Here is a 60,101-nt window from a genome sequence, read left to right as displayed (position 1 = left end):
ATTAAATTTGATGATGCTATGGATTGGGTGTTCTTTATGGGAGTTTATGGGAGTCCTCATAGAATACTAAGGAATTATGGTATGGTCTAAGTTGTACTGCAAAGAATATGCAGCTCCCATGGTTGGTTTTTGGGGATTTTAATACTTTGCTTAAAGATGAAGAAAAGAAATATGGCTCGAAAAGGATTATTGCTAGTTGTCCAGTTTTCCAGCAGATTTGTCAAGTTTGTGAGTTGAAAGACCTTGGATTTAAAGGCCTTAGGTTCACTTGGAATAGAAGGACCATATTTGAACGTCTTAAAAGAGCCTTGTGTAACTCTCACCCGATGATGTTCCCTAATACTATTTCTTCTATATGCTGAGAATCAAGTCTGATCATCATCCGCTCTCAATTTCGTTTGGAAGCAAGATGAGAACAGAAACTCCTTGTCCTTTCCGGTTCTAAGTGGTTGGTTGTCTCACAGTAATTTCTACTCTATGGTCAATGGGAATTGGGATAGTGGAAGCTCTTTGGAAGAATCGATTAGGAAGTTCACAGCAACAGCAAAAATGTGGAACAAAAAAGTTTTTGGTCACATTTTGAAGAGGAATATTATTAATCAACTTGATGGCACTCAAAGAGCTCTTGAGAGATTTCGATCTAAAAACGTACTTAAAATTGAGAAAGTTTTACGGGTTGAACTTGAAGGAATTTTGGATATGGAGGAGAGCCTTTGGCAGCAAAAGGTGCGGAGTGATTGGTTGACTCTTGGGGACCGAAACACCAAATATTTCCATTGTAAAGCTAATTCAAGGAGACGTATTAATGAGATTAAGCCTTTAGACTGTCAAATGGTGAGTGGTGCTGCTATGATAAGGATGTTCTGAAAGCTAAAGTTATCCATTTTTTTAAAAAGTTAAATACGATAGATGCAACTAATATGGGTCGGTTTCCTATACAAAATATGTTCTCCACTCTTGAGCCAGAATTATTTAATTTTATTGCGCGGATTCCTTCTTGTCAAAAAGTTCACAATGCTCTTTTTAAGATGGCACCACTTAAAGCTCCGGGGGTGGATGGGCTTCATGCCCAATTCTACCGAAGTCAATTGAACATCGTTGGTGAGTCGCCTGTGTCCATGGTCAGAAGGGTTTTTGATTGAGGTAGTATTGAATCTCTTTTTATAAGACGTTGATTGTTCTAATTCCCAAAGTAAGCTCTCTGGAACTAATCACACAGTTTCGACCCATAAGATTATGTGTAGTGCCCTACAAGGTCCTCACGAAGGTAATTGTGAACCGCCTTAAGCCTATTATGCCGTCCCTTATTGCAGCTAATCAGACTAGCTTTGTTGGGGGAGGAACATAATGGATAACATGATTATTTCTCAAGAGGTTATACATTTTATGTGGTATAAAAAGGGGAAGAAAGGTTGGATGGCAATCAAAATTGACATGGAGAATGCTTACAATAGGCTAAGGTGTGAATTTATTGATGACACATTTTTTTATGCCCAACTTGTTGAGAGTTCAGTTCACGTCATTATGCATGTGTCACTTCTGCTTCCATGCAAATTTTGTGGAATGGGTGATTTACTGATAAGTTTACTCCTTCAAGAGGTGTAAGAAAAAGTGACCCTATTTCTCCAGATATCTTTGTTCTAACAATGGAGAAGCTTGGTCAAGCAATTAATTTGGTAATTACGAAGTCTACATGGAAGCCTGTTCGATTGGGAAGGGGAGGGCCTCCTCTTTCACATCTTTTTTTTTTTTTTTGCAAATGATCTAGTTTTGTTTGGAAAAGCGAGCAAGGAAATTGCTGAATCCATGAGGTCTGTTCTTCGACAATTCTATCTGTACTCGGGTAATAAAATGAATGCATAAAAATAAAAAATCTATTTTTCAGCTAACACTGATGACTTGGTTAGGGAGATGCTTAATGGAGGAATTGGGTTTTCAAGAGGTGAAGGACTTAAAGGTTTACTTGGGAGTATCATTGTTCCACAAAAATGTCACTTGAAGTACATTCCAATTCGTTATAGATAAGGTGTAGAAGAGGCTAAATGGGTTTGATGCTAAACTCCTATCTATGGTTGGTAGAGTTACTTTGGCTAAATAATGCTACTGGCTATCTCTGGTTACTTTATGCAATCCACCATGATTACTGTAAAATTTTGTGATAAGATTGAACAGATTGTTAGGAGCTTTGCTTGAGGTTCAACGAGAAATACTAGGAAAATACATTTAGTTAATTGGGAGATATGCTGCCAACCTATGAAGCGTGGGGGTCTTGGTTTCAGGAAATTGGTTCTCCAAAATAGCTCTTTCTTATGAAGGTAGCTTTTCAGTTTACGACCAATGTGGATGCTTTTTGGGTACGTTTGTTGTGGCATAAGTACAAGGTAATGGACTGATGTCCTAAATCTATTTATTGACCCTGTTGTTCTTATGTGTGGTGATCTTTATCAAACATATGGGATTAGTTTAGGGGGAATATTTCTTGGAGCATAAGTGATGGGAAAGATGCGGATATTATTAACGACAATTGGATTCCTGAATTGGGGCCGATTCGTAATGACATGTTGGTCAGATCGAATATGGCAGATCAAGTTATGGTAGCTAGGATGGTTAATGCAAATGGTCATTGGAAATGGTCAGCACTACGGTGGTATGTAAGTAGGGATGTCTTGGAGTATATAGTAGTATGCCTTCCCCCATGTAATGTGACAGGTTGGGATAATTGTCTTTGGTGACCACATAGAGCTGGGAAGTTTTCTGTTAAAGCGGCGTATAATAGTTTAATACAGATAGATGATCAAGCAGGGGCTAGTGTTTGGAGTGGAATTTGGAAGACCAAGCTATCACCGAGAAACAAGTACTTCCTTTGGCTAGTTTTGCACCAAAAGCTCTTAACAAAATTTGAAAGTGCTAGTAGGAATATGTCACTTACGACTGGCTGCACCTTGTGTGGGGATAATTAGGAAATAATTATTCATGCTTTTCGTGACTGCACAGTTGCGGCTAAGGTATGGGAAACGGCGATATCCCTGATTTTTTTGTCTCACTTTTTTAGTTTAGATCTTTTGGACCGGGTAGTGTCAATTTCACTGGTGATTTTAGTGGTAATGTTGCTCATGTGGAAATTTTTGTTGTCTTGTACTGGTTGCTGTGGAAAAATAGGAATAATTTTATCTTTCAGCAAATACCAAATAGGCGTGAAGAGATTGTTTGCAGGGCAGATTGCTTTGCTTCTAATATCCGCGAGTCAAAAATGGACTTAGGGTCATTGGGAGTGAATCAAGGGTGAGGGTAAAATGGCGTTCGCCGAGTCTTGGATGGATTAAGGTCAATGTTGACGGGTTTTCAAAAGTGAATGGACTGGTTGATGGTTGGTGGAATGGTGCAAGACTCGGTGGGGAATTAGATTGAAGGTTTCAGGAAATGCATCAGGAGAGGCTCTGCTCATAAGTCCGAGTTATAGGCTATTTTAAGTGCACTAAAAATGACTCGATTAAGGAATTATAATAAGATTATTGTTGAAAGTGACTGCATGAATGCTGTCGAGATGATAATGGAACGTTTTGTAAATATTTTTTCTACGACCCTTGCATGAAGAATTAATGAGGTAAGATGAAAGTCACAAAAGTCAAGTTTCAATTTGTTCCAAAAGAGAGTTATACAATAGCAGATAGCTTTGCTAAATCATGCTCGATTGATGATGTTAAACTTACTATTTTTGAGTTTCTTGGCTTTCCTGTTAGGAAATTATTGTTAGAAGATAAACTATGTAAGATTTATTTGATCTAAAAATAATTAGTTGTTTTATTTTATTATCTCATGTATATATGTTTAATAATATTAAAAATTGTAATATTTTATATCAATATTTTATAAATTTTAAATATCTTTTAAAAAATTTATTGATAATATAATAATATTAAACTTTACGTTAATTTTCATATAAAAATAAAATCACTCAAAAAGACGTCTTTTTTAAAAAATAACTTGCACTTTTCAGTTTACATGAAAAAGAATTTAATTTTCTATTGTTCTATAAATCATTTTCTATCAACCAAATTATTTTTCATAAAATAAACATAAAAAATACAAAAAATTATTTTCAATAAAACAACCGAGGCAATACTATTGCCTCCATTTTAAGAGAAATAAATTATTTTCAGAAAACAAAACAAACTTGATTCTTCTACTTTAAAATTTTTGATACCCTAATTATTTGTATTATGAAAATGTATCTCTCCTTTTTTATGAACTAATGTTATGTGTTCATGCATAGGGAAAATATATATTCCTAATCCAAAACATACGGAACTCCGTACTCCGTATATGGCAGATCCTCGGACTAAGTGGAGTATAACCAAGTCCAACAGCAACATTCAATTCCAAGTTGATGTTAACCTAGTTCACAACCATGATCTGTCCCAAACAATGAAGAAACGCTGATATACCAGCGCAGGCAAAACCATTAATCACATAAAGCATTGACAGCATCACGTTTTTATATACCATCCAGCCTAAATTTCTACTAATAAAGGAATCTCCTTATTTCTCCATTTCTTCAGGAAAAATTTATCTCATGTTGAAAGGTCTGTGGACTCCAATTCCTAACAGGCTATTATTACATTCAACCTTCATTTAGATATAAAACTGCTAAACAGTAAACACCCTATGCATCATCAACAAACAAAACGATCATCTCTCCAGTGGCGTTTGTTTCCACTTGAAAAAAAAATACAAGCTGTGAACAGAATTACTGCCTCATCACTCACTTTTTCACCTCCTCGTATTCGGCTTCTTGAGCCTGGTCACCACCTTGAGCACCTCCAGAAGAACCTCCTTGGGCACCACCAGAACCACCAGACATGTGCTCCCCAATCTTTGAGACGGCTTTATTCGCGGCATCTATCTTGGCCTTGATCTCGTCAACATCCTCTCCTTCCGTTGCCTTCCTCAAATCTGCAACAGCACCCTCGATTTCTTTTGCAATTTCACTAGGAATCTTGTCCCTGTACTCATTCAAGCTCTTCTCTACACTATAAATAGTGGTGTCTGCATTGTTTTTACATCAATCAGACTTTTCCTTTGTTGGTCCTTCTGCGCATGCAACTCAGCTTCTTTGACCATCTTCTCAATCTCGTCCTCCGAGAGACCACCAGAGGAACGTATCGTAATTTGCTGTTCTTTACCGGTGGCCTTATCCTTGGCCGAAACAGTGACAATACCATTGGCATCAATGTCAAATGTAACCTCAATCTGAGGCATGCCTCTAGGAGCAGGGGGAATGCCTACCAAGTCGAACTCACCCAAAAGCTTGTTGTCAGTAGCCATTTCACGCTCGCCTTGAAGCACTTTGATACCTACTTGAGTCTGGTTATCAGCTGCAGTAGAGAACACCTGAAAATCAAAGAATTCCCATCATACATAGAAAAAGAAAATAAATTATATCCAAAGAAATACTTTTCAAAGCAATTAGAGTATGCTTATATGCATCTAAAAGTAAAGGTGTCAAACTTATTCTGTTCCAAGAGCTACTAAAAAAGCTTATGATATACTGATAATCCCTGCTAAGGAAAAAATGCAAACAATATACACCAAAGACATACCTGACTTTTCTTTGTTGGAATGGTTGTGTTCCGGTTGATTAGCCTAGTGAATATTCCACCTAGTGTCTCAATACCAAGTGACAAAGGAGTTACATCAAGTAGAAGCAACTCTTTAACATCCCCACGAAGTATACCACCCTGAATTGCTGCCCCCATAGCAACAGCCTCGTCAGGATTGACTCCTTTGCTTGGACTCTTCCCAAAGATCCCTGAAACTACTTCTTGCACTTTAGGTACACGTGTCATCCCTCCAACAAGAAGAACCTCATCAACATCATTTGTGGAAATGCCAGCATCTTTCAAGCAATTCTTACAGGGAGCTTTGGTCCTCTCAATCAAGTGATTTACTAAAGATTCAAACTTTGATCTGGTCAATGTGATATTCAAGTGTTTTGCCCCAGAAGCATCAGCTGTTATAAATGGAAGATTAATTTCAGTCTGCGATGTTGATGAGAGTTCAATTTTAGCTTTCTCAGCAGCTTCCCGAAGCCTCTGAAGTGCGAGCCTATCCTTCGAAAGATCAATTCCCTCAGTCTTCTTGAATTCACTCACCAAGAAATCCAGCAATGCATTGTCAAAATCCTCTCCTCCCAAGAAAGTATCACCATTTGTTGCTTTGACCTGGACACGATTGTTATCAGTACAACTGGCCTAATCTCTCTAAAACAAACCCACTTAGAAAAAAAAATGCTTATTGCTTACCTCAAAGACACCATTTGAAATCTCCAAAATTGAGATATCAAATGTACCGCCACCAAGATCAAAGACTGCAATGAGACCCTCCTTGTTGTTCATTCCATATGAAAGGGCAGCAGCAGTAGGCTCATTGATTATTCTCTCAACATCAAGGCCTGCAATTCTACCAGCATCCTTAGTTGCTTGCCTCTGGGCATCATTGAAATAAGCTGGAACAGTGATAACTGCTTTAGAAACACCCTTTCCAAGATAAGCCTCAGCAGTTTCTTTCATTTTGGTCAAAATAAATGCCCCAATTTGACTAGGAGAATATTGCTGCCCATTTGCTTCAACCCACGCATCTCCATTGGGAGCCTTGACAATCTTGAAAGGAACCATTCCCATTTCTTTTTTCGTCTGAGGATCTTCATATCTTCTACCGATTAGACGCTTGGTTCCAAAAACTGTGTTGGTTGGATTAGTCACAGCCTGACGTTTTGCAGGGGTGCCCACAAGTAACTCTCCCTTTTGGTTGAAAGCAACAACAGAAGGTGTTGTCCGTGCACCTTCAGAGTTCTCAATAACTTTGGGATTCTGACATCAATGACAAACTCGATCAGAGACGATGACCTTAACTTCCAAAGCTAACAACAAAATTAAGGACATCCACCAACTAGTCTAAATCTTACCTTTCCCTCCATGACAGCAACACAGGAGTTGGTCGTACCCAAATCAATACCAATGACATCATTGCCGGCAGGTTTTGAACTGCATTAAAGAAAAACAAAAAAGAGCAATCAGAAATTAACAATAAATAGACAATAATGAGAATAACCAAAACAATCGTTACCTGAAAGCTCTACAAAAACTTGTCCAATTAATTCCCGCAGAGGTCTTGCCATTGTTAGTAAGCTGCACAACAAGCAATTAAGCATGAGGCACCATCCTTTTCATTCACTGGGAATATTGTTGAAGTAATCGGCCAACGAACTGAAATAACCATTTTCACTAACCAAATCTCAACCCTTAATTCAAGAAACCGCAGAACGTAAAGCTTAAACGAACTTGAACCAAAGAGACACACGTGTAACAATGATACCTCAAATTTAGTCAAGAGAACCAAGCTATGAGAGACACAAAGCAATAAATAAATATGTATAGTCGTCCTTTAATTTCCTAAGATATTATGGGACAGCACGATCTACTTCATTTTATAGTCAACTCCAATTTAACCAAATAATACTCGCAAAAGATCCAGTTAAAATTAACGAAAATATATATGTATCTATTACTTTTAGTAACCTACAGATCAAAAAGTAAAAATATCGAGATAAATTCCCTTTTCCTCTGCTTCCTCAACAACCAAACAGAATACAACACCCCGAAGCACAATTCATTTAGACAAATCACAACAACCGAACACGAAAAGCTTTAAATCAGACATTAGAGTTAGAAACTTACGCATCTATAGGCAGAGAGAGGAGATGCAGCGACGTCACGTCGTCGGAATGAACGGAGCAGAGCTGCCGTAGCCATAGCTATAAATTACAATAGAACAAGAAGGATCGACAGAGATAGAAATGAGGGTGCACCGTTCGTTAATCTAAAATGTTAGGAGAAGACGTTTCTAGGGTTTAGGGTTTTGCTTTACAACACGGTTTTTTTTTTAATGAGGTGAAGATTCTCTGGTAAATGATAGAAGGTTCTAGATTAACAGTGGAATGGGGATCTGATGGTTAATAATACGCCACGTTAATTAAATCAAAATCAGATCTGATGGTTAGCTTGGAGCCACGTCATTTTTTAATACTCCTGCCGAGTTTGGAATTTTTCTTAAATATGCTTTTGAAAAGTAATGTAAAAAAGTGTTTTGGAAAAGTAATTTTGAAAAATTTAATTTAAAAATTGAGTATTTAGTATTATTGTCAAAAAGTATTTTTGAGAAATAAAATCTCTATTTTAATTATATTATTATCAAGTAACAAATATGCATTTAAATAATATTTAAATTAGTTAATATTATTATATTTTAGTAAGAATATAAAAAATTATTATAACTTGTTGTTAATATTTTAATATATGAAATGTAAATTTTAAATATTTTTAAGCAATAAATGTTAATTATTTATAAAATTTAATTAGAATATATAAATTATATTTTAAATATTTAAATATAACCATTAAATATTTTTAATTAGTATTTTAAACAATATTTTTTATTTTTAATTAATGATTTTAATACATTTGTAATTAAGCACAAAAAAAAGAGAGAGAAAGTACTATGTTATTGGAGAGGTGAAAAAATAATTGAACACCAAAAATGCTTTTAGGATAGAAAAAGTTAAAAATTTTAATTTCTCCTTTTCAGAAGTGTTTGTAAAAAATTTCAGTAAAAAACAGCTTATTTAAAGTAACTTTTCTTTCAAAAGTATTTTTGGAGCCAAAAATATTTTTTTAAGCACTACTAAACAAGCCCCTAGTATTCTTTTTTCCTGAAGTCTTCTATTTTGTTTGACTATGAATTTGGTTCAGTTGAGCTTTTTTCTTTTTCATTAATGGGTTTGATTTTTAAATTTTTATATTATTTTTTATTTTTGTATTTATTTTGATTAAACTAACTTTATTTTATGCCTTTTAAATATTATTCGGTAAAATTTTAAAATTATTTACAAATATTTTTGAATATATATTTTTTCAAGTAAATAAAAAATTAATAATTTTTATATAGTATCTTTAAAAAATAATTTTTGTATAGAAGTTTTATTTTAGTTTCATTGTTTTAAATATAAAATATTTATTTTTACATTATAAAAATTAAAATTAATAAAAAATGACATTAAATTTAATTTGCTTGATCATGATTTTATAATTTGTATCATATAAATTGTCTAAATGCCTTTATTTAGATCAATTTTTAATTTCTCACTTATTTTTTCTCAACCCTAAATTTAGTTTTTTTTTTAAATTCAATGGAAAGAGTTTAACTATAAAAATAAAAAAACCAAATGTCTATGTTAACAAAATTGAGCTTCCATATAAATTTTTGTTTTTCTAAAAGATAAATATCAATATGATTTTTAATTTAATATATAACATTATACATGAATTTTTATTTTATATAATTATATATTTAAATTTTTTCACATTATTAAGGCTACCTTTGGATGGGTAACGTGCTCATCTCTGGTGAGGTTAAAAATAACGATAGTGGAGAGATTAGTTACTGTAACGGTGAAATTGAACCCAACGGTGAGTGTGCGTTTGGATTTAAACGCAGTTGTAGCGACGAGTTTGGAATAGAAAATGACTATTAAGGACATTAGATTAGAAAATATATTAAATAAAAATTTTTAAATTATTTTATTTTTAAGAAATTATTTAAAATATGTGAACTTGTAATTTTATTTAATAAATTATTAATATGTATCATAATTTTTTATAAATATTTTAATTAATTGTATAATCATGTTAAATTATTTATTATATTAAATGATAAATATTTTAAATTGTTTTTATAGTTAATTCGTTTATTTATAACAATGTAAAATATAATTTTCACAAATAATAACATCGCACTTAATAAAAATTTAAAGTATCTATTTTGATTTTTTTTAAGACAGAATAATATTTTAACATAAGACATACATGTTTCATTAATATTGAAAATTAAATTAACATACAACGTTTCTTTGGGAAGGCGAACTGATTAAACTAGTTGCAATGGGTTCCCTTAACAATTTGATTTTAATATCACCTTCACAATTTGAGGAACTTGACTCACCTCGATTAAAATGACTTTTAAATGTTAGCATGTCGAGCACATTCTCAAATTCTCTAAAATCTCCATCATTTGATCTAGCATGTCTTCAAATGTAATTATGCAAAACCATTGTTGCATTATCAATTAAAACTTGCTTATCGAATGAATATATTGGAATATCTCTTAACATTGGCCATTTTTTCTTTCATACTCCAAATGTTCATTTAATCACAGAGCACATTGAAGAATGTGTATGATTAAATATTTCTTTTTTCTTGATACCCTATAACGACCCGAAAGTCAATGGTATTGGAAAATACAATTTTTGGGACCATATTTTCGTAAGCTGATTTCGTAATTATTTTAATAAAATATTTACAAATTAATTATATAGGTGAATTGAATTTTGTATATATAATTTCGTCGAATTAGTGATTAATTAATGTTCAGGGACTAAATTGTAAAGTCCAATCCCTATAGATTTTTATTTAGTAAAAGGATCAATGACTTAAATTGCAATTAACCAAATGTCTAAAATAGCAATTAGACCTAGTTATTATATAGTGGACGGCATAAGCATGTGTTTATTAAACAAATTAAATTATGCATTATAAGTTAATATAAAGTTAATTACCTAATTAAGTTAACTAATTATATATATTAGTTTTAGTGGAAAAAATATGTATATTCATCATCTTGTTCATCTTTCACCCAAAATAAAAGAAAGAAAACCTAGAAAAACATTTGAAGCAGCCTTGCAATCTAGTCTCTCTTTCTTTTCTTTTCTTTTTTTTCTGCAATTTTTATGTTTTTAAGGTCATGGAAGCTTGAATTGGTTAATTCATGTATCAAATTTTTAAACTTTTAAAATTTTAGAAAGTTACCATTGATGATTTCTTAATTTTTTAGGTGTCATATTGATAGATTCTAAGTTTAGGAGTGAAAAATGACCAAATTGTAAAGTTAATTGATAGTTTATTATATTTGAGACTAAACTGAATAAAATGTAAAATTTAATGTAGAAATAAGTAATAGGAGGTCCCTAATGGACAATAGTGAAATCAGATTTTAAATTGGAGTTGTAAATTGAAAGTTATGTTAGTCCTGGTTTTAGGGACTAAATTGAATAAAATGAAAAATTGTATAAAATGACAATTGGTTGTGAATTTGGATGGATATTGATATTATTGTATGTTTATATTAATCCCTAGCTAACGTTGACCTGGATTCCTTGAGAGGGAAAGGAAAAGCTAAAACCGTCGATGAATAGCTCAAAGTTTCCGGTTTGTATTTCTACAATTCGAATTGCTTAAATTGTTGCATAATTGCATTACATAGCATGGTAGGATATTGAGGCAAGTTGAAATCAATTAGTCGATTTGAATTGGCATGAAAATGTTTGATTTTTGAGATGGAGAACTAAATTGAATAAAATTAAAAATAGTGTAAATTGATGAAAATATGAAATTGATTTTGAATTGGATTGATTCATGATATTCTACATAAGGAATGACTATTTGGTTGATGAATTGAATATGATGAATTGTGAAATTGAATTATATTCAAAATTGAATGGTTGTTACCTATTAACTGTTCGGGTAGAATCAGATATAATCGACATGTCATAGGATAGATCTAGTATGGGTTACTTCGGCTATGTGTCAATGATTTGACTATCAACATCAACCTCGTAATAATATCTGAACACAAAGTCTTTCTCACCCAAATCTGTGATTATTACTCCTCTTATTGAATGCCAAACATTTGCCATGGTGTTCCTCATCGAATCAAAATGAACAATACTAGCCACGAGGAAGCACCCTACCAAGCAATATTCATAAGATGTCAAGATCAACTCTTCTCTTAGATTTAGGGGTGAGCAAAACTCGATTCGACTCGAAAAAATAAAAAAAAAAATCGAATTTCGAGTTAAACGAATCGAGTTATTCGAATCAACTTGATTTTTTTTTCGAATTTCGAGTTAGAATCGAGTTGAGTTTTCGAATTCGAATAACTCGAATAATTCGAATATCAAACTATAATATTTTACATTTTTACCCCAAACTCCCAAACCTTTTTACTTTTCCCTCAAAACTTTTACTCCTTCCCACTTTCCCCCCAAAACTTTTACTCCCCTCCCCTCCCAACCCCCCAATCTACCCAAAATCTATTTCCCACCAAAATTTTACTCTCCCATTTATTTTTTCTCAAAATTTTACTCCCAAAAACCCTCAAAACCTTTTATTTTCCCCCAAAATTTTTACTCCCTCCCACTTTTTCCCTAAAACTTTTATTCCCTTCCCATCCCACCTCCCATTAATCCCAAACCCTCCCCCTCCAATTTTTTTTTTAATATTTTCCCTCCAAAATTTTACTCCCCCCTATTTACTTTCCCTCAAACTTTTATTCCCCAAAACTTTTTATTTTTCCCCTAAACTTTTACTTCTCACCATTTACTCTCAAATAAAAAATCAAAATTATCCAAAAAAATCACTAAACATAAATAGTAATAATTTTATTTATATCTACTATTTATATTATTAAATTAAATTTCACATTTTATATTATTTATATTATTGAATTGTTTAGTCATATTGAATATTTATATTAAAATTGAATTATTAATTATGCCATAAAATATTCGTGTTAAAATTTTATATTGGTATTAGTTTCACATTTTATTTTTAAAATAATTTTTATTAAAAAATTATATTTTTACATTTAATATATTTTTTAATTCTAAAATACATAGTGACAAGAATCTGAAGATAATTGAAACAACTAAGCAAGCAAATAAGCTAAACAATATATACAAAATTAATAAATAAATTATGAAGTGATAAAAGTTAATAAAAATTTTGATTAATGTGGACAAATTTTATTACGATGGGTGACAATGGTTACAAGGACCCAAAATTATTTTTTTAAATTTAACTCGAACAAATATATTCGATTCGATTCGAATTCCATCTCACTCGACTCGATTCGAGAAAACTTCAAATAAAGTTAGGATGATAAAATGAGATTTGGAAACTCGATTAACTCGAAAATTTTCGATTCAATTTAATTCGATTCAATCGAATGCTCACCCCTACCTAGATTAATTTGCCACATTTCATCCTCACCATCCTCAATAGTTAGATTCACAAGGTTGTTCTCAATAAGAATTGAGAAAACGATTAGAAACAAGATTTAGAAAATCGAAAAAAGAAAGGGAAAAGGGGGAAATAAAAAGGAAAAAGAATGTGTTACATGGCTAGAAAAAAATTACTACAAAAGCATACAAAAAAATAACTTTTTTGGTTCAAGATAAATAAGATAAAGTTGTTTTTTTGTCCATGTTAGTCTAAAACTTGACCTTTTCGAACTCTGGTTCATGAATATGGATGATTTAACACTCCTAAATTGTATAACATTATCACCTGAAAATTTAAAAAATTATAATTTTTAATAATTTTTAACATTTCATATAATATTTAAAAATTTTAAATATGACACGATGTAATATTAAACTATCATGTCATCATTATTAAATGAATTCATATTGAAAATTTAATTTAAAAGGAGTTATTTTAAGATTTAGTGAAAAAAAAAAAACTAAATAGATTTTTTTTTGGGTTAACATGCAATTTTGTCATTTGTAGATACTCTAATTTGTCACTATATTTCTTTGTAATTGATTTTTAAAATATAGATAAATTTATCATTTTACTTTTATGTAATTGAATTCTATAATAAAATATTAATTCTAATTGAAAATTTCCTTTAAACTTTGATGTTTTTAATTAAATTTACAATCAACATTGACTTTGGATGATTTCAAGACATTAAAAAAGGATTTTTGGATATTTTATTTTAATAATTAATTATATTTTAATGTATAAAAACTTTTTAATATTTAAGAAATTAACATAAAATTTTTATTTTATGCAAGAATTTCTTGATAAATTTAAATTCAAATAAAAAAAATTAGTTTTATTTATAAAATAATTATTTTAAATGTTTTTATTTACTAATTTATTGTTTTAATTATTAAAAGGAAATTTTGAAAATATATTATATTATATTAATTTCTTTTCAGTTTTTTTCTAAATTAAATTTCAAGTAAAAAATTAATTAAAAAAATCAAAATATAGTGGTAAAATCGAATAAGCAAAAATTTAATGGTAAAATTCGATATCAAGTTAAAGTAATGTGATAAATTTATCTTTAATCTAAAAATACAATGATAGACATAAACTAAAATAAAATATGGGGTGTCACCTTGGAAAAATAAATATAGTTGGAAGTTTAGGGGATTGAAACAACAACTATTCAATTGCATAATTTTAATTAATTCTGTTTTTAGAAAATTACAAAAAAAAGTTCCATGTTGATTATTTAAACAGGTATTCATCATTCGCATCTAATTGGGGAAGATATTTTCCTCTCTCTTCCTTACGATAATTTTGATAGTACGAGTGAGGACGGTGCGCTCTCATGCATCGATGCGTGGGAAAGAAGCAAAAGTGGTGTGGTGGCACATGTGGCTCACACGTGTGGATTACGATGATAGGGTCTTGGTTGGTGGGTTGACTAAGGATGGGTATTTCAGTGGCGAGGGTGATGAGATTTTAGTGACTTTGATACCATGTTAATTTGAGAAGAAAGGAAGAGAAGAAAAGGAGAGTGGTTGTTGCCCATGGTTGCTACCGCGAGAGGAAAATAAAGGAAGAAAAGAAGAGAAAACAAAAAAAGAAGAGAAAAGGAGAAAATTAGAACATATTTTTCATTACTTTACCCTCAAACTTAGAAAAATATATATATAAGAGAAACTATACATAAAAGGAAAGATAATATACTAATTTCCTAAATTTTAGCCTATTATAATCCTAAATCGATGTCTAAGATTTATACATTTCTTAACAAAAAAAAACCATATAGTTTGATGTATATGTCTTATTATTGATGTTGTCGTTGTTGTTATTGTATGGTTAAATTTTCAAAGGTAGTAGTGATTTAGTGAAATTGAGTTCGATCTTCTATAGATACTTTTCAACAATGGAAAAGAGAAGGGATTGAGGAAATTGATTGTTTTAACCAAGGAAAATAAGAAATTAAATTGTTCTCTATTGGACCTCCTACTTCCATTCATCTTGTTAGACATTATATAATCCTCTTTTCTAATTGCTATTGAGTGAGCTTAATGGAATTAAAATTTCAATTGTTACTCCTTGAATTGTTTCTGTGATAATTAGGTCGTATCAATGCAGTTAGTTAGTTGTTTGTTTGTGATATTTGAATTATAAAATAAATTTTGTAATATTAAATTGAACTTGTAACCTATGCTAATGTGCAAATATTGCTTAGTAAAACTTTTTTCTTGAATTAATCTAGAAGGGTGTACCTTCTACAAAGATGCAAAAGAAAGGTTCTTTTATTTTTATTGATTGCCATTCAATTCCATACCAAGAAAGATTTATGCAGTTCATTATTATTATTAAATAAGAAATCGTCATTGTTGGTGATTCATGGTTTTATTATCATGGCAATATTTCATCTAAATGATTGGGGAAGGTAACATATTTGCATTGCTCTATTTTTTTTTGGTACACATTGAAGTAGTTTGGTCATTTAACATCTAAGTTATGACACTTTTTTTTTTGTAGTTGTGAGTTTTGAATTCAATAATTGGTCATTTGACCGCGCCCTGGCATGCATGCACCGACTTTATGAATCAACACAACTACAAATAATAATCTAGCAGTGTATTGCAAGTGTGACAAGTCGAATTGTAATATTTATGGTGTTACAATGGAACACCCGAGTATTCCAAAGACAAAGGAACACTCGATTATTCCAATGATCGAACCCAAGAGAGTTCGGGGATAAAGTGATTCCTAAACAACAAGCATGCAAATAAAAAGTCCAACTAACTACTTGCTAAGTATTCTATTACAACAATTCATGATCAAGGGTAAATTACACTAATCGACTACCTAACACTAAGAACGACCAAATTGTAAAATAATCAAAATCAAGCAATTAACAATTCAATACATAAAAACGATTGATTAACTTCTATGTTACTGATTAGTCTTGGGATTGAAGATTTAAAAGGCTTAAACTTCTAATTGGCTCAATTTTACCTCTCGGTCTCCATTTTACCAAATTAGACGATTTAATCTAATTTATCTCTCGACCTCATCAAACTAACTCAGGACAACCAAATTGGTGCTCAATAGGATCTCCTCTCAATCTCACCTATCTAAATATTCACCTAGAGGCATAAATTCTAAAATTTGAAGTTTATTTGATTTAATCCAATTTTTACAATTTAATCTCTGTACAAAAAATTAACAAAGCAACATTTCCATCAACCAACCATCATAGATTTAGTTACCTAACATCATTTTCATACAAACAATAACCTAACACATATTCAAAATATACATTAAAATAAGTACAAAAATAGGGTTAAAAAAGCTTAGAGATTTCTTGGCAGTTGCTTGAAGAAGATGATTGTAATAGTAATGGAGGTGAAAAACGTCAACTACTAAACCCTAATAATGGTGAAAAAGACTAACTACTAACAACCAAAACTAGAAAAAGCTAAGAACTAAACCTTAATAATGGTGAAGAAGATTAACTACTAAGCCTAAAAGATGAAAGAAAGTAAAGACAAAGTTGACTCTTTTAATCTTCAGCAAAAAGTGACTTTTAACATTTGATTACAGTCCAAAAAATTTGACAAGAATACCCTTAAAAGCTATGTTTTAATTGGAGATGGTGTTGGACAAAAGACTACCCTTACAACTATTTTCTCCCCGTCAGACAACAATATTTTGACACCCTAGATAGTAGTGCACTTATGGATCTCAGGGGTCTCGGTGTCGTGACATCACTGGACTTGGCCTTAATTTTTTCACTTCAACACCTTCAGGGATATCGTAATTTTGGAGGCTCGGTATCGCGACATTGGCTCGGTATTGCGATTCCCATGACAGTAAGTTACGTGTTGATTTTACATTGAAGTTTTGTATCCTCAAGGTGAAAGGACTTGGTGTTGCGACTTCCATAGCATTAGTGTCACAACTCCCATCCTGAATGATGTTTTTCTCGAGCTTGGACCATTATTGTCTCCCTTCACCAACTTAATCATATCGTTAAGTTCCCTATGATATCGTTTGACCAATTTGAGTCTCAAAAGGGACAAAACTAAGCAAAAACGTTTATTAGTGATTAAATCTAAAAATAAACAAAAAACATAGAAAAAAAGACATTTAATTTGTTTGAGAATAGCTCTTTGAGTGTAGTGGAGAGTCTAATTTGACGTATCAAATTATGACAGATCATCATTGATATTTTCTCATCCAATATTACTTTTTGATTCTTAGGTAAAGCTTGCTAGCCATAAGAGTTGCACTCAAATAAATTCTTAAACCTCCTTAACCTTGATGTATGCAGGTGTCTAAATTCTAGCTATTGATAAAAACTTCTTTGTTCTTTATTGGTATGTCTTTTGGCAACTAAGTCTGTGTTGTTTGTACTTGGGGTACAAATATTTGCTTAAAATTTCCTTTATACTTGTAGGGTCACCCCTTGTACTCAATATTTGAGGTGTCTTGTACATGTGTGCTACGGGAGTAAAAGAGTTAGAAGCTACATTGTATAGATTTTCATGGGGTTAATTTTTCTTGAGTTTTAAGGTTTTGTAGTGAATAGAAAAGGTAGTTTTTCCCCTAAAGGTGAATGATATTTAATGGATAGTTTACAACGTCAATTTTCTTTCAGTGATGCTCTATGTTAATGTTTCAAAAGTAACTTTATTTTCAGCTAAAATTGAACTCCTAGAATTGTCATTCCGATGCATACACTTGCTTGTTGATTCCTCCTTAGTTATCAGTTGAAAACGAACTTGATCAAATATTATTAGATATATGCTATTTTAAAAAAATATATACTTTTTAAGTACTTTATGTCTGCTACCCTCGTACGCTATTGTGTGTCTTCTCTGGCAGGGTTTTAGTTCTTTTTTATTTTTATGTGGCGGCGGTTGTTTTGGCAATTGGATTTTTCTTCAATTACTTTCTCCAACGTGTGAAATTTAATTAGCCTTCATAAAAGTTGAATTTGCTGGTTTAACTCTTAATGAAGAAGAAGAAAAGGTCTTACAAATACCACATTTTCCAATTCTAGAAAAGGAAGAGGGGGATTTTATCTGGTGGGATGCTTTCTAACAGCTAGTGTTATTCACTTTTTCACTATGAAAAGCACCATGGCGAATTGGTGGCATCTGGTCAGAGGTGTTCGAATTCTGGATCTAGGAGACAGAAGATTTCTATTTCAGTTTTTTTATAGTATGGATATAGAGAGGGTTTTGAAGGGCTTTTCATGGAATTTCAATAACCACGTGTTGATATCACATACGTTGCAGTGGGGGGAAGACCCATTAAAAATCCCTTTAATTTTGACGCCTTTTTGGGTTCAGATCCATAATGTTCTTGCAGGTTTCTTTTCAGAGGCTTTGGCAAAGCAATTAGGTGATTTCATAGGTACGTTCTTGGAGTATGATGTGCTAATATGGGGAAGGGATACCGAAATTTTTTACGAGTCAGAATTCAATTGGATGTAAGATACCCTTTAAAGAGGAAAAAATAGATTATGTTTTATGGAAACCGATCATATTTTAGATTCAAATATGAAATGTTAACACTTTTTTTTTCTATTGTGGTCGTTTGGGTCATAGTGACTCCTTCCTTGAGGCAAAAATGGCATTAGGAGTGGAGATTACTAAAATGGGATGGGATCTTTCATTAAAAGCATAATTTAGAAGAGCCTGAGCACAAAGCAATGTCTGGTTACGTGAGGAAGAAGAGGGAACAAGGGGAGTATATCCTGATAGAAATCGAACACCTGAAAGTAGAACATGGGGTACGACAAATAATTCTAGAAGTGGGTTTCTTATTGATCCCATTTTAGGATTTAACTTGGAAGGGAATTCGCCTACCAATTCTAAAAGGGGGAAATCAACCAATAGTTAAAAATCAATTTGTAATGGATCATGATGCTGAAGAAGAGGTTCCAATAGGAGAAGAGGAGAAAAAACGACAAAGAGGAGAAACTGAAGAATATATAGTTGGTGAGGATTCCAATAGTTTGGCTATAAGGGATAGGAGAATGGTGAACAACAATTTTTTATTATCGACGGCTGCCAAAAGGCAAGCCGACCGAGAATAATAAAAATCTTAAGTTAGAATGTCCGTGCTTTGGGGAATCCACGGATGGTGCTAATATTTCGACATTCGCTGAAGGTATATAATCCCCAGATAGTCTTCTTCATGGAGACAAAAATTAATAGGAATCATATGGAAAGAATACGAATGAGTTATGGTTTTCATAATGGTTTTAATGTAGAATCGATTGGCTCTAGAGGAGGGTCATGTTTGGCATGGCGTTATAATGTTACTATCATACTTCAAAGTTTCTCAAAAAGGCATATTGATGCGGTGATCGAAAATACTGATGATGGTAACAAGTGGAGATATATTGGGTTTTATAACTCCTTATATGCAGGATAGGAATGAATCGTGGGATCTTTTAAGAAATTTAAGTAATGCTGAGGACCTTTCATGGTTAGTTTGTGGGGATTGTCATGAAATTATGTATGGCTATGAAAAAAAAGAGGCTTACTTTGAGAGGAGAAATGGATGCATTTCGCACTATGTTGGCAGATTGTCACCTATTGGATATGGGCTATACTAGAAGCTGGTTTTCTTGGGAAAGAGGGAATTTTCCGGAAACGAATATTCAAGAATGTCTGGATAGGGGAGTGGCTAACGAGGATTGGATGTCTATATTTCCTGAAGCTATAATTCAACATCTTCCGTATTCTTTTTCGGATCATTGTCCACTGCTTATCACTACGAAAAGAAAAGATAATGAACGGCCTGAAAGAAGTTTCAAGTTCGAAGCTTGGTAGGTGTTAGAGGATTCGTTTGTTGAGGAGGTACGATGTATTTGGGATAATTCATCAGGAGATTTGTTGCAAAAGTTGGAAAGGGTAAGAAAAGGTTTGGATAGATGGGCTAGTCGAATTCGGCAAAGTAGAAAAGTAAAAAAAGAGGTGTTAACTTCTAGATTGATAGAATTGATGGAATCTGAAAGGGATGATAAAAATTTGGCAGAACTCAGTGATATGAAAATTCAACTTAATTTTGAGATTGGGAAAGATGAACGATATTGGAAACAGAGGGCGCAAGTGAATTGGTTACAATTTGGGAACAGAAATACTGCTTTCTTCATAAACAAGTGACACAACAACCAAAAAGGAATTTCATCCGCAAAATGCAATTTGATGATGGTAGAGAAACGGAAGAAGTTCGAGAAATAGAAGTAATTATTAGATTTTATTTTCAAAATCTATTTTTAGCTAGGAGGAGGGGAAATTATGAACATCTTTTGACATGAATTGATTGTTGTGTATTTGATAAGGACAATTCTCGGCTGACGGCGAGATACACAAAGGAGGAGATCCGATAGGCATTATCCGAATTGGGTCCAACAAAAGAGCTAGGGGAAGATGGCTTTCCGGCTTTATTCTACCAAAAATGTTCGTCAATTATTAGGGAAGATGTTACATCCTTTTGTCTACAACTACTAAATGGAGGTATGTATATTAGTTTGATTAATAAAACTAATATTGTGCTAATTCAAAAAAATTCCAAACCCTTCAAGTATTACTCATTTTCGACCTATTAGCTTATGTAATGTGCTTTATAAATCGATGGCTAAGGTCATTGCAAATTGTCTTCGGGTAGTGGTAGATAAATGTATTGATCTAGCACAGAGTGCTTTTGTACCGGGGAGGTTGATTTCAGATAATGTTTTGCAGGCTTATGAAATCTTACATATCTTAAAATAGAAGAAGATGGAGAAAAAATGATTTATGGTGGTAAAATTAGACATGAGTAAAGCGTATGATAGAGTCGAATAGAATTTCGTTGCAGAGATTATGAAGCGAATCGGTTTTGATCCAAGATGGTTTGATTCTTTAATGAAATGTGCATCTACAGTTTCGTACTCGATGATCTTTAATGGCCATATTGGAGAAAATTTTCGTCCTACTAGGGGACTAAAGTAGGATGACCCTTTGAGTCCATTCCTATTCTTAATTTGTGGGGAAGGTCTTTCTAGTCTTATGCGGCTTGCTATGAAGGGAAACATACTTAGAGGAGTTAAGGCAAGTAGAAGTGATCTGTAGGTTCCTCATATATTGTTCACAGATGATTGTATTTTGTTTGGGGAGGCTACAGAAAGGGGAGTTCATTCATTAAAACATATTTTGCTTGAATATGAGAATTGTTCCAGTCAGTGCGTTAACTATGACAAATCTACTGTATTTTTTATTACTAATACGCAGGAGGGGGACATGACAGTAATTTCCAGGGTTCTTGGTGTGCATAGCTCAAATAACCCGGAACAATATCTTGGTCTTCCCAACATGGTGGGTAGAAGTAAGAAAATGTCATTTCAAATGTTGAAGGATAGAATTAAGCAACAGATTGATAGTTGGAGTGTAAAACACCTCTCCCAATGAGGAAAAAAGGTGTTCATAAAAGCTATTCTTCAAGCTATTCCAACCTATACTATGGCTTGTTTCTTACTCCCTAAGTCTTTATGTGCTGAATTGGAAGGTATAATTTCAAAATTCTGGTGGCAGAAAAGTCGAGATTAAAAAAGTATTCATAGGTGTGCTTGGAAGGATTTATGTTCTTGAAAGAATATTGTGGTTTAGGTTTTCGAAATCTCAATAAATTTAATATCGCGTTATTAGCTAAACAACACTGGCGTCTCGTTAATTTTCTTAATTCTTTGCTAGGTCGTGTTTTAAAAGCAAAATATTATCCAAATTTGGATTTTATCAACGCTCAGTTAGGGAATTTACCTTCGCTTACCTGGAAGAGTGTCTAGGCAGTAAAAAGAATCTTGGAGAAAGGTCTATGTTGGAGGGTTGGCACGGGGGATCGAATCTCTGTTTGGGGTAATTTATGGATATCGAGAGTAGATACAGACATATTGCAAAATGAAGCCAATAATGAAAATTTCAAGTTAGTATTGGATTTGATTGATGCCACTAATAGAACTTGGAATACAGATATAATTGTTAGTAGCTTTTATGCGAATATTGTAAAGAAAATTCTACAGATCCCTTTGGCGGAGACAGTTTACGATGACTTCCAAGTGTGGAGAGGGGAACCGTTAGGAGATTTCTCAGTCAGAAGTGCCTACAAACTATTACATGAGGCTAATTTGGGTCCTAGTAATAATTTTATACAGACTTTTACAGGAAATTATGGAATTTACATCTTCCTTCTAAAGTTAAAATTACAGTTTGAGAATCTCCTCGAATCTTCTTCTAAAGAAATTCCAAACTACAGACCCCGACTACTCGGTTATTGGGGCACTCATCCGAGACATTCAAAGAAAAAAGTTTTATTTTCAAGAAATCGATTTTCATTTTATCCTTAAAGCAGAGAACGAATATACCCATTTTCTTACACAAGAAGCATTGAAAAATGGTGAAGGACTGATACGAGAGAAAATCCAAATAGAGAATAGAGAAAGATTTGAAAGAGAAAAGAGAAAGACTGAGAGAATTGTTTGATGAGTAATTCCTTGAAAATCCCATGCAAAATATGCAGATTTAAATAGGTTACAAATAAAATGACGTGGACTATTCTGTTATAACAAAAATGCTCCGTATCACTAATCTTAAAACTCCCTGTTTTGACTTTGGCTGTGAAAATTCTTCTGCTAGCATTTCAGCTCATAACAATACTCCCTTCCCCGGAAACAGCCTTGTCTTCAAGGCTGAAAATTTGGAAATTTAGCTTGTATTGTCGTGAAAGATTCCTATGTCGCATCTTCCGGAAATGAGTTGGCCCACTCCACTAAAACTTCCGTCGCTGCTTGACTGTCTTTCTTAACTATCCTCCTGTCAATAATTCGAACTGGTTCTTTTGGCAAGGCTCCATGATCATCCACCAATGGCCAATGAGTTTGGGTTGGATTTGCTCCCACATGCCTTTTCAGTTGAGAAACATGAAATGTAGGGTGAATCTGGGAGTGTTGCGGAAGTTGTAAAGTATAAGCCACTTCCCCTACTTTCTTAATCACAGGAAAATGGCCGTAGTACTTTGGGGACAGCTTCTGGTTGGAAACCTTCCGAATGGTCTGCTGTCTATACGGCTGCAAGCGCAAGTAAACCATGTCACCCACCTTAAAACTCCTCTCCGAACGGTGCTTATCTGCCATTTGCTTCATAAGGGACTGAGCCTTCTTGAGACAAAATTGGAGTGGTTTCCAAGCAGCTTCCCTAGCTTGTAAACTACGATCCACGACATCCACAAAAGAAGCACCCGCCAAATAAGGCATGTGTGTGTGTGGAGGCTGTCCATACAAGGCTTCATATGGTGTGAGTTGAATAAAGGAGTGATAGGAGGAGTTGTACCACCACTCCGCTAGAGGTAGCCATTGGGACCAATGCGCAGGCGTTTCTCCAGTCATGCACCTCAAATAGTTTTTCAAGCAGTAGTTAAGGACCTCAGTCTGTCCATCCGTCTGCGGGTGATAGGCTGTTGATAGTAACAATTTAGTACTTGATTTCTTAAACAACTCCTGCCAGAAGCTGCTAATGAAAATTCTATCCCTGTATGAGATTATAGATTCGGGCATGCCATGCAACTTGTAAACCTGTGTCAAGTATTCCTGGGCCACGTCCCTAGCAGTGAATGGATGACTTAAAGCTAGGAAATGACTATATTTGGTCAGGTGATCAACCACGACCAGTATAACATTCTTTTTATTTAATGCAGGTAAACCTTCAATAAAGTCCATGCTAATTACAGGCCAAGCCTTGTTAGGTATTGGAAGAGGCTGTAGAAGTCCAGGAGAAGCTACTGATTCACCTTTGCATCTCTGGCAAACTTCGTATTCGCGAATCCATCTCTTAACATCTGTAGTAAGGCCCATCCAATAAAGCTGACTCGAGAGCCGTTTCCTTGTGACGTGCACTCCTGAATGACCCCCGATTGCACTGGCATGGAAGTGAAGAAATAGCTCTCGACGCAGTTGAGGAACCTTGCCCACCACAATTTTCCCTTTCCTGAACAGAAAATGACAATCCCACGAATATTTTTGATCATTATTTTGAGTCTACAAAACATTCTGAATAATTCTCTGTAGCCGATCATCCAACGAGTAGGATTGTTGTACTTGCTCCAAAAGACCCGAAATCGCCGAACTAGTTGATAACTGAAAGTACTGACAGTGGTCGAACTGTGGATACCTAGAGAGAGCATCAGTAACCTTATTATTGATTCCTTTTCTGTAGGACACTTCAAAATCATAGCCCAGCATTTTCGCGACCCACCGCTGCTGGAGTGGAGTAACAGCCATTTGCTTAGATAAAAAATGCATGCTCTGATGATCTGTCCAGATTTTGAAATGTCGTCCCACCAAATAAGGATGCCACTTCCGCACCGCCAGCAAAACCGCCATCATCTCCTTCTTGTAAAACGATTACGCTTGGTGGCGTACCCCAAGAGCTTTGCTGAAGAAAGCAATCGGCTTACCCTGCTATTGTAAGACTGCCACAATACCCACCCCACTAGCATCAGTGTCTACAACAAATTCTAGCTGAAAATTTGGTAGTGCTAATACGGGGGCTGAGCTCATAGCTTCCTTGAGTGCCATAACAGCTTCAGTAGACCTGTTAGATCAATTCTACTCGTTCTTTTTTAACAGATCAGTCAACGGTTGAGCAATCACCCCATAATTCCTGATAAACCGTCTATAGTACCCTGTGAGGTCAAGGAAACTACGCAGTTCTTTCACTGATCGAGGGACGGGCCAAGCTGATATGCAGTCAATTTTCGAACTGTCCATAGAAACTGTACCCTCTTGCAAAATATGTCCCAGATACTGAATATGAGAAGAACCAAAACAGCATTTGGCATTTCTAGCATACAACTGTTGCTATCTTAAAATTAGCAAAACTGCCTTCAAATGCTGTAGATGTTCTGACCATGATTTTGAATAAATGAGTATGTCATAAAAAAAACCAACACAAATTTCCGTAGCAAAGCCTTAAAGATTGAGTTCATAAGGGCTTGGAAACTTGAGGGTGTGTTAGTGAGGCCAAAGGCATCACTAGGAATTCATAGTGTCCCTCGTGTGTGCGAAATGCAGTTTTATGCACATCAGATTCCCACATACGAATTTGATGGTAACCGGACCTTAAATCCAATTTAGAAAACACCTTGGCTTCCCCTAGTTCATCAAGTAGCTCTTCAATTACTGGAATAGGAAATTTATCCTTGATTGTCTGCTGGTTCAGTTGCCTATAATCCACACATAATCTCCAACTCCTATCTTTTTTCTTAACCATGAAAATAGGGGAGGCAAACGAGCTTGTGCTATCACAAATAACTCCAGCTTGCAACATCTCTTGGATAAGCTTCTCTATTTCGTTCTTTTGAAACTCTGGATATCTATAAGGCCGGATTTTGATCACTGCTCCTTCATCCTTTAATGGAATTTTATGATCATACAACCTACGAGGTGGTAACCCCTTTGGGACCTGAAATACATCATCGAACTCCCTCAACAGCTCTTGAAGCTGGTTTGCATAGCCCTTGTCCTCTTTGGTTGAGAGCATCATCTGCTCAGGAGAGCTCAAAATAGCTGAGAAAAGTCCCATTGTTTGCCCCATAGCTGCGAAACATCTCGGATGTGATCCCTTACTACCAGCTGCTAATGACCCGGGCACAATGCCTTGAAGAACACAAGATTCCCCTGCTAACTGAAACTGCATGGTTAAGGAGCTAAAATTCCAAATAATGTCTCCGAGCGACAGGAGCCACTGACACCTAATACCATATCACACCCCTTTAAAGATAGCACCATGAAGTCAGTTGTGAACTTATGGTCTTGCACCTCCCACGTAACCCCTTTACATAGCCCCCTAGTAAACAGGCTACTTCCATTCGCTATGGAGACTCTCAGCTGCTCTTGTTGCACCACTGGCCAATACAATCTATTGACCAGTTTCAAATCAACAAAATTATGCGTGCTCCTTGAATCAACCAAGATGATAACCACATTAGTCCCTACTGTAGCTACCATTCTCTTGGTATTGTGTCCCTGCAACCCCGTCAGAGCGTTCAACGATATTGTAGGTGATCTAATCCTTTCCTCCCCATTCTCGCTTGCTTCTAACTTGTCAGAAAATTCTTGAAATTCCTCATTCCCACCATCAGAGTGAGGTTCCATTAGAACCTGATACAATTGGGATTTCATGCATTTATGTCCCGCATGATATTTAACCCCGCACCAAAAACAAAGCCCTTTCTGTTTCCTTTCGGCCATCAAAGCTGGAGATATGCTCTTGGACCCTGAGTTGTTGGATGAGACCTTAGTAGCGGACTGGCCACTCGCTACAGATTTCGTGGGAAAAGAAGAATGTTTTGATACTATAGAAGCATTACTAAAAGTTTTAGGGGAATAACACCAAGAGTTGCAGACCCTTTCCTCGAATTCAAAACGAGAACTTTAATTTTTTTAGCTAACTGGAAAGCTTCCATTAGTGTTGATGGGGCGAATAGATCCAAGTAATGACCTATTTTAGCTTTCAAATTCCCTAGAAAAATGCTAAGAGCATATGATTCAGGCAATTATAGTTGATTAAGTAACCCTACAAAAAGATCTTGAAATTGCTCAACAGTACCTTATTGTTTGAGGTTGACCAGTTCCCTCATGGGATCCCCAAATGTCCCACAACTAAAACGATCCTGAAGGCTCTTTATATATGCCGGCCAAGACAGCATATACAAACCTCCATGACGCTGAGAATAGAAATGATGCAATTCCAAAGCTCAGCCCTCCAAGTGCAACATTACAAGGCGAACCTTACAAGCATCAGAGGTACCTTCCGTTTCAAAGTATTGCTCCAACTTGGTCCACCATCCCCGAAAATCGGTGCCGTCGAACTTGGGACATTCCAAACGGCTAAGTGTAGCAGAAGCTCCTAACACAAACGAAGAATTCTTCATCCGTAAATTACCTCCATCAGAAACCAAAGGATCCGCTTGCATCTGGGGTATCTCGGTATTCTTGGGTAAGAACCCAAAAGGAGCTCCCAAAACTCCTTTCCCTTTGTCCTGTGGAACATTTGCGGATGAACTAGCCGGTGGTGGTCCAAAATACTGACTCAACAAAGCTTGAAGATCAGCCCTGAACTCGATTTTGAAATCCTGCAGTCGGTTTTCCATTTTGGTCTCCAATTGCACGATTTCCTCTTGAATTTTTGAAATCTCTTGCTGCATACTGCCCACCTCCTTTTGCAACCTTGTCGATACACCGCCGCCGACCATCAGAGGAATCGTGAAAGCTCTGATACCCTTGATACGAGAGAAAATCCGAATAGAGAATAGAGAAAGATTTGAAAGAGAAAAGAGAAAGACTGAGAGAATTGTTTGATGAGTAATTCCTTGAATATCTCATGCAAAACATGCAGATTTAAAGAGGTTACAAATAAAATGACGTAGACTATTCTGTTATAACAAAAACGCTCCGTATCATTAATCTTAAAACTCCCCGTTTTGACTTTGGCTGTGAAAATTCTTCTGCTAGCATTTCAGCTCATAACAAGGACATTACCTATCGGGGGTGGTTCCAGGCCATGTTCATCGTGAACGAGAGAACCGGCGGCCGAGACAACCAAACTGAAAAGATTAAAGAAGGCTTCAAAGAAAATTGATAGCAGAAGAGTAAAAATCTTTTGGAAACTGCTATCATTAAAGCTGGGACGGTGATGTGAAGAGACAATGTATTGTGATGTCCAGCTGTTGTGATTGACTTGACTAGGATTAGGTTTCCTTTTTTTAAATTGTTTTAATTTTGTTTTTTATGGGCCATTCCTGTTTGAGTTTGTCCTGTTGTTTTGTTTTTTTAGTTTTTGTTGGATGTTTCTTTTTGGTTTAAGCCCAATACGGCTGAAAAACTTCTTTTGTTTTGATCTGGTTTAATTTGTTATAAAAAGTCCAGTTGATTTTCAAATATATATATATATATACTTTTTTATTAGATATGAGCATGCGAGGGGTGAAACCATGTGTGGTAGCGAGAATCTGGATTTGTTCATGGTGTAGTTTGGACAAGATTCGTAACTGAAATAGTACTCTTCCTCAAGAGATACTCTTCCTAAGGAGTCCGAATTGAAGTACAACTTTGGTATATTCATTAAATAAAATTTAAATACCTTTATAATCTTGTAGTTGAAATACAAATATGTGAAGCCATTGTACATTACTGTACTTTAGTTGCCAATTGTTTACATCGTTCTTGGGTTTACTTTTCATATTCCCATAGCATTACCAAATACTCTAGGAGTTATTCTGTACTTTTTGTTTCTCATGCTATATGACATTTGATGAAAATGGCTAACTGCCTCTGGAAAGGAGTGGAGAACATGATCTTATTGGAGCATCAAATAAAATTTTCATATCAAGCTTGGAGGTTAAGTGTTCTTTCATTCTGGTAGCATATAGCCTGTTTGATTTAATGTTGTTGTGCTTGGGATCCTTGATTCTTAAGATTATGTTTACTTTGTGAGTCAGAGTATAGACCAATTGGTTGCTCTTTAGTCTTTTACGAATTAGCTTAAGCTTATATAGGTTCTAATGGTTCACCAATAGGTTAACTTCTTCATTCTCTATTTTTAAGTTTTATTTTTTAAAATCATTTCAATAACAGAAATGTAGCTTTCATAAGGGTTTCTGTACTTGCAAACCAAGTTTTTATTTTAAAAAAATTAGTCTGCAATAAAATGCGTTGCGCTCAATTAGTGTCTTAATGATTTGTTGTATGACTTAAATGCATACGTATTACATGGTTGCTGTGGTTCAATAGAAAAAATTAGTTCTTGCCGATAAAGAGCATTGGACAAGTCTGTTAGCTAAAACATGTCCGCATCACCTCAATACTTTGTGCACTATTCTTTATTTTTGGTTGGAACCAGCCAGTAACAATGACTAATCCTTTCGTCGTAGGTGCTTTCTAAAGAGGTAAACAGTTGATCATAAAATGTGTTCCATTTCTAAGGATCAGGATTGAACCCCCAACCTCATAGTTAATGAATAAAATGAACAACCACCACATCACACCTCATAGTTATTGTTGTGATAGCCAATGTGATTTATTACTAGATGCAATGTGAATCCTAAGATTACAAAAGTAGATTACCTACTTTATTTATAGCTCTGAAGAAGGTACCAACCTGACATACATCCTTCCAACAAGCCCCCTTCTAGAATTTATTGCTGCATGTCTGTTTTTTAACACACATTGAATTCAGGAGAAGAGTGCCTGTACCTTTAAAAAACATTGAAAAATTCTAGGGTTTGCCACTTCTGCATTGAGCATGAGAATGTCTTTACCTGGCTGCTGGGAATTAATTATACTATTATTTATATGGAGTTTTGAATGTCTTGAATAGCCACATTTCCTTTAGATCCTATTCCTCTGAGGATATTATGATGCTAGGATATGCTAGCTGTATGGTTAAATCTTCTTTCCCAGCCTCCCATGATCAATATAATTTTTCTTATGCTGCTGGATTATGATAAGCAGTTCTTATTATGCTATGTTTGATGTATGCAAGAATGTCTTCAGTTGACTACAATATTCTTTCACATACTCTGTAATTATATCAATTTGTCATGACATTTATTACTAAGAAATATTTGATTTCATATACGTTTTGATTTTGTCTAATATAATCAATACAATTACTGATGAAGATGAAACTGTTATATACCCTTTGTAGTTAATCTTGTGTCATTCAGAGAGTTGATGGAAGTATAGGTATTGAGCAGTAAAGGAGCACATGGCTAAATGGTGACTATACCTAAGGTTGTCTGCCAACAAAATCTTGGCCGGCCTAAGTAACTAAAGCAAATTTTTAGTAACGTGAATCACTTAAGTCCTTTCTCATCGTGAAATAAAGTTGCTTGTTATCCTGTTAGGTACCCTGTTAATTATGCATACTGAGTTATCAGTTCATTTGATTCCCCCCCCCCCTTTTATTTTCAGTTTTTATGTTTTTCTTTCATCATGGATGGGAGTTATTTAGAAGAAAAAAGTAAGACCAATCTAGTACTTTCTTTATTCAATAACACAAAGGACTAAAGTTGCAATTTGCACTCGGTAAGGAAGTCTCGTTGAACACAAAAGTTCACCAGGCAGCTGAGTAACATCAGACACAAACAATGCATTCTAATAATTATGTGAAGTCACATCAGATAACTTGTTTCTCTGTTCATTTTACAGCATTTCTAAAGTGTTTTTCTTTTTCATTAAACATTTCATATGAAATCTTCTTCTTCTTTATTTTTTTTTATGCTGAATATACTTTATCTCATAGCTCGAATATGAAAACTCACTGGTAGAAGCTTTTGCTCTAACCATAGCCCAAGTTGTTGATCGGGTAGTGATGACGTCCATCCATAGTTGTCTGACCAGTTTTCTAATGCAGCTGTAATCTGTTTTTTTTTTTTTAAGAATTTATTTTAGATTGATATTGAAATAGTTTGCTTTCTGGTTTTGTTTGCTGTAGTTTTTTAAACAGTATTGAGTGGAAGACTTACCCCAACTTCATTGATTTTGCTGGTGCATTATTCTTAGGAGGTTGGGGCTGGCTTAACTGCAGACGAACAGGTGCGTGCAAATCATATCCATTGTTGAATGTATAATTTGAGTGGGAGATTCTGCTAGCTTCATTTGCTTCTCTTGTTCCATAAATCTGAAACCCAGCACTTGTGCTGTTTAGAGTATCAGGAGGAAAACTTTTCATTTGGTTAAATTTCAAGAGCATTGTACTGGCCTGGTGGTAAACTTCCATTTTATTAAGAAAGGTAAAAGGAGGAAGGATGAGGTGAATAAGGGATATTTATCAAATTATCTAGGCAACTACCTTCTTTTGAAGTTCAGTATTTTGTTGGTGGATGAGGTCTACTTTCTTATACAGTTCTAGATTCTCCTGATGAATAAGGTGTCCCTGCAATTCAATAAATTGAAGTTACTTGACCAAAAAATATCCATGAATGTAAACCTGGAAAAAGAAAATCTGCGGCAGAACTTTCAAGGAAACCTTGTGGTTTAGCTCTTTGATTTCGTCTGTTAGGATTTGTTCCTAGAGGAAGAACAACAACATAGGAGCAGTTGCAGTAAATATTATCATCACTGATCTTAAATGTCATGGGCATAATTTCATCCAAATCTGAAGCTATCATACCTTTTTTGTACGGACACCTTTCAAGCTCACTTCAAGTTGGTTTTCCAGGTGCTGTAGATCCTTAACACTTAAACCAGATAGTTCTTCTCCCATCAATTGCCTGAGTCAGATGTTATTTAAGCTAATGCATGTCCAATGTTATTGATTACTAAATTCTAGAGAAGACTTCAAATTTAGAATTTGGCCCCTCTGAGATCCTAATGTCTCTTTGGTCATACTATAAAAATAGTTTAAAAGTTTAAAGATTATATTTTGCCCCCATTTAAATTGAAAAAAATTATAAAAATACATATTGCTTCATTATTAACATTGAAAATAATCAGTAAAGTATTGTAAGAGGTACTTTGCAAAATAATAGGCTGTTATGACATGTAAAATAGGAAAGACTGATATGGGACTTTTCAAAGCTTTGAAAAACTACAGAACAACAAAAAGTTTTCTACCTGACTTGTTTTTTCCATTAAAAAAAGTTGTACACCATAACGAAAGTAAAAGAAGATTCAGTAGAAAAAAGAACAAAGACATGTAAGTCTATGAAAAACAAAAAGAAACAAGGGGTTGGAATGGAACACTGTTTTTTTCTTGCAAAGTTAAAACATATTCAAGTGAGCAATTCTTTTCTTTGTTTGTGATTGTGGTAAGAGTATTTGGTATATTTAATATTACATATCACCTTATCCCTGTTGAAAACAAATCATAGACCTGTCCTTGTTTAGCCCAATACTTGTATCTTTAAGGAAGGGAAGTATAGTTGTACATTGAAATTTAGTTCTAAAATGAGCACAATAATCCATTTGTTACTACTAAAAAATTTTGATGTTGGGGCATGATTCATTTATGTAATTCTTAGCAAATTTAGAAAGATAAAAGTATTGTATTATCTACAAAATTAGTTAACTTCTTGCATTAAATCTACAAGTTGAAATATTGTTGAGAGTGTTTTAGCAATGAATTAGTGGAGGTTTCGAGTACCTGTGGTAGTCTTGCAAGTACTGTAGTTGTTGCCTCAAGCTTGCTGCCTCCCTTTGCCAAAACTATCAAGTTCATGTCAATTATTAAATAAGAGAGACATATTTCTTGAATGTGATGTATTGTATTGTAAACTAATAACACACGTGATGTAATATTGAAGTACATGTCAAAGAAATTTGGGATTAGTTTCAATTCAATGTGGACTACTTGTGAGTTAACTCATTTTGTTGTTGAGCTCATATAGCAACTAGATCGAATCCAAGTGGTCTGATACTTAAATTGAAACCACTTTGCAGGCTCGTTGCTTGCTATTTGAAAGTAAACTGCCAAATGAATTTTAGGCAGAGGTAGTAAACACTGGTGTTTACTTGCTAAACAGATTACCTACTAAAGTTGTTGAAGGGAAGACACCATTTGAGGCCTGGTATGATCTTAAACCTTCTGTTTCACACTTACGAGTATTTGGTTGCACTTATTTTGTTTATGTTCCAGAAGAGAAAAGAAGCAAGCTGGACAGTAAATCGCAGCCAGAGATATTTGTTAGATATTTCGGTGTTCAAAAAATATATAGAATCTATAATCCTTTCACCAAGAAAGTGATCATAAGCAGAGATGTGAAGTTTGATGAAAGAAAAATCTGGAATTAGAATGCAACAGAGGAGGACGTGTGAACAATGGGGTCTAAAACCTGATATGCGAGCTACTGGAGACCCAAGTGAAATGATGCAGTCGATGAACAATCGATATGAGGAACCAAGTCTATCACTAAAATCTATCAACGGTGTAATCTAATGAAGCTAGAATCAGTCACTTTTGAAGAAGCTGCTCAAAATGCTGAATGATGAACAACTATGAAAGATGAAATCACCATGATCAATAAAAATGAAACATGAGAGCTTGTGGACAAACCAGTTCATAAGAAAGTGATTGGTGTTAAATGGGTGTTCAAAACCAAGATGAATCCTGATGGATTAGTCAACAAATATAAAGCGAAGTTGGTTGCGAAAGGGTTTAACCAACAATATGGAGTAGACTTCACTGAAACCTTTGCCCTTGTTGCGAGGTTAGACACCATAAGACTGCTAATAACTCTTGTAACTAAAAAAGGTTGGATGATAAATCAAATGGATGTAAAGTCAGCTTTCCTAAATAACTTTTTGAAGGAAGAAATTTATGCCAAGAAACCTCAAGGATTTGTAGTACCTAGGTGCAAGACTAAGGTGTACAAACTGCACAAAGCATCATATGGTTTGAAACAAGTACCAAGAGCATGGTATGAAAGAATTGACAGCCATATGACAAAGATGAGTTTTGAAAGAAGCATCAACGAGCCCACTTTATATATCAAGAAAACTGGTAATGAAATACTCATCATTATTTCATTATAAGTTAATGATTTACTTGTGATTGGCAGAACAGTAAACTGATGATTGTATTCAAAGATCAGATGCAAGAGAAGTTTAGAATGTCAGACTTAGGTAAAATGACATATTTCCTCGATCTGGAAGTGAATCAAGCTCGTGATGAAATTTTCATAAACCAGAAGGGGTTTGTAACAAAATTCCTGCGAAGATATAGCATGGGGAATCGTAAACCTGCGAGCACCCCTATCGTTCAAGGTGAGAAGCTCACTAGCAATAAAGATGTTGAGAAGGTTGATGAAACAAGCTATACAAGCTTGGTGGGATGTTTGCTTTACTTGACAACATCTAGACTTGACATAATGTTTGTTGTAAGTCTATTGTCTAGATACACGCATTGCTGCAACGTGAACCACTACAGGGCAGCTAAAAGAGTTCTACAATTAATAAATAAAAGGAACTCTAAGCCATAGAGTGAAGTTTGTGAAGACTGAAAAGGTCAAGCTACTTGGGTATTCAAACAATGATAGGGCTGGATATACTAAAGACATGATGAGTACCTTAGGTTATTTCTTTACTCTAGGATCGAGTGTGTTCTGTTGGGGCTCGAAGAAGTAAGAAACAATGACACAGTCAACTGCTGAAGCTGAGTATGTTGCAGCTGCAGCAGTTGTGAATCAAGCCATCTGGTTAAGGAAATTGTTGAATGATTTGAATTTGAAACAATAAGCAGCAACGGAGATTAAATGTGATAATCAATCTGTTGTTGCAATTGTAAAAAATCCAGTGTTTTATGGAAGAATAAAACACTTCAAAATCACTTTGTAAGAGAAGTGGAACAAGCTAAGGAAGTAACCTTGGTACATTGCAATTCGCAAGATCAGTTGGCTGACATTCTAACAAAACCTATTGGAAAGATGAGGTTTGAAAAGTTATGTTATAATATTGGGATTCGCAACATAGAGATCAAGGAGAAGTGTTGTGAAATAACCATCCGTGTATTGACGAACCCAGATTGCAAAACTACGAGCTCACCATATACGCGAGCTCACCAAGGCTGCGAGCTCACCAAACCTATGACGACATCAAAGGTGTGAGCTCTGTCAGACGAACTCATACCTGAGAGCTCCTTAGTCTACAAGTTGCCAACTTGCACTGAAACTATAATGATTTTTGATCAGACGTTTTGGCAGGTGATTAGACTGAAATCAGCCAATAAGGAAGAAAGTTATATGAATCTAGCTACAAGATTAAGCTAAATTATAATTATTTTATTATTATTATTAGCTTATTTAAGCTCACTTGTTTTTGTAAACAGTGCATCCGTTTTTATCATTGCAACAATTGATTACAAGCTGATCTTTCCCATTTTTTTGCCTCTGTTTCAACCCTTCCTTCATCAAATTTCTAGCACATTTTTTTAAAATATACTTCAAATCAATGTCACTTTTCAATCTCCAAACTTTGATTCTCACTAAAACCAAGTAAAAAAAAATCAAATTATAAACACTTCCTCAGCATTATGTTCTCTATTCAAATCAAAGGTTTCATGGGTTTAGTGAAATAAAGCTTTGGCTAGAAAGAGAAATCTTCAAAAGTTTTAATCAAGCTAAGAAATTATGTTTTCATCATTTTAACTTTTGATATTTTTTATTTTGGGTATGTAAAAGCCATTTGAGTTTGTATAATAAAATTAATTTATATCTTTAAAAATTTTACTTTTAAGATGAGGAAAAGAAGATAAGTGTTAAAAATCTTCATATCGAATTTTAGTTCATTAAAAATATAAGTACGCTTAAATTTTCCTATTTTTTTCAGAAATATAATTTGAAATTGAATAAATTAGTGAAATAAATATGTGTAGTGACTATGTGTATATTAACAAGTGAAAAATCTTGACTTGAATGTGTTGAAATTATTAATAAGGGAATTGTAACAATAATTTTAAGCATTAGCTTGGTGGTATAAAAATGAGTTAGAAAATGCTATAAGAACGTCAGTGCCATGGTGTGATATAATAACTGATAAAAAAAATGTAACTAAGTGTCACAAGTGAATTAAAAGTAGTAATTTGAGACAACGAGGTGAAATACTTTATATGTGAAAATTTGAATAATAAGATTAATTGTATATATAAGAATGAGAAATGGTGATATGGCCACCTTGTTAATAAGAGTAAAAGTGAAAATGTAAATATATATGATTATTGAGACTTGATAGAAAATGATTATTGAAAGTAATTATGGATGAGCGTTGATGATAAACCTCTCCTATATATAAAAGGAATATGTGGATTGATTATGAAATGATAATGAATTGCTTAATGAACATTAGAAAGTGATTTTGTTATAAGTGAAACTTGATGTGTATGTAAGTGCTTAATGATATAATAATTGAAAATTGTTCTAAGTGATTATTAAGTGACTTGCTTTAGTAAGCTTAATAGAATAGTCAGGGTACAATTGGCAATGCCACAATGATTAATGCGTGCACTTTGGAACGATGATGTGTTCTGGAATGATGATGTGATACCTTATGGCATAGCACTCCAGTGCACCTTAGACCCATATGCATTTGGTGTGTTAAGTTGGATGCACAATTGATGCAAAATATGTGGTGTGATAGGTTGGAATATAGAATATCTAAGTTCTATTAGTGTTTACTATGGGTTAAGTGCTACAATAAAAATTTTGATGATAAGATTCATTAAGGTCCAACTGTATAAAATAGTGAAAATGAAAGTATTAATAAATTTGCTATCTTATAAATTAGATAAAAAGTATTAAGCTCTAAAATGAAGCTATTGAACAAGAAATGGTATAATGGTAATGATTAAACATCTAGTAATTGAGATAGTAAAAATGAGCTTCGTGTTAATTATTATGTGCAAAACAAGAAAAGAGGAATCTTAAAATGAATTTATAAGCATGATGTAATGAAAGAGGAGCTAAGTGGTTAGCAAAATGATGAACCATACTTAAGTGAGTTGAGTCTTAGTGATGAATTAACAAAACATCGACTCTTAATCCTCGTTAATAAGTGACTCAACTGAATTATGCTTTTAAAGACTCAATTCTAATAAAAATATAAAGTAAGGTACGAATTTCTTTATATACTAAGCTCTTCAAACTTAACACATGTGTGGTTTGAAAGCGTAGGTGGATGACTTTTTTCATGAAGCTAGAAAGCATATCTTTGAAGGATCACATTATCGTGTGAGGTTTGAAACACTTGGAGAATTTAGTTTTGTTTTCCTTGTGTTAGAAGAGTTTGAAATGGCTTGTATAAGGACTAAGTGGATTTTATATTAATTTTGTAAACTTTATGATGAGTATAATGTTAGAGTATTCCCAAAGACTAATCATGAGCTTATTGTAATCACATACTCATTTTACCTTATTTGTTAATATAAGACATTGCCGTTGTTATTTCAGTTTCTTTTTTTATGTGTAAATAAACTGATTAATTATAAAATTATGAGAATAATATGATTATTCTTAAAATGTCCTTAGTAAAGTATTATTGTGAGTTTGGATAATAATAATGCATTGAGACTAATGTGTAGTTGATTGATGCTAAAGTGTTGCCATTGACATAGAGATGTCAAAATCAATACATGAGTATTTGTTAGAGAACAACATACTGGATTGACCCGCTATGAGTATGTTTCTTGGATTATTATGCAATAGTCACAACATTACTCATAACGATAACTGCATATATGATCTTCAGACTTGAGATCATCAATGTCTCAACATCGTGAGTCGTATATTTGATACAATCAAATGTCTACCATAACAGGTTGTACTATAAAGACTGATGTTAGGTATGCCACAATCTATATAGTGAGATATGATTGATCAAGATAAGATTTGTCCCTCCTACATAATAAGAGCAATATTTTAGGTCACTTGATGGAGTGAGACTAGAAATGCATGATCATACTCAAATAAGTAGATATGAAATATCACACTTATTTGTTTATTGTAGTCTACTCAAAATATTAAGAAATATGAGATTGAATTATACAAGTGTGACTATTCCATGACTTGTGTCCAATTTAAATATAAAGGATAAAATAATATAATACATGAAAATTTTATCACAGAAAGGTTATGTCGAATCACGATTTCTTATAACTTGGGTAGCAATGATGCATTGCTAGATGTCACTCATTACTTGTAACATTAAAAATGTTCTAATATTACTACTAACGTTACAAGAGACTATAGGGTCATACTTTATGGTTAAAGTGAACAAAATCTAAATACAGTTGACATTGTGTTTAACTGTCACGAGTTAAATTAATTATAGATAATTAAATATTAAACGTATTATATGTATAAACTTATTGTACACAAATAGAGAACATAGCAGGGCAGATTGATGCATATATATATATAGAGAGGGAGTTAATTTATAGTAATGTATGTATGTTAGATTGCCCGGCCTTACGGAGTTGATCTACTTAAGCCACTACCATTACCGCAATGTTTCTTTATTCTTTAAATTTCTTATATAGTTTTTCAACATCTCGTTTCATCTAAAGAGAAAGTAGGTGAAGTGAAAACCAATCGAAACAAAGCAAAACCTCAAGACTGTTATTAACCCATTACGTGCAGGATGTTTTTTTCTTTTTGCAGATTCATTGTAACACAGCATGCCGAAAAATATGCAACCAAAAGTAAGGAGAAGAAAGAAATATCTCTAATCATATTAGATATGAATGGAAAAATTACCTTGACTTGGGAATCGGGATTCAGTAATTGGTGATGTTCTTCTTTAACCTTGTTGTAGCGTTCAATAACAGATTTCATGCTGATTTTTCAAAAAAAAGAAAAAAAAATCCAACGTCAGTATATCTCAGGGGTGCCGCCGCAACTTCACTTCTGTATGGAGTAAGGCAGCACAGAATATATATGAATAATTATTTTGTTCATTTACAGTAATAAAATTTCACATCAAAGGTTTGTGACGCTGTTAAAGCGTGTTCTTTTATAGAAATTTTATTATTATTATTTTACTACACCTAAAATTATATGATAATTTCATGGAGCTTGAATGTCCTAATCGGGAGCCAACGAGGACTATGCGCCCACCCGAATTTCGTGAGTTATTATTACTAGTTTGCTATGGCTTTTGATAGACATATAATTATTTATACCCATTTAATTAAATTAAAAACAAAATTTTAAAAAACATCAAACTTTTTATTGAATTAAATGATAAATGATGGTGCTAGACATAAGATCGTGTTAGATTAAATTATGATTATAACCCTACTATTTATATTTAGGATTTAATATATATTTAATTTGATATAATTTAATTTTTTTACATAATATCATTATTTAATCAAAATACTTCAAACTTTGATTGTTAAATTAAAATGTTGAAGACAAAATTGTTTTTTAAAACTATCCATTTCAAGTCATGCAGAAGTATATATATATTTGTGTTTAATGTGAATAGTTAAGAAAGTTAATTATTTGGACCAATTAACAATATTATAAAAATAGAGATCAAATTATATTAAATTAAAATATAAAAATTAAATCCTAAATGCGATCATAGTAGAACAATTAAAACTACAATTTTACCATTAATTTATAGTTAAAAAATAGAGGAAAACAAACTGTCTCATTAGTTAGCTAAATAATTAGCACTCTTAATAACTTCGATATCTAACATGGATTGTTTTAAAAAAATACTTATTTCAAATTATCATGGAAAAATAAAAAAAATTGTTAGAATTGTATTTTTTTAAAATCGTATAAAAAATTTAATCCGTACTCAACAATATTACTTATTTGAACTAACTAATAATATTATAAAAATACAATCAAATTATTTTAAAAGTTTTAGTAAAAAGATTAAAACTTAAATTTAAAAATAATAGAAGTAAAAAAAAAATAGGACATATGAGAGTTAGCGTGAGAATTAAAGCTCAAACTCTCACGCAAACTCTCCTACGTACGTTGAAGTATGCTGACAAAATCATCAAAAGAGGGATGCTGCGGAATCTTGAAATTACATTCATATTTCTTGGTTCTAATACCATGGAATCGTCTCTGAACAAGACCCTCTTGGTTCTAATTTCTAAAATTGCAAATTCAAGTCCCTTGTTCAACTCTAATCCATTAGTCTTTGTATGATGTTATATATGCTTGTGATGGAACTCATTGCTAACAGCTTAAGTTAGTCTCGTGGCTGGCACGAACGTCACTGATAATATTTTGGTGTCCCAAGAGGTAATACATTTAATGAGAACAAAACAAGGCAAAAAGTGTTGGATGACTATTAAAAGTGGATCTAGAGTCATTAAAAGTGGATCTAGAGAAAGCTTATGATTGATTGCAGTGGAAGTTTATACCGAATTCACTAATAGATGCAGGTTACCCTAAGAATCTGATGCAAATCATAATGAACTGCATCACAACCTCTTCCATGCAAGTTCTACGGCTAGGAGAGTGCCTTTAGCTTGATTTGTCCTTATGACTATTCCCAAATTACTTGGGGTATGCCTTTATTTCATCAGAGAGTTAAGAATGGTACTTTCAATTTTGTTCTTAAGAAAGTTCGACAGTAACTTAATAGTTGGGATGCGAAGCTTTTTTCTATGGCTAGGAGAGTGACTTTAGCTCGATTTGTCCTTATGACTATTCCCAACTTATGTAGTCTACCATGATTTTGAGGGGTATGTGATGAAATGAAAAGTTGGCTTGAAACTTTATTTGGGGTTCTTTAGAGTCTAGTAAGAAGCTGACACTTGTTAGTTGGAATTCTTGCTGCTAACCAAGCAGAAACGGTGCACTTGGGTTTCATAGTCTTCAACAGCAAAATGAGTCTTTCCTAATGAAGTTCGAGTTTAACTTTGTGACCAACAAGGGATCGCTATGGGTACTTGTTATGAGATCAAAATACAAGATTGTTGAAGAGTGTCCGATGAACAGAGAGAAATCTAAATGATCTATTTGTATGGAGGTCCTTAGTTAAAATCTGTCCTCTACTATGTAGGAATCTCGGATGGGCTATTGACAGTGACAAAAGCGCCAAAATTTGGACGGATGTATGGGTCACCGATGACAACCTTCGAGTTTCTGACATGGTGGATGATAAGGGAGAATAGAGATGGGCAAACCTATATCGAGTTCTTGATAGTCCAGTAATACTAAAGGTATCAAGCACCACTGAATATGCATGTTGGTTTGTATACTAGCATTTGGCGTTGGTCTAAAAATGGTGTTTTAACAGTGAAAAGAGCTTACACTATGCTCATGAAGGATAATTGGGATGCAGTTGAAGTGATTTGGCGGGTGGCTTAGGATTACAAAGGTCTACAAAGATTACATCATTTTCTATGGTTTACTTTGTAGGACAGATGGTCGACGAATAGGGTGAGCTACAGGTGAGGCATAACCACAGATGCTTCATGTCATTTTTGCGGATTCAACAATGAGGGCCTCATCCATGTGTTTTGTGATTGCTCACTAGCTCGTAAGGTTTGGCTTCAAATTAGTCGCTATGCTACGTTTTCTTTTTCTCTATTTGCCTCTAACTGCTACGATTGTTGAGAATATTAAAAGTGAGATGAGAACTGAACTAAAAGAGGGTGATTGGGATGCTCCATTTGGCATCATATTATGGTGAATTCAGAAATAGTGTTTTTAGCAGGGAAAACTATTGCTCTGAAAAATTCATCAAACTCAGTTGGTGTTAGGCTAAGGACTCATTCGGCATTGTGGTTAGGGTACAAAAAGTGATTTTTCAATCCTAACCATAATATTAAACACTTCGCTTTTGGGTTGAAATTATGATAAAAAATGCTTTTTCATCTAAATGCAAAAACCTAGATTTAGGTGTTTTTAATTTTTGCATTTTGTATTATGTAGTAAATTATCAAAAAATCCTTATATTAATTATTTAAAATGCATTTAAAATTTTTAATTAATTTATATTTTGTGTATTATTATATTAAATTATTTAAATATTTCATATATCATTATATTAAAATATTATTTATTAATACCATTATATTAAATCATTTAAAAATAATTTATCATTATATTTAAAATTTTAAAATGTTTCATGTATCATTGAATTTACATATAATTTATTAATTAATTAAAAAATATTTAAAATGTATATTTCATGTATAATTATATTAAATCATTTAAATATTATCTAAATTAATTTATTTTTTAATTTCCAATAAATATCTAAAATGGACATTTCAATTTTCTATAACAAAGTCAAACACTTTAATAAATCATACTTTTCAAAAGCACTTTCTTACAATTTTTTTTTCAAACCAAAATTTTTAAAAATACTTCTCAACCGCAACAACAATGTCAAACTAAACCTAAAAATATCAAAGAGACGGTAGAGAAATTGAGTCCAAGTAGAAGAAGCAATTATCAAACTTTGATGGACCAAATTAAATGCTGATGGTGCAAGGAAGTGTACGAATGGGACTGCATTGATCATGGCAATTGGCTGCAGGGGTATTGTAGAAGCATAGGCAGTTGAAGTATATTCTTTAAGCTGAACTTTGGGTGATTTATGATGGTCTCTCTCTACATTGGAATAAGGGGATCAGCCGGGTTATAGTGGAGGGAGATAGCTTGGAGACTTTGCGAGTCATGGGATGCAGAGAGTTTAAGACATCTAATATGGCACTTTATCGAAGAATCAAGGATCTTATTACTCGAAGATGAGAGGTGCGGCTATAGCATACCTATCGCGAAGCTAATGCGGCAGCAAACTATATGGCTAATCTAATGTATGGCATGGCACTGGAATTATATTTCTTTGATGAAGCACCAAGGAGCACAGAAGATTTAGCTAGGAGGGCTTGGGAGAGATGAACCACTGTGGTTATTTAGTTCTTTAGCTTCTCTTTGTAACCAAAAAAAAAAAAAACCCTCATCCATCATGGGGAAAGAACAATTCGTAGGAGAAAATTACTAATAATGAACTAATTAATCTCATTTAGCACTATTTTTTCACAACTTCTGAAAATAAATTTCTTTATAGCAAAATATCATGCTAAATGGATTTTTTGTTAGCTTTTGCTATTAAATTCATGATTTGGTAACTTAAATGAAAATTCAAGAAGATTAAAATTTTAAGGTTTTAAAGCTGGCTTCTCAATAAATTGATTTTATTATATGCTCATATCTTTAAACTTTGGTTTGAGCCTATCAAGGGAGCCTAGTATCAACCAATTTTAATTTCTATCACTCACAGTGGTAGTTAAGAATTCTAACAAATCCTGTAAAAAAAAAAGAATTTGTGTATAAGAAAAAGGAGGAAAAATCAAATTGTTCAAGAAAATTAACTACCACTTTGCTACAATTCAGTTGGATTTTATTAATGTGAAATTTTTTTACTTTTATTCTATGTTTGGTAATATGTATCAATAATTTAATTACAATTGATAATTTTTAACTACTTACATTAATTCGGTTAGAAAAATTATAAAAATATTTTTTCATATTTAAAATGAGTTATATTATTTGATGGTATCTTTTTATTTATAAAAAAAATACGCATATAATGATATTTGAACTTACGTCAATTACATTAGTTAAACATTGAATTTACCACTCTACAAAAGTTTTATTTTGATTTTTTTTACACATTTTAGTTTTATTATGCACAATTTATTACCATCAATTGTATAAATTAATAATGTTGCTGACTGGGTTAATGTTACAAGTTAACTCGACATTAACTCAGATTTTATGACACATATTAAATAATTGTGTTCATTTAATATTTTTAACTTGATGAATTTATCCGTTAAATTTTTGTTTTACTTGTAATTTAATCTAATTGAAAGGAAAATTAATATATATAATTGTATCTTAAAATACGAGTGAACTTGATCCCAATTTCAAAAAATGATTTTTCTTACATCCGTTTGGATGATTCAATAAATAATTTTTTAACTACTTTTTTTCTTCTATATCTTTTTATTTAATTAAATTAATTTTGAATATAAAATAATTAATTTTGAATATTATATTTTATTAACTTAATGGTTTTACATTTTTCCTAATATTTTATATTATTAATATTTTAATAATCCGATCATCATATTTTATGTTTTATTTATGTAAATCATGCATCAAAAAAATTCTAACTATGCATTTTATGTAAAAAATTTCAATATAGACAATATTTCAACCGATATGATAGAGATATTCAATTCAAAAATTTCTATGCATGACTGCTACAAATATCTTAATAAATTAAAAGATTAGATTTTTAAAATATTAATTGTATAAAAATTAAGAGTGTAGAACTAATTAAATTTTGTACCGGTATAAGTAAATCCCTCTCATTTATTAATATGTATCAAATACTTTTATTTTTTTGGCACATAAATACTTTTATTTTTACTTCATTGTTTAAAGTTACTTTAAATTTTACTCAACGTGCAGATATATTATTTATTTCATTAAATATTTTTATTTTTTATATTTACTTATTTTATTTATATATTTTTATAAATGAAACACCCCATTCTATTTTTGGTTCAACTATATGTTTGAAGAAAGTAGCTAATGAAAGTTATAAAGTAAGGGAAAAGTTTTATCAGGATTATTTTAAAAATTAAAGGTTTTACGTATCAATAAAATTTTCCTACATCATTAAATTTTAAAGACATGAAAATATTATTATGCACTCATTCATAGAGAAATTATTCTATGGATCATTTCCGCCACATTACTCATGGTCTCTTTTCAATTATTTAATAATATTTAAAAAAAATCCATGCCATTAATTTTTACAATCTTTTACCCTGAACCCTAAATCTAGAATCCTGAATCCTAAACAAAAAATTAAAAAACCCCAAACCATAACACCAAACCCTTATACCCTAAACTCGAACCCTAAATATTAAATTCATAATTTGTAACACTAGACCCTTGAACCTTAAACCCAAATATGTAACCTCAAACCATAACACCGAACCCTTATACCCTAAACTCGAACCCTAAATATTAAATTCATAATTTGTAACACTAGACCCTTGAACCTTAAACCCAAATATGTAACCTCAAACCCTCAAACCTTGAACTTAAACCCCGAGGCCAAAGCCCAAGCCTAAACTCAAACTCAAACCCTAAATCTTAAATCTCAAACCCAAACCTTGAACCTCAAGATTTGGGGTTCAAGATTTAGGATTCGAGTTCAAGATTCGAGATTCAGGATGAAATAATTACTAAAATTATGTGTCAATTATATTAAAAAAATTGCATAAAAATTACTAATTTTTTTAATTGGTTGCACAAAAATAAAAAAAATATTAACTTATGAAAAAAACAAAATAATTAAAATTTGTAAAAGAATAAAAGATGTTTGTTTATAATTTAAAAAATAATCATTTTAAGTAATTTAATTAAATTTAAATTAAGTTAGAGAATATATTAGATATAGATGAGTGTATAATAATATTTTGTTATCTTTAAAATTTAATGACATGACACTATTTTAATTGATGCCTAAAAACTATACTTTTTAAAATGATTCTAATATAATTCATAATGCCACAAAGAAAGCAGAAAACAACGTTGTAATATTAAGTCTACAAACAATATACTAAGATTCATTCCAATCTTTGTTCAATCTATTCATATCGTTTTCTCCAATTCATGAATGAATAAAGAAATGACATTAATATATCTGAATATTCATGCAACTCCTTTAATTGAGGAAGAAAAGAAGGTGAGCTAGAATAGCCAATTAAGGTGATATGAAAGAGGATATGTATATGCTTTTCAAAGACAAATGAGAGGCTCAGTTAGTTTAAAGATAATATTTTAGGAAGTTTCCAATTCCATAGGTAAAAGAATTCAACTGGTATGATAAACATTCTTAAGAAAAAAGAATTTCAAAATATTGCTTAATCTGTTTCTGAGGAAATGTTTTTAAGTGTATATCGTTCTATTAGAAGAAATGAAACACTTATGCTTCACATGCAATGTCTTTAATGTTTTTGAATTACTCAGTATAACTTTATAATATTAAACTTCCAAACTTTGCATGCATGTTAGTAACAGTGGAGAGGGAGACCTTCAGTTTCCTACATTTAAGAAAAAAGTGGCAGACTCTATCCTGGTTTCAGTATAATGATTATTTCTTAGTAAATCTGAATACTCGTTTCTTTTCTCAGAAGAAAAAAGAGAGACTAATTTAAATATTGTAAAAAGTAGAGATAATAAAATCATTAGAAAATGCAATAAATATGCACCAAAAGAAGAAAAAGAAAGAATATCGATCTGACCTGGAGCTGGCATAATCGTAGAGCTTGCCGGTGCTAGAAAAGATGATCAATCCAACTTCAGCATCGCAAAGGATCGATAATTCCCTTGCTTTTTTCAATAATCCATTCCTTCTCTTTGAGAAAGTCACCTGCCTGCTTGTTGAATTATCTATTCGTCGGATCACTATCTTTCCTCTTCCCATCCTCTCTATGAAATCAATAATCTGCTTAATAACGGCTTTTTCTCCCTTTTGTTTCTCTTTTTTTCTGGATTCCAACAAAGTCCAAATCAATGAATAACAAAATAAAAAAAAATCAAGGTAAACTTGTATAATAGATTATATGCTAAGAACAGTGAAAACTAGTTTAAATCAAAGTCGAAAAACGAAATCATGATTTTGGATTTGAAAAAGATTTAGATCGTAGATTTTTTGGCGAAGAATTAATATTAAAGACAAAAAGCTTACTTGTTTTAAGTTAATTATGGCGAAGAGTCAGACGGAGAGAGTGAGAGAGAGACGCAAGTCTTTTCCTTCTATATTTTCTCGAGAAAGCTTGAGAAAAAAGAAAAAGAAAATATTTATACGTGTATAAGTGGAAAAAGGGAAATGGATTGTCGTTCGCAAAGGAAAGCTGAAAACCGGTTTTCTAATGGCAAAACCTCTATAGAGACCAAAAACATGGAGCTGAAAACCGCTTGGTTTTCAATATGGAATTCACATGTAGGTCACTATGTCTACTCTCGAGAGTGGCTAAATATTTTCCTACTCGCTTCATACCAAGTGACAAGTATCTGGTGAATCGAACAAAGTGGTATTGACCATTTACGCATGTTAGGGAATCTCGGAAACCGTTAAAGGCACAATGATAGATTTCAAATGAAGACGCTTCGGCAGGGAAAAGCGAGTATACAATTACTATACTCGAGAGACTAACGGAGAAAATATCCTAGGACATTCAGAGTTGTCCCCCAGGATCCGTGGTGAGCGAGTGTGAGAAGTTGAAAGCACTTGTAATATGTGTGACGTATAGGTTGACGACACGTTGGGTTAATAAAATCGAGGCCGTACTGTTATTTTATGTTTTCAACTCTCTAACGTTTTGTAATTGGTTGGGGAGAGAGAATTGCCCTAACTCTTCGTACTGTCGACACGTGTACTAATCTCTTTGGTGGACTCTAGGGTTTCACATGTGTGCTTGTTCTTTTTAGTACTAGTTATTTTTCATCATTAAATTGGAAGGTTAGGTTGGTAAACCAAAGTTAGTAGAAAATATTATTATTAATAATATTTAATGATTTATTTAGTAAATTCGCTTTTAATGTCAAATTCCCTTTCTTTTAAAGAGGGAGGCAGTATTATGGGTGAGTAAAATCTAATTCGAATCGAAAAATTCGATAGAAAATTTAAATTTTGAATTAAATAGTTCGAGTTATTTGAGTTAATCAAATTATTCGGATGAAATTGAATAAAAAATTAAGTTTTTCGGTTTAATTCGAATATGAATTACACAATACAAGTTATCTAAAAATCTGAATAAGAAAAGACAAAACTACATCATTTTGATAAATGCTTACATTTTCTAAATTTAAAAGGCAAAACTATGTCAACCATTATATTGTTTATGTAGTTAAATAATCTTATACTTCGTCTACTAGTTAAATAATCGGTCCATGTAAACTCAACATTGAGTATAAATAACAGGATTCGTTAACTCGACTCAAATTGTTTTGACTCGATTCAATTCGATTCGAAAAAAATTCAAATTGAGTTCGGTTGCTAAAATAGGATTCGTCAATTCAATTAACTTGAAATTTTTTTACTCGATTCGACTTGATCGAATACTGACCCTTACTTGTGAGTTAAAAACTTAAAATTATTGATATCACAATTTTTTATTTTGTGTCTATATTGATATTTATACATTTATTTATTAAATTACTGACTCAGATATCTTAAAACAAATTTTGATAGGCCAAAATTTACCTTATATTCCATGTTTAATGACAGTCAAATCTATTTTTCGTTGCATAAAGAAGAAAGGAAATAGAGGTTTGTAGCTTATACCATCTTTCGAATATACCCATATAATCTATACTATGAAAGTTATGACTGAATTGGTATTAGAAGTTAGATGGTTAACTTTAGGAAATAATAAAAAAATAAATTAGAATTAGAATTTCTAATATATGTATATGTGTGTGAAAACTACATATTTAGGATACAAATGTTAATTTAAAAATAACATACAATAAATATAAATAATAAAATATATGGTAATTTGAAACTAATTAAATCAATACTTGAAATATGTACAATATTAAAATAATAAAAAATAAATTATGAGAAAATATAATTTAAATACATAAATACATTATATTAAAAATACTAAATGTAGTATAATTATTTATCATACATCTTCTCAAAATTTTGAAATCTTAAATTGAAATTCCATATGTGTGAATTTTTATGATAATTTTTAGTATAGTTGTTATTAAAACAAATAATACATGCAAAATTAAAGCTAATATGTCATATCATTTAAAAAAAAACACATTTAAAAGTCCGTTTTTTAAATTAATTTCCTCTTCCTTTTAAAGCATAATTCATTTAATATTTTTATACTAATATTTCTTTATACAATACCTACTTTTAGTTTATAATTCCTCCTAGCCTTTAAATTCGAAGAAAAACGCACTTAAATGCACACAAATTCATGTCTCTGCCCTCTTAGTTACTACAATAAAAATGGTGTCAGTTAAATTAAGATTCAACCGACATACTAATATTTATTTTAATTATTGTTTTTTAATATATTTCAGCTGCATAATGACGTGTAATTAGTTGTTAAAAGTTTAAAACTATATCCAGATATCTAGTGATATTGGTGAAGATAATATTTAAGGACCCCATTGAATTGAGAAAAATAGTATGTCACACCCCAAATTTGGCGTGTCTGAGAAGAAGGCAAGTATATATGAATGTTACCTGTTTTGGCGCACTATGGTAGTATAGTCCACCAATTTACAAACTTCTAGCGAACTATAGTTTGGCGCATAAAGTATCAGTTCGTGGAAGTATCTAAGGATTTTATCTCGGGGTATTTTTCAATTGAAGAAAGAGTACAAAGAATGAAGAGTACGCCTTATGAGAGTTACCGCCAGAGGTGTAGCACGCCTGGTTTGCTCGAACGCTGTGCAAGGTGGGTTGTGTAATGTGTTTGGTTGGGGGTCAACTAAATGGATTGATTAGTCAAACAACATCTGCACTAGATTTTCTTTTATGTTTTTCCCAATTTTTGTTGTCCATTTTAGGGACAATTTCTGTATACATCTAACACTTGTCAAGATCCACTAAGAAGAACTGAGTATATATATATGGTAATAAGGGAACATTCAAATGACTTTTCTTCCTTCTGTTCTACATTCAGGTTCTTCTTTTTGAACCCAAATATTCTCTTCTTTTTTGTTAAACTAGAAGCTAAAAGACATAAAAAAAACAGTAAGGAGTGAATAGGAGGCCCTGCATGGGGGTTGTATGTAATTGATATATTCGTAAACTATCTGTAAATAGGATGTTAATGGTGATTCCATGTTCTTTAAACAGTTATTGCTGTAACGACTCGAAAGTCAGTGGTTTCAAAAAGTGTGGTTTTGAAACCCTATTTTCGTAAATTAGACTCGTAAATATTTTTATTAAATATTTATAGAGTTATATTAGAAGCAAATTGAATTTTGGATAGATAATTTCATTGAATTAGTGCTTAATTTAAGTATAAGGACTAAATCATGTAAGTGTCAAAAGTAGAATTATAATTAAATTATAACGTAGGACATAATTAAAAAACTTATAAGGAAATTTAACCAATATGATGATGGGAGTGGACGAAAATAAGGGTTATATATATGGTTAAAAATATTATAATTAAAGATTAAAGATTAATAAGTAAAATGAAACATAACTTAATTAATAAAATAAAGTATGTGGAATAAAATGAAAGATATTGTATACAAACCGAATTGAAGAAGAAGAAAAGGGGGAGAACGGACTTAAGGTTTATAAATTTCAAGCTTCAATTTGGTATGCTCAATTTAGTCTTTTTCTTATAGTTTTTATATTTTTGGAATCTCGGTACTTAGAGCTAGCTGACCCATGTATTATTTTTCGGTACTGTTAAAAATTTAAGATGCTACCATTGTTGAATATTTGAATTTTGAGGTGTTAATTTGATAGAGTTTAAGTTTAGAGTTGATAAATGACTAAATTGTAAAGTCAATTGATGATTTGGTGCAATAGGGACTAAAATACATTAATTTCAAAATTAGTGGTAAAACTAGGAAATATAAACTTAAATTAGGCCTAGAGTGAAAGTGATATATAAATTGGAGATTAAATTTGAAATTTATGTTAGTCTCGATTTTAGGGACTAAATTGAATAAAATACAAAAGTTTTATAAATTAGAAATTGATTGTGAAATTAGCAGTGTATTGATAAATTATTATGTTTGTTTTAATTCGTAGCTAAAGTCGACCCGGATTTCTTGAAAAAGAAAGGAAAAGACAAAATAGTTGATGAATAGCTCGGAGTCCAAGATTTGTGTTTATATAATTCAAACTCTTTGCAATTGATGCATCTTGAATTATTTATGTATGGTAAGAGTATGAGGTGAGTCATTTGTGGAAATATAATGAATTGAATTGAGTTGGAATAATTAATACATTTGAGGATTAAAATGAATATGTACGAAGGGTGTGTAAATTTATATAAATGTGAAATGGTGTATGTTTGTGATGATCTATTATTACTCTACGTTGATTAAATGTATTTTATGATGATAATAAGTTTGAATTGAGATGAATAATGATAATGAAACATAAAATGTAAACCCTATGAACTGTTTGGGCAAAGTCAGGTATAGTTGGCATGTCATAGGATAAAAAGAGTTCAGAGTTTCTTCGATCACGAGTCGATAAGGTACTAGGTGTCTATTTGCTTCAGTTTAACTGATGAGACACTAGGTGTCAAATTAATTTAGTGTTGGGCGCAACTATTTACTTCAGATTTATCCGATGAGGCACTAGGTGCCAAAATGGTGTGTTGGTTGGATCCGTGTATCCGTTAGAGTCTGAGTCGTGTTAATAGGGAAATAAATATTAAGAATGAAATAAAATATGTTAAATGGAATGGAAATGAAACAAATAAATGGAATGGAATGAAATTATAGATTGATTATGCTCAATAAAAATATGAACTTGTAAAGTGACATGGATTGTGCCATTACATGATTTAAATACCAAATGAATTATGTAATGTAATTGCCAAGTTTTGTTAATGATAAAATATGTTGATATGAATAAAAATATATATATGGTAAAACTTAATTGAAATTGTTATGATTAGTGGGTATGTAAATTGATATTAATGACTATATGAACTAGTGTATTGAAATTACATATTGCATGTTATCTTTATTAGATTTATGAATAATTGTGACTTATATTATGGTTTGATTGTTTGGATTATAGAAATACCATTGAGTTATACTCAGCGTAAACTCAGTGTACGGTTTTATTTTTCCCGTGCGCAAGTTAGGTATTTAGCGGTTCAATCGTCAACTCAGCATCCAGTAGCAATCCTGAACTCAAATGTTGGTGATGTTTCTATTTTGTTCTTGGCATGTATATAGGAGATCTTTGGTTGATGGTATTTTGAATACTATGTGAATATGCATAAGTGTGAAAGCAATGGTCAACTTGTGATTAGCATGATAGTTGCTTAGTTATTTGCTTAATATTTTCATGAATTGGATGGTATATGCTAGGCATTATACTTGTTTGATGTTTGAGCTTGGTTTGTGTTTTATGATGTGCTTAGATGGTCTCTTAGCATGGATTTAGTAAATGACATATTTATGTCTATAATCTATTTGAATTTTTAGGTAGCCTTTGTATTTAGGTTATTAAGTTAAAATGAAAATCAATTATGGAATGTTGAATGTGTTCATGATTAGCTTGATTAATTGAGGTGCCATTTGAGGCACATTGGTTAGACATTTAAGTGTTTGAATAGGTGATATTATTGTTTCTTGTTTGGTAGGTGAATTTGGCTTGAAATGAACTTTTTAAAGATGAGATTTTACCATTTTTAAATTTAGGTATTGATATTTTGGCATCTGGTATCGATACTTGGCCATATGAACAGTTTTAAAGTAAACAGAATGCCAAAATGGTATTGATTTTTATTTGAGTATTGATACTTTTTCATAAAATATCGATACCATAAAATAATTATTGATATCCTTATTTTGCAAAGAAAACAAAATTGTATTTTGGTATCGATTTTCAGTAAGGTATCGATTCGGTATCAATACCAACTATTGATTTTCAATATTGACCTTAAAACTTTAAAATTTTACAATTCAATTCTATTACATGCCTGAATTTCACAATTAGGTCCTTGTAGAGTTCAAATTTTAAATATGTTTGATTATATGTGATCTAACGATAAATAACTGAGTTTTTGTTTAGTAAAGTATTTATCGATTGTTAAATTTTATCGTAGCATCTTATTACTCGGGTCAGGCCATCGGGCCAAGTAATGGGTATTACAGTTGCTGTTAGTTCGGAAAAGACGATTGGTTTTGGAACTCCGAGATACAGTAAATGTGAGTTTTAGGTGAGTCTTTAACCTGGCTCATATATGTTAATTTACAATGGAAATTCATATGTTGATGTCATCTCGGATAACTGGTGAGAGCAAGTGTGCATAAAGTATCGTAAAATTGCTACATGTTTACAAATGAGATATATGAGTGAATGTATGAATAAGATGATGTGTGCTATGTATGCATGTGAAATCAAGTATGAGAGAGTATGAATTAGTCTGGTGTGTTAACGAATTTAGGTAAGTGTATTTTGTGTTAAATGAGTAACACACCCAATTTTGATACCTCCGGTAGGGCAGGTACATTGCTAATCGAACAGGCAGATCACAGTGACAATAAGAATACTCATGGTGTAGCCTTCGGTGAGATGTAAACTGGACTAGCAAAACAAAACAAGAAGATGTGAAAGATTATGTGCTAGAAACCCATGGCATTGTATGGTAATGAAAATACTCATGGTGTAGCCTCCTGTGAGATGTAGATTGGATTGGTGGATCACGACATAAATATATGAATAAGACCATGTGGGAGGAACCCCATGACACCCTTAGAGATAGTCTGTCGGGATAGTAAACATGAAATTTTTGAAAAACCTTTGTGGCGAATTCTATGATGCCTTTGTAGTATATTCTATAAAACATTTGTAGTGTATTTTGTGATGCTTTTGTGACATATTCTGTAAAGCTGATAACTCTTGAAAAGAGCTATATTTCATGCCCTTATACTTAGTTAATTGCCTGTACTTAAGTATTTTTAGTTACATTTTAAGATATTGCATTGACACTTTTAAAGCATTGCATTAAAGAGCTTCGATTGCGCTTGATTGTTATTACATGTTGCTTTTAACTGCTTGTAGAAGAGATTTGTTTAGGAGGTGCAGAGTGTAGAAAAAAAAGAGAGCAAATATTGAAGGTTTGCAATGCCAAAGTATGGACAGTTTGCGAACACAAATGCTGTGACAATGCTAAGAATATGCCTAGTCAGCACTTAACGCGTACCGCTCTTGGCCCCATATATACGTATACTAGATATATCTACTTGGAAAATAAAAGAAGGATCATGGGCTGATGGACTTACCCTAGAAGGTGAAATCTATAAAAGCCAAGTAGGGAGCCCTAATGAAGGGGACAACCTAGAGTAGTCTGGGACAACAACCTTGGATGAAACAAAAAGTATCGGGTAGAGGCCAAGAACAAGGGTGGTAGAAGAAGGAGAAAACGATTGCAATCATCTTTGGCAGCCACAAGACATTGCGCTGCCTGTGTTGAAAGTTGGATAGGGAAAAGTCGTCATATCAGATTTCGTCATTTGTTTCTTATCATGCTTTTTTTAAAGCTTATTTTTTATTGATGATGTTTGTTATCGTATTAAACTTAAACTTGATTTGCCCAACCATGAGCTAAATCTCTTAAGCTTGGGGATTACTTTGATGAAACCTTTACTTTTATTAATGTTTAAAGTTTAAGTTTGGTCTGTTGTACTGTTTTATTCAACGGTATTTCATGTTATATACAGACTGTACATTGACGAATGTGCAGCAGGTTTATAAAGATAACTTAATTCTGATAGGGTTAGGTTAACTGGATAGGATTTGGATAATATGAGTGAATGATTAATCACTTATTTGTAGCAACCTCTAGACATAGAGCCTTGCCTCATACGAAAGAAGGAATGAAATATTAATGGTAGCCAAACTCAAAGCCTATAGATATATAGAGCCCTAGGGGAGGTAATCCAAGGTCTTGCTTTCAAGAGAAGTAGACTACTGTAGAAACCTATCGAGTAGTAGAATATTCACGACTTTGTTGTGGCATTAATAGTTAGTGAAGGTAGATTTATTAGTAATCCCAGTCGTCCTAATCAACATTGTAGTTCCCCAACCTTTTTTTTTCCGTAGTGGTTTTGCCATAGCATTCTTGTTCTGTTACTTGTTTTGTTTTGCACATTTTATACATTATCCTTCTCTCACTTTGCCACTGCATTCTTATTATTATTTTTCTTTAGCAGTAATCAAACTTAACTACAATAACTCGACCAAATTATACCTATTTAATCCCTGTGAAGACGATCTCACTCATCACTTTATTACTTGTTCGACGTGTATACTTGCACAACTTGCATATCCGCTGTGCAAAAGCCTTTGTAACATATTATGTAATGCCTTTATGGCGTATTCTGTAACACCCTTGTGGTGAAATCTAGTTAATCACCTATGTGGCATGATCTGGGTAAGCTTTGAGACTTCTCCGCTAGTTGACTCTATGACAAGATATCTTGGTAAGATATATGATATTCCTGTTTGGTTAGCCTTGTGATGGAAATTGAATATGCCTTAGGGGTACTTCCTAAAGGAGTTCTCAACACTGTTTCTGAAGAGTGAATTAGCTATAGTAGTCCGTCAGTACAGAAAATTTGGCGTATTTGTATCTATGGGTGGTATGAATGTTTGCTAGACCTGAGTTTGTCTGTGCTACATATGCAAGATATCTAAATTCTAGGTAATTTTCCAAATGTGAGTAGTGTTTATGCCAGGTATAGAGGTTATCTAGAGTTTAAATTGTCCGCCAAATTGGGCATTCTCGTTATATGTAATATGGTTGTCTAGGATTCCCTGAAATGATTTAGAATGTATCATCCATCAGAATAAGTTACGGTCTGGGATGGTTTAAGATCTGATTGGTATCTTAATAGTTGTCAGAGTCAGTATGAGAATCCGCCAAGAGTAGGATCTGTATAAAGTTCATCTTCAAAAATTAGTTAGTATAAATATCCCCAAGAATAATATCTGTGAGTACATCATCCTAGGTGAAGTGTTCAACATTCGTCTGAGTGAGAATCCATCTAAGATAGGTTCTGTATGGATATCTTCTGAGGAATACACCTGTGTTCTGAAAAGGAAATGAGATCCACATCGAGTGAGAAATCGAAAATCTGCCTAATGAGTGAATTGTGTGTTTTAGTGGTAAAGTGTGAAAGCTGGTGTATATGTATGCTTCAGTATTAGAAGGTAACTGGCAAAGACTAGAAAGAGATCTAGAATTTTCGAGTTAATGAATTCTAAAAGAGACATTCAAAGGTAACCTAGGTTAAATTCACTAAGTTCATTTGAACTTACAAGCGACTGTTTGATGTGCAGGTTCTGATTAAAGAATTGGTAGGCTAGAAGGGACCAAGCCAAGATTGTGCCATGGTAGTAATTCGAGTTGCGATATTATGCATATAGAGAACACCATAGGAGTTTGGCGCTTAGTATATTACACTATGAAGAATCTGTCTTTACACAAGTTTTAAGTTATAACGTTTTATGCAGTTTTTGAAAATTTGATGTAATTATTAACCATCCTCTTTTATTTTAGGAACATTATGAAAAGAAAGAAGAAGTATGTTTTAGAATGATTTTAGGTCGATTATAAAATTTTGCTAAGTGTTTATGTGTTGTAATATCCGATATCCGGATATGATAATTCGGGTCGAATAGAAAGTGTTACATAGTACAAAATTTTATTTTAAACTTATAAATATCAATTAAGCAGAATTAATGCTTGGTGAGCCATGCAACTATTCAAGTGGACTTGTCCACAGTCTATGCAAAGTATCAAAAAGCTTTTGTGATTGCCCATTGTCCATGCTTTAGCAAAATTTATGGTAGTTAGACCCTAGTCCCAGGGTAGACAGTAAGAGGAATCAAAAAGGCTTTGGTCGTTTAAAAATTTAGAAAATTGTTATAAACTCTTTGGAAATTTTAATTGGGCATTTTGAAAATTTTAATTAAATTGTTTAAAATTTTTGAAAAGTCTCATTGATTTTTAAATTTTTTTAAAATACCTTTAAACCTTTTAAAAATTTTCATTAAACCTTAAAGTTTTGAAAAAAATTTCAACTTGACCCATAATTTTTTTTATATTCCTCATGTCTATTTTATGGTTCATATTCAGGATTCGTGGTTATCATTCCCAATAATGTCGACTCTAAAGTTCAAAGAGTTTTAATTAGTATTCTAAAGATAGATTGTTCGGCCTCTCTTAAAAATTCATGCAAAAAAATTAGTTCCAAAGTTCAAAACTAACACTTTATCTAAAGCCCCTCAAATATCAAATCTTACTTTCAATTTTCAGGTGGTCGACAAATCTAAATGCAAGTGGGCTTTAATTTAAGTTGAAGCTTTAATTTATACTCCAATTTCCCATAATAATATAGGTGAGGGATGTTGAATTCAGGTATGCAAGTTGGTCAGCAAGTGGCAGATTGATCATTGCATGGAAGACCAAAAATGTACCAAAGTTCCGTTTTTATTTTCTTCTACTCCTTTTCGACTCCCATAAGGTTTCCTAAAGAGGCAAACCCATGACGTGTGAGCCAAAATCTTCCAAATAAAGCCTCAAATCTTACTCTTTCTTGCAATCCGCTTCGTTTGGTGGGGAGTTGCAACCATCAATCATCAAATCTCCCGCCTGATTTCCCAATGAGAGAAAATTAAACAATTTTATTTATATATATATTTATTTATTTCACAATTCAGTTTGGTATATAAATAAACTACTACCTTTAACATTATTGCTTTTTAATTGCAAAGAAATGTATATATTAGTTTACATTTTTCTAATGGAGAATGATGAAAACGGAACATATTCTGCCTACGCATATGCATGTGTACTCTTATTTTCTTATTTTGTATGTATATTTTTATGGATATATAAATCTATATATTATCACTAAATAATAAAGTTATTTGTATTTAATTTTCAAAATTTTTAATTGGCTTAATACTTTTTTTAGTGAGGTCTAATACCAAATTTGATCCTAGGTAAAGTGTCAAATTGGTACCTTGAGATTTGCTTTTACAGTTTGATATATATACTTTACTCTATCTACCACGTTACCCACTTCAATTTTCATTTACAAAGAAACTTATGTGGTGAGAAATAATTTTGTCGACTCTTTTCACCACATCATTCATGGTCCTGTTTAATTAAAAAAGGACACATCATCATTGATTTGGAAGTTTAGTCCAAATGTACATATGATGTGGAAAAAAAAGATGATATGTCCTCTTTTAGTTGGACGAAACCATAAATGATGTAGTGAAAATGGTCCATAAAATAATTTCTCATGTGTGACTTAAAATGGAAAATTTTCACACACACATATATATATATTATATTTTAATTTCCACCCAAAACCAATTTTCCATAAGAAAAAAATTAGTCCTTTTTCCAAACAAAATCAAAATTTGAAAAGTTTATATCAATTTGTTTTAATTTGATGTTTACTATACTTTTTTACTTTTTTAATATTATATCATTTAAAAACTAATTATTTATATTAATACAAAATTTCCAAACCGTGTACCTCACTATTTTGGTGCAGGGGTCACATAAGTCAGTGACATAGGCGTGTGCCAGGCCATGTGAACCATTATTTGGGGCCACATAGGCGTGTGCTAGGCCGTGTGGACCTCACAAGCCAGACACCTAGGCCGTGTGAATCCACACAGGCATGTGGGCTATGTCACTGAGATTTTCCCTAGGGTCGTAAGTGTCGTTCAAAGCGAACGTGGGCCTTTCGTAGGGTCCGCATGATCTGACTTGAACTGTATAAACTTTTATTTCGTGATCTGAGACTGGTTAGTTGATTATAAGTGCATTCATTGAACGCGATGACTAATAATGTTATTAACCTGTACTGTCTGACTTCAAACTATGTCTGTATAATTGTATGAGCACGCTTGATATCTATCATTTGTAATTTGCAATTGCATTGGGGTGATTATTGTTTAAGGAGGAAGTGATTTGTACTGATTCAGTGGCTAAACCATAAATTGTATTTGAATCTGGTGTATATCGCAATCTGATTTGGCAGTAAGACTGCAATTAGCGAAACGTGTCATACCATACTATGTGGTCTGTAGGGCTGAATGGATATTAAATACCTTTTATGGTCTATAGGGTTGATTGAAGATGGTGTGTAGCGAATGGGGGTAGAAAAACTGCATATATGTCTGATTTGTTCTACACCTGAAATTATAATGATCTATTTTCTATCTGATTTGTTAAAACTGTACAAAATGTCCATTGAATTTGGTTCTAAAACTGAATTCGAGAATTTACAGATATCTTCATAGTTATGTTTGAATTTATAATTTTTACGTACATTGAATTATCAACTCACTTTGTTTATTGACTAACTTACAGGTAATCCACTAAATTAATCGGGTCGGCGTGTCGGGAGCTCGATCATTCTTCTTATTAGCTTTTATGTTTTCAGTCTTTTTGTATAAATGAATTTCCTAATATTTTTGTTATCTAAACTAAGTTTCTGGAGTTTTTATGAATGCTTTGTTATATGGTTTCGAACTACTTAATTGTGTTTGAAAGATTAAACTTTTAAAAATATTTAATGTAGCTCTCTAGACTTGGCTTGTCTCCTAGGCCGGGTATAGGGTGTTATATTTAGTGGTATCAGAGCCAGGTATACAACACTCGAACTGTGTAGACTGGGCTCCGGTTTCGGTAAAATGTGCTTTGAATTAAATATTTTTTAAATAACTCTGATAACTGATTTATAAAGGACCGAGTATCCAGCGCCGAACCTGTAAGTATTCGTATTCAATTATTGTGATTAGTTGAGACACTGTAGTGATTGAAACTGTGGTTTAGTTAAGCATTCTGATTTGAACTAACATGGGAAATGTGATAAAAACTCTGAATTGATCTACGCATTTCTGACATTGTAGATAATTTGTTGAAATGAGTTCATGTGGTAATCGTGGACGTGGGTTCCATGGGCGTCGTGGGTGCAAAGAGAGGGCTCGAGCTCGGGTTAGGTCTTCTTTGATGGGTAGCTTGCCCAATATTAAAATTAGTGAGTCGATAGGTACTCCTACTACTGAGACGGAATCTCAGAATCCTACAGATTGAGATGACGCACTGTCCTAGGCAATGTTGTATGTACTTGAGAAGGTCACGGGGACCCATTCTATATCTAGAGGCCAAGTGTCAGTTACAAAATGACTCCAATCGAATGGTGCTAAGTTGTTTAGGAGTGTCACTAGAGTCGCCCCTACCGTGGTCAAGTATTAGTTGGAGGCCGCCGTACGTACCATGACTGACATTGATTGCACTCCCGCTCAGAAATTTAGGGGTGTAGTATCTTTGCTCCGAGACGAAGCCTATCAGTAGTAGCTGATAGTTGAGCAATGTGCTAAGCCTGAACAGATCACCTGGGATTTCTTTAAGAAAACCTTTCAGGGAAAGTATGTGAAAGCTCGCAAGTGCGAGTTCATGAGTTTGGTTTAGGGCGAGAGGTTTGTGGCTGAGTATGAGACTGAATTTCTAAGACTGAGTAGGTATGCTCGAGCTTTGGTTGCTTCTGATTATGATAAGTGTATGAGGTTTGAAGAAGGTTTGCGTTATGATCTACAGTTCTGATAGTTACTCAGAATGAGCGGTTTTTGTAGCCTTA

General features: G+C 32.8%; 2 protein-coding genes across 9 annotated transcripts; both read right to left on the bottom strand.

Annotated features, from left to right (window-relative positions):
• Positions 1-4,426: 4,426 nt before the first annotated feature.
• On the bottom strand, positions 4,427-7,943 carry LOC107947387 (heat shock 70 kDa protein, mitochondrial). The gene is given in 7 exon segments (XM_016882049.2): positions 4,427-5,061; positions 5,064-5,391; positions 5,601-6,221; positions 6,303-6,869; positions 6,965-7,043; positions 7,126-7,187; positions 7,737-7,943. Coding segments are annotated over 7 exon segments (2,031 nt in total). The 5' UTR covers positions 7,812-7,943; the 3' UTR covers positions 4,427-4,762.
• A 22,366-nt stretch (positions 7,944-30,309) lies between these two features.
• LOC107947386 (MADS-box transcription factor 23) lies at positions 30,310-46,638 on the bottom strand. 8 transcript variants are annotated; one of them, XR_005921523.1, is made up of 9 exons: positions 46,444-46,638; positions 45,998-46,243; positions 38,442-38,520; positions 32,342-32,403; positions 31,370-31,469; positions 31,226-31,267; positions 31,049-31,132; positions 30,723-30,896; positions 30,310-30,617 (listed from the first exon to the last, which is right to left on the bottom strand). XR_005921523.1 is itself a non-coding variant. In NM_001398467.1 (9 exons), the coding sequence occupies exons 2-9, from the start codon at positions 46,177-46,179 to the stop codon at positions 30,602-30,604; spliced, it is 720 nt and encodes a 239-aa protein (NP_001385396.1). In that variant the 5' UTR covers positions 46,180-46,243; positions 46,444-46,637; the 3' UTR covers positions 30,310-30,601. The 8 variants fall into 8 exon arrangements, 6 of the variants coding, with proteins under 6 accessions (NP_001385396.1, XP_040962508.1, XP_040962509.1 ...); NM_001398467.1 differs by having other exon boundaries at positions 30,723-30,877; positions 46,444-46,637; XM_041106574.1 differs by having other exon boundaries at positions 30,723-30,877; positions 31,370-31,436; positions 46,444-46,637.
• Positions 46,639-60,101: the final 13,463 nt, after the last annotated feature.

The sequence above is a fragment of the Gossypium hirsutum genome, chromosome D12, assembly GCF_007990345.1.
Source record: "Gossypium hirsutum isolate 1008001.06 chromosome D12, Gossypium_hirsutum_v2.1, whole genome shotgun sequence".
Classification (NCBI taxonomy): domain Eukaryota; kingdom Viridiplantae; phylum Streptophyta; class Magnoliopsida; order Malvales; family Malvaceae; genus Gossypium; species Gossypium hirsutum.
Note: the sequence above shows the minus strand (reverse complement) of the source record. Positions and strands in the feature narration are given on the sequence as shown.

Excerpts from the sequence above, each read along its gene's own strand:
- LOC107947386 (NM_001398467.1), bottom strand. The coding sequence starts at position 46,179 with ATGGGAAGAGGAAAGATAGTGATCCGACGAATAGATAATTCAACAAGC. Across the intron at positions 38,521-45,997 it reads TACGATTATGCCAGCTCCAG|CATGAAATCTGTTATTGAAC; the intron begins GTCAGATCGATA and ends TTGAAAAATCAG. Across the intron at positions 31,133-31,225 it reads TCAAAGAGCTAAACCACAAG|GGACACCTTATTCATCAGGA; the intron begins GTTTCCTTGAAA and ends ATTGAATTGCAG.